Raw genomic sequence first — 70,488 nt, 5'->3', positions numbered from 1 at the left:
TCTTTATCCTCAAGTCTCAAGTCAAGTCTCAAGTAATGTCAGGCAAGTCAGAGTCGAGTCTCAAGTCACTGGTGTAAAAGTCCGAGTCAAGTCACAAGTCTGAAATTTTGAATTTCAAGTCCTTTCGAGTCATTAAAAAAAACGAAAAAAAGCATGTTGCAGTTATGCTAAATGTAAATATTAGACCATGTAATTTTAAAATCTGTGTTTTTCTCAACACATGACAAAATAGTGAACTTAGAAAATATACACAAATTGTGAAATTGCACCTCTTTAGAATGCAGCTCAATTAAACCTAGCTCCAAGAATAATTTTCACCGACAGTTCTGAGATAAGCTGCATGTTATTCTTGGATGCGGTTGTAGGACCGGCTTTAAAATCGCATGACAAAAATATCATACACATTAAAAAAAAACTGCATCACCAACGTAGCCTGGAAAACATTTGCTAGTTAGATGAAGTCAGCTATCTCATCGTAGCATATTTATATGCATATTTATAAGCATACGGTTCTTGGAGTGAGTGCATACACTCATGAAGTTTAGTAACTTCCGGTCACTGCAACAAGCCCAGGTACAGTTTACCGACGGATGGGTACAGGACCTTGAAACGCACCGTGTAGAACGAAAGACCATCGTACGTATCATAAGTTTACCAGTCTCACAAATCGTCTTCATAAATACACATTCCTTAACCGTTTATTAATAGGACCTTTGAGCTCAACGGTAATTAATTAGTAGTGGAAATAATTTCTGGTACGCATCACAGAAATGTAGCAGTGACAATAATACTGTATGCTGTAATCGTACTGGGCAATTAGTGATACAAAAAACCTGTTTTATCCTGTGAATAAAAGTATATGTTTTTGTCAATGTACCATAATAACAGAAGCGAAACGCAATATTGTGTCAGGACAATTCACTATTTATGCACAATAAACAAAGGAGCATAGCACGACAATTTCTGTTCAGCGCCAGACTTGCTTGTAACCTATATCACCAATTATGTTATGAAAATGACGCATTAACTACAACAGCAGACTGACCTTCGTGTAAATGCTTGGAGCAGACTAACCTGTGAGCTGGAGTGTTCTGGGACGTTATATTTGATCTTTGAATGGCTGCAATCCAGGCCATCCGTCGCCTGTTTGTCACTTCGGAAACATGGCTTGAACAATTTCTCTTAAACGTCGTAATCCGATAACAACCGATCTCTTTACCCGTCGGCTTCCCGTGGCTGTCATGCGACCGGCTATTGCAGTTAATAATACAACAGCTTCTTGACATTTTTGTGTTTCTTTTTATCGCTGTATAACTGATTTTAATTGAAAGCCTGCGTGCGCTAGTACTTCTTGCCACGAGTTCCCAGAATCCTTTGCGGTTCTACCCGTGAATGACGTCACATTTTCAATCTCTATATAATATGCGTGTTAAATTTTATATTTGGGGTGAAATATCAAGTCTTTTCAAGTAAACCGGTTCAAGTCCAATTCAAGTCCCAAGTCATTGGTGTAAAAGTCCAAGTCAAGTCACAAGTTTTAGAACATTTTTTCAAGTCAAGTCTAAAGTCATAAAATTAATGACTCGAGTCTGACTCGAGTCCAAGTCATGTGACTCGAGTCCACACCTCTGGTTCAAAGCATACAGCGACGGCTCCTGTAAGGGGGTCACAAGTTTAAATGTGACAGATTAGAAAATGATTAATGGGACAGAGAAGAAGTAGTTCTGTTCTCTTGTAATTTTATAGACTTTTCCCCGAGCCTTGTGTGGTTAATTTAAAATCTTAAATCTTTTTAGCTAAATCCATCCAGCCATCCATTCATCCATTTAGCCGGCCTATGGCAGTGCTTTAAAATAAACAGTCCAATAAAATGCGTGTATACAAATTTACTTAAATACAGCACTTAATGAGTAGGTATAGAGTTAAATGTTTTGGCTTTTTTTGCTGAACACCTTTAGTCTGCTCAACAGGAGCTTTTCTCGGTAGAGGCTTCCCTCTGGTCCAAACACAGGGCACTTTCCTCCCTCTGTGGCATTCTTGGCTGCTGGAGCAGAGAGAGAGGGGGTAACCTCAAATTATTGCTGAAACCCCGTAAAGTGTGAACTAACGGAATCTGTGCAAGCACCAAATCTGGACTCACTCTGAAGACATGGGAGTCACTCATGGGAAGAAGGTAAGTTTGTCGTTATCGTCCTAATTTTCATTTAAAGTACTTTGGGAGCATCAGGAGGTGTGCGCGCGTGCATGTGTGTGTGTGTGTGTGTGTGTTTGTGTGTGTAAGTGGTATTTTCAGAATTCAAATGTTGTAAGTGACACAACCTGTCACTTACAATACTGTAAGTTATTTATATTTACCAAAGTATAACTTTACTGCTATCCTTAAATTGGTTTTCCTTTTGCTTTTAAAATAAAGTTCCGTCTGTAATACTCGATATATACTTTGCTATTACCTGGTTATAACTTTGTTTTGCTTAGTTATTACCTCGTCACTGTACTTTGGTATCATTGTGTTATTACTGAGCTTGACATGAAGTGCTCACAGCTTTTGTCCTACAGTACCATTTTTCCTGTGGCAGATTTTTCTCTTACTGACATCTCTCGTTTTTGTTACCCATTGCTCAAAGGCAGTGAATGCTTAAACAAATATTGGTTTTTATATCCAACTGAAAAAATGCACTCTGAAAAATGCACTCTGAGAAGCTGCCCTTGGAGACTGTTTATCCTGTCATGTCCTATTAATTCTTCTCCCTACAATATCCACTGTGTGAGCTTTACAAAACAAGACCCCCCCCCCCCCCCTGAAAAAAACAGTGGCTAGCAGCAATTTGTCATTAAAATGTATTCATTCCTCATCTAGATTCCCTCTCATTCTGACAATTTACTGTCATCTTGTATTTTTTCCATTTATTTGGATATTGTTGCTGGAATTTGATCACATTGAGCATTCAAATTCTTTTTTTTTTTGCCTGTTTAAATGTAGCTCAAATGTCACTATGGCAAGCTGGAAAGCTCCGAAGTAGCAGACAGTTTTCAAACAAAAAAGGTTTTATGCTACCATGCATGCTTTTCCTGCATATTTATGAAATACTTCAGTAAGCAACAAAAACAGTTCAGAGCTGAAAGAACTGTTTATTCAGCTGTCCAGACTGATTCACAGAGGATAATGATTCTTGTCCCAGCTATTAATTCTGCTTAAATTCCAGCAAGCAAATAACTCAGTGGGAATTAACTGTGTTTTGTTTGATCCTGTCATTAATGAGGTGGCAGCCTTCCACCTCAACAGTAAGGGTTCTCGCTTCACTGGACATGTGTAAGGAGCTGACACTTCATTTGTCTGTCAGCATCATAATGCAGCTTTGTGTTTGTGCTATTTCCAATAAGATGCAGTGTTGACTCGACTTGGAGATTTCTATTTGTTTCCTTTTCTCTGTGCTGCTTTTATTTTTGCATGTACGTATCTATAAAACAGCAATATTTGTCTGGGGGATGTTGGTATCTCTAGGATGTATTATTTCCTTTCCCCCCCACCTTTTTCTGTTGACAGAGAGATCTTCAGCATTTTCCAGGTAGAGATGAGACACAGTTTCATTTGTATGGTGAGGAAATATCAGAGTGATGTTGTATATCCTGTCTAGTTGAAATACTGTTGTAATATATAGATTATAAATTTGTTGTTTTAACAGTAAAACATTTTTACCTCATTAAAGCTTGTTGTAAATGTGTCTGGCAAACCTTAGAGTGAGTTTGGTATGTAAAACTGAATCTTACAAATCTGAGGCAGAATTCCACCCAGAAATCATCTTGATAGGAAAACATATTTATGTAAACTGTTTGTTCCCTTTAGCCTCCATGATGCAGACTCATCAAACCAAACTTGAAGGCCGATTTTCAGAGCTTCAGGCTTTTCCATCCCAAATGCAGAGTGAGGAGGAGAGCAGTAATCTAATCAGACCCCTAAAAGCTACTAGTGCGATAACTGCCCTGGAGAGCCACCGGGAGCTGCATAAGGAACTGCAGATGACCCACAAGAGGTTGGGCAGAGAGATTAAAGGTCAGAAATGCTCATACTCCAGTGTCATTGCGTGCATAAACCATTAAGTGTGTCTGTGTGCCTGAAAGGAAGAGAGTGTCTCAAGAAGGAAAGACTGAACTCCAGCGAGTTCTGGAAAAAAGGAAATGGGAACAAAGATTGAAAGCGAGCAGGGATCAAGAGGAGGCAAAGAAGAAGACATCAGAGCTACACCAAGAGCTGCTGAAAAGACAACAGAGGCTTGAAAATGTGAGCACAGGACACACAGCATTTTTTCTTTTATACATTTACTCATGAATATTCTTGTTACACATACACACACACAAGCATGTCTGCTTTGCTATCCTCGTGGGGACATCCCATTGACATAATGCTCTCCCTAGCTGCCACTTACCCTAACCATCAAAAATGAATGCCTAAACCTAACCCTTAGCCTAAAGCTAAACATAACCTAATTGTAACCCTGACACTAAAACCACATTTTGAGTCTCAAAAATGGCTTCAACCTTGTGAGGACAGCCACTTTTGTCCTCACGTTACTGTTGGTCCCCACAACTATGGCAACACTCCAATTTTTGGTCCTCACAAAGATGTCTAAACAGGTACACATACACAGGTATATCACACTCACCAGCTACTTTGTTAGGTACACCTTCTTATTGCAGCTACTCAGTACATTTAGGCATGTAGATATCAAGACAACCTGATGACGTGCATCAGCACAGGGAAGAAGGCTGATTCAAGTGACGTTGAATGTGGTGTGGTGGGTGGTGCCAGGCAGAGTGGTCTGAGTATTTCAGAAACTGCTAATCTGCTCAGATGTTCTTGCACAACTCTAAGGTTTGCAGAGAATGAAAAAGAGAGGTCAGGGGAGAATGGGTGGACTGCTTCGAGCTTAGAGTGGGCAACAGTTACTCAAACAACCAAGGTATGGAGAAGAGCATAACTGAATGCATCAAACCTTGGAGCAGGTGGGCTTCAGCAGCAGAAGACCATGGTGGGTGCCACTCCTATCAAGCAAAGAACAGGAAACTGAGGCTACAATTTCCATGTACTCAACAGAAAATCTTGGTTTCTGCTACAACATTTTGGTCATAGGGTCAGATTTGGCATAAACAACATGATAGCAGGGATCCATCCTGCCTTGTATCAATGATTCAGCCCGCTGATGGTGGTGTAATGGAGTGCAGATGATTTTCTCGGCACACTTTGAGCATCTTTTTTTTTTTTTTTTTTTTTTTTTTTTTTGAACTTTTAATTGCAGAGCAGGAAAACAGCAGTCACCAGCATATACATACACAGGACAAAGATGCATCTACATGTATAGCAGGACGTGGGAGGCAGAAAGAGAAAGCCAACAGCAATATTAATAAACAATGAAAAAGGTTAACAATCGTCCCTTTGTTGCCAGGCTAAATCCCGTAAGCCCGATTTCAACCTCTGAGCAGAAGGAGTGTTCAGGTGGGCCAAAAAAGGGTCCCATATGCGATAGAAAAGGAAAGGTTTGTCCTTAAGTGCTGTAGAGAAGGCTTCCATTGGCATGATACATATCACAGACTGTAGCCACTGGTTGACAGATGGGGCCTTATCAGAAATCCACAGTACCATAATGCACTTTCGAGCGTAGTGCAGCAGTATGTGAAGGAGATCTTTGCTGCGAAAGCCGGCAGGTAGCTCATCGTTCAGTCCTAACAGGCAAGTCCTTGGACCCAGATGCAGTCGGCAATTAAATATAGTACATAGCTTGTCTATAAGTGATCTCCAAAACTGTAGAATAACAGGGCAGCTCCACAGACAATGAAAAAAGGAACCAACAGCAGACTGACATTTGTTACAGAGATTAGGCAAAGCTGGATACATTATGTGTCTCTTCTCGGGTGTAATATAAAGCCTATTTATAAGTTTAAACTGCCTTTCCCAAATAGAATTAGATGCCAAGGCTTTAAAAGGACGACAACACAACTCATCCCAAGCTTCAGCATCTATAGCGCCTACGTCTGATTCCCATTGGCCCTTGATTTTGTTAGAGTTATCCATTCTAAGATCAGAGAGAATGTTATAAATCTTTTTAGTGATACATTTTAGTTGGGTAGTTTTTACCATGAGTGATTCTATAGGAGAAAGACCAAACCCTCCATTCAAATCCTTCAATTTAGAAGTAATATAGTGCTTTACCTGAAAGTACTTCAAAAAATCCTTATTGGTCAGACCAAACTTGCTTTTCAGTTGATTAAAAGTAAGAAGAGAGTTCTCATGAACAAGATCACCCACTGTATTAATCCCTTTTTGAGACCAGTCCGCAAAACCAGCCTGAAGACCAGGTAAGAAGTCAGGGTTTTCATGAATAGGAGTAAGAAGGGAGAAACAATTATAATATCCTTCCAGGCGCCTGACTTTGCGCCAAATAACGAGCATATTCTTTAGCACCATATTATCTTGTGTTAGAACTGTGGCTTTACCTGAGGAAATATATAGCAGGTTCCGCAACGGAATGCCCTTTAAAGAAGCGGACTCAGCGCTGAGGTAAATGGAATCCGGATCGTCCATAAACCATTCTGTAAGAAATTTAAACTGTGCAGCCAAGAGGTATTGTGGGAAGGAGGGAGCGGCAAGACCGCCTTTCTGAACAGGCAAACACAGAAAACTGTATCTCAGCCTAGGTCTTTTCTTACGCCATATAAAAGAAATAATTGAACCATTTAATTTTGACAAAACCTTTTTGGACAGAGCAAGCGGTAACATCTGGAATAAATACAAGAGGCGAGGGAGGATATTCATCTTGACCAGATGAATACGACCTAAGAGAGACAGAGGGAGGCTGCACCACCTACCCAAATCGCGATTGATGGTCTGAATTAAAGGGGTGTAGTTCAGACTATACATTTCTTTTAGATTCGGTGAAATCTTTACCCCTAAATAAGTGAAACCGGAGGGAGACCAACGAAAAGGCTGAGAAATGTTTGGATCAACCTCATTTAGAACAGAGAGGGGCATAGCCTCACTTTTAGAAAAATTGATCTTGTAGCCTGAGAAGGAGCCGTATTGGGAAATTAACGCAACTAATCTAGGAATTGAGTGAGCAGGAGAATTTAGAAAAATTAAGACGTCATCTGCATAAAGTGAAATCTTATGTTGAGAATTGTTCAAACAGAGTCCTTCAATAGCAGCATCCTTCCTAATGGCTGTGGCAAGGGGTTCCATAGCCAGGGCGAATAACAAAGGGCTCAGCGGACAGCCCTGTCGACTGCCACGTTCAATACTGAAATTGTCTGACCTATAACCATTGGTAATCACTGCCGAAAGAGGGGAAGTATAAAGGATCTGGATCCATTTAACGAAGTTGTCACCTAAACCAAATTCTTGAAGTGTGAAAAGAAGAAACGGCCATTCCAGACGGTCAAAGGCCTTTTCAGCGTCAAGTGAGATGACTAGAGCCTCAGGGTTAAACAAAGATGAGTGCTGAATAATGTTAAGTAGGCGCCTCACGCTATGTGTGGAATACCGCCCTCGTATAAAACCAGTTTGATCATTCTCAACGATCGAAGGTAGTATTGGCTCAAGACGTACAGCCAGGACCTTAGCAAGTATCTTCAAATCAAGATTTAAAACAGATATAGGCCTATAGGAGGCGCATTCTTCTGGAGGTTTCCCCTTCTTCAGAATTAGCGAAATATTAGCCTCCATTAAGGAGGGGGGGAGAGTGCCTGCCTCAAAAGAGGACAGAAGCATCTTATACAGTGGGGAAGTCAGAATCTTACTAAATTTCTTAAAGAATTCCCCCGTGAACCCGTCTGGACCCGGGGCTTTGTTATTTGGAAGCATCTGAATAACTTTCAAAATTTCACTTTGCGTTATAGGTTTACATAAATCATCCCTTTGGATTTCAGTAACTTTAGGTAAATTTAGTCCTGAGAAGAAGTGATGCATACCTTGTTCCAATGTTGGTTTAAACTGGGAGGTATATAACTGCTTATAAAAAGTTTTAAAAGTATCATTAATAATTAAATTGTCATATTTAGGTAAACCAGATGAGTCTCTAACACATGGGATATTACAACCAGCACCCTTATTATGAAGAAGATTGGCCAGATAGCGGTTAGGTTTATTAGCAAACTCATATAACCTCTGCCTCATGAAGAAAAGAGATTTCTCAGCCTTTCTTGTCAATAGTGCCTCCAAAGCTGTTTTAACCACCTGAATTTCATTCCTTAATTGCTCTGAAGGTGATTCATTATGTTTAGCTTGCAGTTCGTGCAATTCCAGTTCCAATTTCCGTTGTTCCATCTGATTTTTCCGCTTCAGGCCTGCTGAATATGATATAATCAGTCCACGGGTGTAAGCCTTCAGGGTGTCCCAAAGCAGGCCTGGAGAAACTTCAGGGGTTGCATTGACCTTTAAAAAATGTTCAAGCTGATCATTTAAAAATATTTCGAATTTTGGGTCGTGAATCAAAAAAATTGTTAAATCTCCAGGTATGAGACCGAGGGACAGGATTTAGATCACTTAGCTGAACAAAAACCGGCGCATGATCTGATATAATAATATCGCCTATTGTACATCTCAAAATGTTTCCCAGTGATCGCTTGGGGGTGAAAACGAGATCGATCCTACTACTTGTTCTATGAACACCGGAAAAAAAAGTAAATTCTTTATCGTTAGGATGAAGAGTCCGCCAGGTATCAACCAGATCAAGTTCGTTACAAGTATCTAAAAGTGCTTTGGCCCTTGTAGACATTTGAATTTGTTTAGGAGGGGATCTGTCCTTAGTTGTAGAAAAATAACAGTTAAAATCACCGGCTATCACAGAATTATCACAAACCCAATCAGAAAAGGAAGAGAAAGTATGAGCAATAAAGTCGTTAGACTGTACTGGCGGAAAGTAAATATTCAGAAATGACACCGCCTGACCACCTAGGGTGCCTTTTAAGGAAACATATCTACCAGACTTATCACAAATTGTTTGGTCAACTGTCAGCGGTAGGTGTTTATGTATTAAAACGGCTACACCGCGGCTCTTACTCGTAAAGGAGGAACTAAAAACTTGACCGACCCAATCACGTTTCAGTTTTAGATGCTCCTGAGGAGACAGGTGAGTTTCTTGCAACAAGGCAACATGTACATTCTCCCTCTTAAGAAAGCTCAATATTTTTTTCCGTTTAACAGGGTTATGTATACCTCCTACATTCCAGGAACAAACATTCAACATTGAATTATCACTTATCATACAACATTTTAAATAAGCATGGAACCACGCTCAGGTGACCAAAGCATAGCTGATATGTAGGGCTCCCAAACACTGCTCTACAACACCAGTGGCAAGTAAAATACACATAGAAAAACAAACGTCCTGCTCTGCTAACAATTAACAGAAAACTATTTATAAGAAACAGAACCGTCAAGAAACCAGTGAGTATGGAGGTCAGACAAAGGTCTTCAACGCCCAGCAGGGGGCGCAAGCAAACTTTCCAACTTGGACATAGAAAGATGCTGGACCAGAGTACGAGTCTTTTCTTAATCAGTAACGTGAAACAGTTGCCCGCCTGCAGCTAAAACAAGAATTCGGATTATAAATGGCTAAATAAAATAGTCTATGTGTATGGGGTTATTATCTCCGCACAGACCCGAAAAGAAAAAAAAAAGGAACCAAACAGAAAAAATAACAATAATAATAAACAGGGAAGGAAAAGAAAAAAAAAAAAAAGGAGGAGGAGGAGGAGGAGACGAGGGATTGGCGAATGCCTCAGGTATGGGACAGGAGCACAGATCAACAGTCCACTGGAGCCACCGAGGATGAGCGCGGCCCCGCCCCTTGAGGTACGTTATCCAGGTAAGCTGAGACTGCTTCTGGAGATCTAAAAGATTTCTCCTGGCCATCGATCTTGATCCTAAGGACAGCCGGGTACATCATAGCGAAGGGGACACCCATCTCCCTAAGGCGTTGTTTGACGTGGTAGAATCCCTGGCGTTTCTTCAGAACAGCGGCGGAGAAGTCCTCGAATATCATAATAGGAATGCCATTATGAAATAAGGACTGCTTCCTCCTAGCCGCTTGCATGATCCGTGCTTTATCCTGGAAGTTGTGGGGCTTTATGATGACCGCGCGGGGCCGCTGGGCACTGGAAGGGAGGCGTGCAAGCACCCGGTGGCAGCGATCGATTTTAACAGCGCCGCCCTTGAAACTCACAGCCACCAACTCCGGTAACCACGTTTTGAAAAAAGACACAGGGTTGGTACCTTCACTGCCTTCGGGTAGCCCAATAACACGTATGTTACACCGTCGGCTCCTGTTCTCCAAGTCATCAATCTTATCCAAAGCGGCCTCCAGCTTAAGCTCCACTTCAGAAATCTTGGCGCCATATCCCGCTGTAACATCTTCCTGCGTTGATATACGTGCCTCTGCCTCCTTCATTTTAACATCCAATGCAGAGATGTTAGCTGCGCATGTTTCCAGTCTTTTCAGAACCGGATCAATCTTCTTCTCAAAGGAGGCCTCCACCGCCCTCAGCACCTCCGCCGATATCCTCTCCACCAATTTGTCGACGTCCATTCGGTCGAGAAGTGGGGGCGACTGGGCCTCCGCCATAACCGCTACAGCATGATCGCTGAGCGGAGGGTGATTTTCTCCGGATTTGCCCGGTTTCGACCCAAGGTTGAGCTTCTTCTGGGTGCTTGGCATCGTACGAAGTTTAAAAGTCGAAATAAACAGAGACTTTAACCAAACAAGACATATAAAGGCCTAAACAAATGCCAAGCTGCGGGAGCGGGCGAGAAACACAGCTACTCCGCCATTGACGTCACGTGACCCCCCTTTGAGCATCATTTAAGCAACACAGACTATCTGAGTGCTGTTACTGACCATAATCATTCTTTTATGACCACAGTGTGCTCATCTTCTGATGCCCTAATTCCAACAGGATAACACACCATGTCATAAAACTCAAATCATCACAAACTGGTTTCTTGAACATTGACATCGACTTCACTGTACTCAAATGACCTCCACAGTCACCATATCTCAGTCCAATATAGCACCTTTGGGATGTGGTGGAATGGAAAAAGTCATATCATGGATGTGACAAATCTGCAGCCACTGTGTGATGCTATCATGTCAATAGGAAGCCAAATCTCTGAGGAATGTTTACAGCACCTTGTTGAGTCTGTGCCATGATGGACTAAGGTAGTTCAGAAGGCAAAAGAGGGTCCAACCCAGTGCTAGCAAGGTGTACCTCATGGAAATATAAAGAAACAGAACATTAAGTTGTTCTGCATACAGCCAGTTGAGGGCAGTCTAGTCCACTCTGGAGTCCAATAGCGCAACAAATCTGTTTCTCTGCTGGACAGTTTACCTTTGTTTAGCATTAGCTTCTAGCTACATGGCCTAACAGTGAATCAGTAATCACTGATGATTTCAAATATGTCATATCTATGCAATGTTATGCAATATAAATATCAATATGACCTTTTTTAAATATTTTGTCACAAATAAAAGATCCTGCAAAAGGTTTAAACAAAGGACTCAGTTGCAAAAGGAAAATAAGAAAAAAGAAATAGACACAGTGGGTGTATTATAGTCTTGGTGTTACAATAACGAGGCACTTTTAAATGTGTAAATGTAATTCTTTCAGCCAGAAGAGATGGAGGTTATTTTTCAGTACAGTTCATGAAATCTGTAAAATATATAGAATCTCTGCCTGTCAAATAAATGTAATTGTGTAAAGTCAACATACTGAGTAAAGGCTTCGCCTCTGAATTCTACTAAATTCATGCATAAGAAGGAAACAATGAGAGCACATACACTGTGTACATTATGTCTGCACTCAGTTAAATGTACTTAAGCTTAATTCCATGAATGTATTTAGGTAATTCACTACAGTTTATATGATTTGTGTCATTTCTAAGTTGTTTTCTCTTTTCTCCACAGCTGGAAAAAGATCAGAAAGTTAAACAAGAAGAACCAGAGTTCATCCAAGTCAAAGAGAGACTGAGGAAGACTGCAGTGCCCTGTACAAGGGCAAAAGAAGTGTGACCGTTTTATAACTACGTGTGTGTTTTGTATTCACAGTCGGTGCAATTGACTGTTGGGAGTAACTGACCTGGTGAAGGATTCTTCTGCTATAAATAGAATAGATAGATAATACAGCTCAATGCTCATGATCGAGGCGACACCTTCTGGTCAAGTGGAGACACGTCATCACTGTGAATAGTGTCTTTTGTGTTTTTGTTTTTCTTCTCAATACTTTGGTTAAATGTGACTTAGAGCAAAACGTTCAGTAAAAAAAGAAAACTATAAAAAATTGTATTGTATACAGACATTGTTGATTCGTTTTTCTCCAGCAGCACAATTTATTAGGTGTTTATTTTGTCCATTTAATCCATAATAAAACATTTTTTACATGCTTTCTATCTACATTCTTACTGTGTGCAGAATTTTTGACATTCATATTATTATCTGAAAGAAGAACCTCATACCATACATACTGTATACTAGACGAGCAAACATGTACATTTGTGATTAATGTTACCACTGACAATTACTCTAGATCTGTAGATATGAAATATACTTTAAATACTTTTTAATCAAACGAATTTGATCGTGGTTATTTTAAAAGTTGTAATTTTGTAGTATTGAGATTGGCGAGTTAAGAAGCACCGCATTTAAAAAAGTGAATGCATTGCCTTTTGCAGACTATTTGGAATCAGCACACTTTACATTTCTACAGTTTCACCTGAAATCTTTCAGAAACCTGGTTATTATATTATGACAGAACACACAATGCATAGACAAGGAAGTTTTATTTCAGTTTCAGCAATCATATCTCTGTGGGTACAAATCTTATTTTCTTACATCTTGTTCAATAACCCATGATGCATTGCATCCATACATTTGTAGCTCAAAACAGCTTTTACAAAAAAGGATATACAATATATACTTATATTTATATTTATATATATAATATACACGTGTTTCTTTATGAATTTAGATGTGTTTGTAATGGGTAATATAAGCTTTAAAAAACACAGCCAAGTGGAAACAAATCCCAGGAAAGGTTGAACAGAAGGTCATTACCAAACATATAATAGCCAGTTTCTCAAAGTCATCAACACTGGCTATCTTACAGTTAACATTAAGCCCTTCAAACACAGTTTGCATATTTTCCACAATTACAGTCATGTAAATCCAGAGTGATAGCCTTCTTTTACTGTACTATATGTATCAATAACAAAATGAGGGGAAATAATAATACGAGTGGGGGAAATAAACAGGTTTAAATTCAACTAAAGTGGACTGCTTGCGTACTAATGTAACACAACACAACAAGTGTCAGGATTTAAGTAATTCTAGCAAGCCGTTGGAGGGAAAATGCTTTGTCACACTCCTTTTCTGTTTTAAATCTCTCGAAGGCCGTCCTTCACCTGAGTCATACATTTAAAAAATGATGACATGCTTGATCTGTATCTTTAGTAAAGCATTCCAATTTCCCTGTATGGCTTTAGTATTTTGGGCCTTTTGCTCTGGAGGAACAAAGCTTGTACACTGGCAGACAGGTGATGCACACAATGGCACTGATGTGTTTTTTCCCCTATCACTGTCTAGATATCAGCTAGTAATGATTTGTTGGAGAGATTCAACATAAGTAATAAAAGCAAAAAAAACCAGAACGATTAAAAGAGAGTCCAGATGGAAATAAACATAGTACAGGAGAATTGTCACTCAGGTAGAGACTTGACCATCACAGTCAATGCAAATGATAAGTCCACTGTGCTGTGTTGTATTCTGTTAACAACATTACTTCTGGTGTTACTCACTTCACATTATATATCTCAAAATTACAGTATTACATCTTTTTTTTTTTCAGTACAACAGAGTAATAATAATCATGTGTGTTTATACTAATTGATCATCATTCATGTAAACATATTGAACCAGGTCATGCAAACAGTAGACCAAAACTTCTTCCACTAGAGGTGCACAGCACAAAGCAGGCGGAGCGCGCAGACTGAGATCCCTCTGGAGCCAGACCTCGAGACTGACAGCCGGCGGACATTTAGACACTTTGTCAGAAACAAAACAGGGAGGATGAACATGATATGGTTATGTTTGTTTTCTTCCCACTTGTTGTGGATTCTCTGTATGCTTTTTCTAACATGACGAATGCCAATGGAGGAAGGTGAGATTACTGTGATTTCCAGACTTTTGGGGATCTCAGTTTGAGCCTCAGATAACAGAACAGCCATAAAACAAACAAACAAACAAAGAAAAAAAAAACAAAGAAGTCTCCTTTTGATATTCGTACATTTCAGTGTTTTCCCTAACAAAAAGCATGCAGACACTTCAGGTCAGAATGACCCTTCACAAACCCAGTCTGAGCCAGAATAGAGTCCATAACCCCAGAATCACCCTTCACTTTCAATTATCTCCTTTGCAAATAGGCTTTAAACAAAAGAAGTGAATACTTATTTTTTTTTAAAGACAGAAACACTAAATAGTGACAATGTGAGGGGGAAAAAGGGGTTAACCAAACAAAAATAGATAGGCAGGTGAAATCAGCAGTGAAGACACAGCTTGAGATTTAACTAAACAGCTACTTGGTCGATGACTAGACTGAGTCATATTGATGGGTGAAGAGTATAAAGACATGCAGAAGGAGCTTTCAGTACTCTTTTCATTAGCTTTTTTCCCCCCTGTCTGGCCAGATTTTTGGAGAAGGCTGCGAGAAATGTCTAGCATGTGGTCCAGATGGACGCCCATTGTAACTGCGATTAGAGGTACTGCAGATGACAGATAATATAAGAGATACGTAATCAAAGAGAATACCTTTATCTCATCACAGATTAAAACTCTAGGCCCTTCCTGAAGCCAACCACTTATAGTACTAGCAAAATGTCAATGGCCACATTCACCTAGATTTTTTCAGCAGCGTGCTTTAATGGTGGTGGTGGAGGAGTATTGGCGGAGGGTTTCTGGACCAACATATTGCAAGATCCTTTAAAAGAGCCATGCCTACTTGAAGCAGCTTTGTTTACCATTAATGCAATGCAGTTAAAACTTGTAAATCTTCACTCATGAAGTTTTTTCTTTTTTAAAAATTATTATTTATCTTTTCTTTTTCTTTTTTTTCCCAGGCAAAGGAAATGTATGTTTTGTCTGCACTGTAACAGTGACCTGCTGGCTGTGGATGTACTCTGGTGGACCGTGCCTGATAGCTGCTCTGCATTCCTGGCCAGACTGGGCGGGTCGGCGGGTCAGCGGGTCGGCGGGCTCTGGGCGCTCCAGGGATTCGATGTGACATGACAACACTATTAGGTTGTGCTCAGATCCGACTAGTTGGCCTGCAGCAGTAGGTGCAGCTTCTCAGGCTGTCCCGATCCGTGCTGCCCTCATTGCTTCCACGACGGCCATCCTCGTAGTTAGACACTGGATGTTAGAGCAGAGCACGGATTATTCTGGGGTCTGAGATTATCCATGGTTGGTGTAAGAGCTTGAGTCTGTCTGTTCAAAGTAAGTGTAAATTGGCCTAATCCAGCTAGCTCCTCTTCCTAATTCTACACCCACATCATATTGGGCTGATGATAGAAATAGGCAAGATTTCCAATTGTACCAGATTCACATCTCATGACAAATCAGTGTGGTTGTATGACTGAAAACCTTACCGCAAACATCATAAATTATTGTGAACTTACATTTTAGGGCTATCCTAAATAAGGAAGAAATTTTGTCTAAAATAAAATAGTTTGTTTTTGGTTTAATTGCAGCTGATAATTACAGTAACTATGATATTATTATATACATGTTAAACTCATCTCCTTTGACATGAAAATTCACACAATTTCTAAAAACATACACCTTGAATCACCTAAATTTTCCTGGGAAAAAATTGAATTTCCATATGTTCATTCACTGTGAACTGCTAACTTACAGCTCTCCTCCTCGCCATTCCCCAAATCGTCATCCTCCTCCTCCTCTTCCTCTGGGAGCAGATGTCCATGGCAGGGGCTGGTGGGAGTAATCTGACTGGGTCCCTCGAGACTAGTGCCCAGCTGCAACTTCCGCATGTGGCGCACCACTGCTGTGGCATTAAATGCTTGCTACATGGAGAGAGGGAAGAGTGGAAGGGGAAAAAAAATAGTAAGAACCTTCTGTGTCTGACAGCTACTGAAGGAGGAAAACAGTTAAGCCGTACAAAATGAAACTCCTGGCAATCTTAATACACCTCTTCCCACAGGGTGCTGCGTGATTCAGCCGAGGAACTGACCTTCCATTTACTTTTGGCAAAGTTCTTCTTGATTTGTGCGCTGACAGATTCGTGGATATTCTTATCCAGAGCTGTGTCACCACATATCCTGAAAGTCACCAAGAATTGGAGAAATTACAGGAATTTTAGGCACATGACTGAGACATCATATTGTAAACAATTAGCATCATTCATGGCTAAGCATTACTTCACTGAAGCATAAGCCAATCTGTAGAACACTGATCTGCTGATCTGCAATGTAGAAATGTTTCTTTGGGCTTTTCCCAAACATCTGACAATGCACAATCAAAGAGATGAGTCAGCTAAAGCAATCAGTTATATGCACACTGACAGTAAGAAAAAACAATAAACAATATTGCAGTCAATAACTGATTGATTGTTGTATCTTGCGATATTAAAGAAGCCGAAATGTCACCCCTGAGAAACCAGAAAAATTTAAAAAATAAAATATAACAAATATATAAATAAAAACTTGAAAACATTTTCAGACTGCTGCTTATGACATTATAGCAGCTACATATAGATCCAGTATTTTAGCTTTCCTACCATGGATGCTGGAGCGCCTGCTCACATGTGTATCTTTTCAAAGGGTCTTTTTCCATCAGGTGACAGATGAAGTCTTTGGCTGCCAACGAAATTTAAGTTCATGTACAAATAATAATCTCATTTGTTGCTATTTATGTATTTTTTTAATCTGTATTTGTAGTAGACATTTCATGGTTACCTGAATCTGAGATGTCATCCCAGTATGGAGAGTCAAATTCATATTCTGCTTTCAGAATCTGCTCAAACAACTTGGCGTCATTCTCATCGTAAAACGGAGGATAGCCACATAAGCTGTAGAAACGACATTGGATTTTATTTAATGCAAGAAACCCCCTCCAAACGCTCTCTATACTTCTCAGGGATAAATAAACTGTGACTTACAGAATATAAGAAATTACTCCTATGGACCAGCAATCCACTGCTTTACTGTATGGCTTCTGAGCGAGCACCTCAGGAGCTGCAGTCAACATTCACAGAGTGAGAAAGTATAGAGACAGAGCAGCGGTGAGGATGAATTCAAGTAATCTTGACCTTTCAGTAATACTATGTGATCTGCCAGGTCATGTTAAACAGGTAGAGAGCACTTCTGAAACACTTGCAGTTGACTCAATAGTGGATGAAAGAGCCTCTCACAATGCAGAGTATAAAGAGGGGATATCAGCTGAAATAGCTAGTGCTAAGCTCACATGAAAGAGAAGGGGGGACGTGAGAAGACCAGAAAATTGAATGCCTCACCCACATATCCAGGAGTACCACAGGCTGTGGACATGACGCTGCCCGCCCCCTCAATTTTTGACAGTCCAAAGTCACTGATCATAATCTTCGAGTCTTCATCCATACTGTAATACAGCAAATTCTCCGGCTGCAGAGACAAGAAGAAAGATCAAAGAGGAAGGTTAGAAAAAAAAGAGAAAAGAAAGAAAAACAAGCCAACTGCAAGACAGGTTGAGCTTTTATATCTCTGTCTTTTGCTGAATTAAGATACCTTCAAGTCTCTGTGGACTATCCCCATATCATGGAGGTATTTGACTGCATCCAAGATTTGATGGATGAGCTGGCTGGCATCTCTCTCCGTGTAGAAACCTTTCTCCACAATTCTGTCAAAAAGCTCACCTCCAGACACCCTGTCAGTAAAACAAAATCAGGGAAAAGAGTCTCTACAGTACTGCAAATATTAGAAGTGATTTTCTCTTCAACATGAGCTTAAATTTGTTTAAATTAAAAAAAATCTATTATCTTATTCTTTTATGATTATTACTGTCGTTTCCAACGGTTTACTGAATTTTAGCAAATTGTCCGAATTACGTAAGACTGCTTCATCCTGCTAGTGATTTCATGAGTTTGAACATTTGAAATGACATATATTAATACGAATATGATACACTGTCAAATTTGAGGTGTTACATAATGCCATATGTAACAGATTTTTTTTAAAAAGAAGCTTTTTCCTGATTTGTTTTCTCTAAATTGACAGAACAAAATCAAATGTTTCCAGGCTATTTTAAAGAAAAATATGAGAGGCATGTGTATCTTGTGTTGTGCAGTTGGCAGTGTGAAAGCAATGAGGAAGGAGAACTCACAGCTGCATGACAAGATAAAGGTGGGATGTACTTTCAAAGATGTCCTCCAGCGAAACAATATTGGGGTGCTTGATTCTGAAAATTCACAAACAGAAATCATCAGAAATCTGTTTTTTTTTTATTCATTCATTTTCTTTTTTAAACAAGTCACATTTCACCAAACACCAAACGTTTATATTTAATTGGTCACCAGATGGCATTCTTGCTGCATAATTCCCATTTTAGTGAGCGCTGCTCTCTCTTTTCCCTGATGTGTACAATGGTGAACTCAGGTTAAAACAAGGTATTTACACTGCTCCCTAAAAATAGAAAATGTGACAGCCTCCCAGAAAAATCACAGCTAAGTTTTAGACAGATTACCTCTTGACTCTTTTCTGCACCTGCAGAAATGAACGAAAAACACTTATAGGGCCTAATAGCATGGTTATAACAAATGTTAGTCTCTTAAAACATTGATTTGGATTGCTTATTGTTATGAACCAGCCAACAGAAGGTTGAGCATCTCTCTCGGCTGCTGAGTCAAGTTGAAAGCATATGAGGCATCACTAACACAACAGCAGCTGAGAAGGGCTAATGTGACTTTTCGTAGGGTGAGAGAATCCCTCTGTCTTTTCTCAGATCATTTTTTTCAAACTTCCCTCATCTCCCTCACTCTCATGTCTCTCTTATTTATTTCATTCTGACTTAAATATTCTGTCCACTCCTCCCATTCTTTCATATCATTCTCCCTCTATAATACTCCCCCCACCCCACCCTCTCCACTTCTCCTCCCTCTATGTCTCTTTCTCTTTCTTCAGTACACTGCTGCGGGGAACTCCACACCATCTCCGCCTCTGTGTGCTGTTGCCCTGGCAACAGGGACACTAAAAATAGGTCTATCTTCTTTACTCCTGACATTTCCGGTGCACAATCCTACTGTTTCAACTGACACCATGCATTTAGTCACCCATTCAATTGACCCCTTGCATATATTTTGGAGTGATGTATATGCACTGTAGTACCAGGCTGCACTGATTGATCCTTCCAGCTGGACACAAAGCAGCAGCCGATGCATCGCGAGCAACTCCAGCGGCCTCACCTGTGTAGTACTGCGATCTCATTTTCGATATTGTTCTCTTTGCCTTCCAACGCTTTCTTGGGAATGCACTTAATGGCCACGAGCCTCTGAGTCCTCTTTTCCTCTGCTAGAACCACCTCGGAGAAAGCACCCCTAAAACACACACAAGCGTACATGCACCAATCAGACAGTAATTGAGAGACGTGTGGACTGAAACGGACAAAATCAGAAAGCTTTGTGCCACGATGCCTAGAGAGTGTGACATGAAAGAATAACACATGAAGAGTTGTTTTTTGTTTTGTTTTTTTAACAAAACATTCATGCTTATAAGCTCTAATAAATAAAAAATAACTATATATGTTTGAATATACAGGTTTTTGGTGCAATCTTCTTATTTCTTCTTATATGTTCTGCTAACTGGAAGGTTGGTGGTTTGAACCCCAGCTCCTCTGGTGTGCATGTTGTTCCGTCCTTGTGCAAAATAATGAAAATGAATTTCCCTCTCTGAGAGTGTCATTGATAAAGGGCTGCACGCACTGAATGAGGCACTGTATTTGTGCATTAATGCATGAGCGGTCAATAGGCCTGGAAAAGTGCTATGAAAACACCAATGTTTAATTTACCACTTAACCACACCAGACCTCATACACTGCATTCAAACCATCAGGGTTTGTGTTTGTGTTGCAAAGGTGTGCGCGTGAGAGAGCGATGTTTAGATGAATAATTCACAACGGTGGCATTACCAAGAGGATTTTGGGGGGCCGAGAAAAGGCTCGGGAGGTGATGCAACAGTCACGTAGAAAGATGGGAAGAGAAGTTGTTTTAAAAAAGGAAACGATGTTCAATAATAGATAGAGTAAATGTAGTGTAGCTGTATCTGAGGGAGACTAGACTGCATTATAGATTACGGTCTGGTGATGATGAGAGGCAGAATAGTTTGTATTTACACAGTCTCCCCACAGGAGCGTGGGAGGGAGCTCAGGAGGAGACCTGAATGCACCAACATTGTTAGCAACCACAGGGATCCTTTCCATGTGTGCGAAGCAACACTGTCACTCAAAACACAAACGGATGTTTGATGTTCAAGTTTTAGAATACGTCATCTTTTGAGCCAAAACTGAAAATGTTTGGATTTTAATAAAAATCTTAAATAATAATTGCTCGCTTTATATTCCTTCTGCTTTTAAAGTTAATTAATATGTAATTACAAAGCTGATGTAATGTTCTTCTTCTTCTATTTTTCTGTCATCTCTCCATAATAAATGCTCTGCCTGAATCCGTGGTAATCCTTGAGATGGCTTTGCACCGTGGCCATCTTGTGCTCAGCGAACCAAAGCACTGGAAACATTTGCATAGTGAAGCTGATGCACAAGAAAGCAACCAATTCTAACACACATCTCTGGTTTCATTTTTAAAACGTCCTTAAAATAGTCTCAGAGCAAAATTGCATAAACGTCCATTTCTCATCGACCCCTGAAAGCATTTTAATATGTTTAAGCCTGCAGCATTTGTAGCTACATAGGCTTTCATCAGAGGGTCAAGAGTGCTAAACTTACACTATCGGTCAGTAAAACTCTGTCTAACTTTATGGGGATTATTGAAAGTAAGGCAATCAACACCTCAGGGGGGAGAGAGACCTATGGAAATCCTAATTTGATCACGTGTCTTTCTCATGGAAATGTAGGCAGTATTATCTCATTTTAACATGTGTCTGAAATGTACTGTTACATTGTATAAGAACTGCCTCATCAACTTTATAAATGGCATTTACACACTTCCTTGCTTTGATACATTTCTCTGAAATTCTTAGAACTACCTGTTCAACTTCCACATTACCGCACACATCATAGGGCTCATTCCTTTTAAAGCTTTGGCACATTTGTGGACATTAATACTAACTGCCCACATTATTAAATGCTTGTGTAATGCAGCTCAAATTGTATAGAACAGCTCCTTCTATACTAACTCTAAAGCACCCAGGTGTCAATCCTTTTGAACAAGTTAAAACATGCCGAAATAACAGAATTTCATTGTGACCGATTCTGATAAAGGGCTGTGAAAGAGTCTTATCTTTTTATTTTCCATATCAAAATAATAGGATCTGTTAGCAAATTGCAGTACAAATTACACAGGTATAAATGTGAATCTTGTCCAGTCACCCATATGCTGCAATGTGTACTGTTGTACTGGAAAAGTGTGACCTTGTGGATTTTCAATCATTGCCTTTAAACCCACAGTGCAGTTTACGTCACAAAACACAGAATTCACTGTTACACTGACAGCTAAAGTCTGTTTACTTTGTACTGATAAAGATTTTGAGTGTGCAGACTACTGTGTGTTTTTGATAAGAAACACCACCAGTAATTGTTCTGCAGTGATTTGAGATATGCACCAAAGTGACTGACAAAACAGTGAAACAACAAGAAAGAAAAATCATCACTTTTTATAGGTGCAGAGTGCAAATCTGTACTGTTCAAAATGCTATAATATCAGACAGCAAAATATCAGCACAATACAATAGCCATAAAAAACAATAAACAACAAATGAAGATTAAAAGACATAAATACATATAGTGCTTAACAAATTATTAGATCCCACCAAAGGTAAGGTTAATGCCACAGCCGCTGTAAATTAAAGTTACTGGTAATTACAAAAATATATTTTTTCACGTTTTTATGTGAAACATTTTAATGGAAAAATGTAATTATTGTTATTATCTATGAATTTTCTCATTTACTGTTTTACAAAAAAGGAAAGGAAAAAACAGTAAAGAAGATCGATATTTTTTATTACTTTGCAAATTAAAATTTTACTTTTTAAGTTTGAAGTTTTACTTTCCTGAACAGAAAAACGTGCCAGCTCAGGTTTGGGTTTAAAATGTTATCAGTTTTTTTTAGCAGTTATAGCTACCATCTGGACCATTAGGGCTGTGCCTTATCATACAATATTACTGGAGTACATTTAAAAACACCCTCTCACAGTAGGGAGCAAACAACAATGGCACTAGCACAGGCATGTCCGAGAGTGAGAGCATGGAGTCAGTCCCCAGTGAAAACTAAGTACATAAAATGCAATGCAATGCAAAAACAAAAACAACTGTTCCCACTAAAAGCGGAAAAAAACTTGTTCCACCATTTGAGGCGGAAAAAAAAAAAAAAACAAGCTTTAAAGATTCATGAGGAGGTGATTCTAGCAGATAGCAACAATGTCAACCTAACTATCATCTCCAGTAGAAAATATTTTTCGATTTCAGCTTTATTATGTAACAATATTTTACTGACTACTAAACAGTTACAATGCTAGGTTGCTAGGTATTCTGTCAAGCAGTTTTTTTTAGTACGTTTACTTTAAAATTTCAGTGAAAAACATGACCTAGGCTACTTTTTGTGCTTACATGGGATTTATGCTGTGTCACTGGAAATAATGCTGTGTCACCACTATTGTACTATAATGGTGCATCTACTGCAAGCACCTTGTGGGAATAGATTCACATTTTGAATTAGGTAGTCTGTCATCAGTGACAGTACCTCATTGGAAAAGAAGGATGGGAAGTGCTCTTCATTGTGTTTGCACTGATAAATACTGCTGCCTGCAAGCTGCAATTACTGATGAAACATTGTTGAGGTTTTTTTCTATATTATCATAGATTTCATAGTCACAGATTTCCTTGATATATAATGATATCATTTTCAAGCTGTATCGCCCACCTCTCATCACTATTGCCTAATTGAGAGTTCAATCCCACAGTTTATTCACTTTGCTCTAAACAATGTCATGTGACTGAAAAAAGTCAGTCTCTTAGTACTACAGTAAAGGCTGAGACAAGAATGGAAAAAGAATATACATAAAAGAATATAAAAATATATTATCCAAAATGTAATTTAACATGTGTAAACATAAAATATCATTAGCTGTAACAGAACTATGAGGCTGTATAATGGTCGAAAGTGTTCTTAAAACAATATGACTGCGTGATTTCAGCACAGATCTGTGAGTGACAGAATGACAGAGCAGACGACAGAGCCAGAAAAGGATCATCATAGATGTACATATAAACACGCACATACACACACATGTACACACTTCCCCACTGTTGCCATGAGACACACTGTAATTAACCATCCAGTTGCTCATTTCTCCTTGGAGACATAGTAGGGGTGGACTCTCAATGGGTTTTGGAGAGGAACACAGAGGAAGCTACTGTAGCTGTTGCTCTAAACTAATGAGAATATGTGGAGTGCTGTGTATTTTAACCCTGGACAGGCGCAAAAATGGGGCTGTATGTTCTCATCCAGCTGTAAGGTTTTCTTTTTTTCAGTCTCTGATTAAAACATTGTTTCTGTATCTAACCAGCAATTGGTAACATACAATGGAAATGTATTTAATGCCAGTAAATAATCCTGGCATGTGCATCAACTCGCTGTTAAGAAACTAAAATAAATACATTTCACATGAGTCACTGGACTCAAGACTCATAACTGATGCATCTGTCATCTTGGCAGTTAGAATAAGACATCTTGTAAAAGAAGATAGATAGATAGATAGATAGATAGATAGATAGATAGATAGATAGATAGATAGATAGATAGATAGATAGATAGATAGATAGATAGATAGATAGATAGATAGATAGATAGATAGATAGATAGATAGATAGATAGATAGATAGATAGACACACACACAAAAAAAAACACAAGTTGGTGATGACACTATCAGCCCAGCTGTCTAAATGGACAAATATTGATTCACACATTCTCATATCAATGTCTCGCATTGCTTTCACTCTAATTAGTGGTATCACTGTACTGTACAACACACACACACACACACGCTTTCATTTTTGTACATATACAGTACTGTGCAAAAGTCTTGAGCCACCCCTCATTTTTTTGTTAATTTTTTAAAGTGGTCGGATCAAAATTTTCCGTTGGTGATTGGTTGCAGATAATAAGAGAGGAAGCACAGTGAATGTCTGTAGCCATCTGTAGAGGCATTAACACGGTACAAACTCTGTCATTGCCTTACATGCTATTTCTATGTATTTTTACACAGGTTTCAAGAGAAGGCTTTTGCACATATATACACCCATTGGCCACTTCATTAGGTACACCTTTTCAATACTTTGTTAACACAAATGTCATAGGCAGCATATAGACCTGCAGGAGTTCAAATCGAGCATCAGAAAGGAGGAGAAAGGTGTCTTTGAACATGGTCTGATTGATGGTGATTGATTGATCTGAATATTTCAAAAACTTCTGATCTAGTTGGATTTTCTCACACAACAATCTGAAAACAGAGTTTCCAGAGACTGGTCAGGAAAAATAAAATATCCAGTGACCCTCAGTTCTCTGTGTGAAAATGCCTTGTTGTTTCCAGAGGTCAGAGGACAATGGGCAGAACTGATATGCAGGTAACTATAACTCAAATAATCCCTTGTTAAAACCAAGGCTTCTAACAAGCTGTATCTAATGAAGTGGCCAGTGAGTGTATTTGCACCGTTTTAGTCTTAAGCCAGTGACTTCATACAGTTGCAACATAAAGTTGCAGCCTTAACCCCCTGGGTTCTAAGTATCATAGATGGTAACCCTAACTGTACACTAACACTATATATTCACTGAACACAGGTTGTCACATACGGGTCTAAGTATTTGCTACTTAAGAATGAATACTTTTTCTAAGTTCTGAGAGTTCCTTAGTTCAAAAATATAATTTTTTGTGGCAATTACTTTTATCAGGTTCTTTTTTTATTTTAGGTGATAGCTTCACAATCAGTAAAAACTGTTGCCCTTTTTGAAAACATCTACAAGGACCCGTAAGCCTATCGATCTCACCTGATACAAAATACTCACTTCAAACCCAACACGCCTCCAAGTCCCAAAAAAACCATTCCCGTTTTAGTCCAATCCATAATGTGTGTGTGTGTGTGTGTGTGTGTGTGTGTGTGTGTGTGTGTGTGTGTGTGTGTGTGTGTGTGTGTGTGTGTGTGTGTGTGTGTGTGTGTGTGTGTGTGTGCTTGAGAGAGTGTAAAAGAAGACTGCATCTCTGTGGATATATAGTACAATCCAATTCAAAATTATCTCTAGATCCATTTTTCGCATTGCAAAAATATCTTTATACATTCACACCACCAAAGCTTGGGAGTGGAGTGGACTATTCACCAACAATTGTACAACTGTACGTTCTCCCTTCACACTGCTAGAGTTATGTGTAAGTCGAACCTCTTCACTCCTCTCCTATTCTCTTCAAACAAACTAACCAGCACAAGTGCTTTCCAGTGATTCTGAGTACTGCACAGTCACAATATTTATACTCATCATCCACCTTTACAGCACAAGTAGTTCTTAAAGCTGACCTGCCTCATCTCTTTGTTTTATTTGAAATTAAGGCTCATTTTATTGTTATCCTGTCTTTATGAGTCATACTTTATGCCAAATAGCTTCCCTTTTAAAATGTCAGTTAGGTCTTGATGTTAAAACTAATTGAAACAAGGGGTATTCCAAAAGTGAGTCAGATACCATCGCTTAGGTGTAAACTATGATTGTGAACTTATTGCATTATTCCTCTAAAACCTGTATCATGTAATTACCTTGTTCCTTAACCGGGGGCTCTAAAAGAAGAATCAGGCATCAGCAGTAAACTTCAGAATCACTCTGCTGTGGAAGCTTAAGACTGATTTTACTACTGTTTTGTGGTTTAAATGATTTGTTAAGTAGCCTCTGTGTAGCTCATTTCTGTTAGACAAGCTACCAGCTCATGGGTATAATCCCTGTCCACAGCACTCATAAACTGAACTTATGTTCCTGCACACTATCACTGTTCATGATTAAAGTCAAGCTGCAGCGTTCTGTTTTGTAAATAAACACAGTAAATTAAGTGATTTCAGAGGACATTTATCCACACTGTAAAACAAAAAGACATCTATTTGGACAACTGAGATACAGAAAAGCGAAGGCTTTCAGTATTAATGGCAGTAATAAACCACAGTAACTACAGCAATGCCTCGGTCCCTGGACTCTCCTTCCATCTTAAAGTCTTAAACAAACACTCTCGGTAAAGAGGGCCAACACAGAAGAAACTTGAGTCAGCTAGACTGTCATCGCATGTTACACCTCCATAACAAGTATCAAAATATAATCTGAACTTTTGTCTACTAGTTATGACTATTAATTCCAGGAACAAACAAACAAACAAAAAGATTCTATCTGTATTTGTTTACTGCATTTTTCATGATGAAAGATTTACCCTTGACCCTTTGAGATTGACCCTTGACCCTTTGGTAACACGTTCTGCATTCATGTAGGCTACTTCCTTTTAACATTAGTAGTTCCACAAAGTAAAGGTTGACTGATATAAGCTCTTTAAGATGGATATCGATACTTCATGACACTTTATGATTTATAAATGTGATACTCTGATATATCTAGAGATGGGAATGAAGAACCAGTTTGAGTAGTTTGATTCCTTGGAATGCATTGTCGGCTTTTCTATCTGTCCTACTAGCAAATACGCTACAATCAGTTGATTTCAGTTTGTGTGCTGGAGGAGGGAAGTTGTTGTGCAGTCTAAAGTGGAGCTATGGACATTTTGTTTTGACTGCACAAAAGGAGAAGAGTGCAATGGTAAAGTATAAATTGCAAACAACTACATTATGCTGCTAACGCACCTTTTGCTCTTAGAAATCACCTGCACAGACAGCATGCTAACGGTAAGCTAGCGAAGACCCCAGAGTGATGTTAAAGCTGAGTGAATGCTGATCCCACCCCAGCAGCCAGACCCTGAACTTCAACAGGAAACAAACTGCTGAGCAGTCAGGCAGCAGGCTTCGTTTTTACCTGTTCATGTTGGAGTAATTAAGTAACATACTGCTTTATTTAAAAATATTCTGTGTGATATGTGTAATACATTACTTTTTTGAGTAATGACCCCAACTCTGGGGGAAAAACATCCAACATGCACAAACATTTGAACACACAGCATGCAATTAATTTGCACAAATGTAGTGTCTTTGTATATGCTGGTGCATATACAAATCATGGTGGTGACTAAAAATGGAGCCAATGAGAACACAACGTCAGCATTCATCACAGGGTTGAAAGTTGTTTCTCATGTCTCTTCTCACTTTTTACATTTTAATTTATCAACTGTTATGAATACACATTCCAATAGATCATCAAATATCTAATAATAGCTGATAATATTGACCCATAAATAAATTAGGCTCACAGTCATACATTAGGAACAGGGAGGGGGCTAGAGCGTGCCACCACATGAGCCCCAACCAGCCCCGATTAGGTAGGTGTTAAAAACTGTATCTTGATGGAGTCTCACTTGGTTGCCTGACACAATTTATCTAATCATCCGATGACACTTGGGTTTTGTCAATAAATGAAAAAAAAAAGTGTGTTGAGGATTAGAGTGAATGTGCTCTGGAGAAACTGGTAGATTGAACGCATTACCTCTGGACAGAAACAAGTTGTCTGTTTTCAGGAGGTGTCCTAAATAAACCGATGAATAGTTTAACACACCAAGAGGCTAAAAAGTGGCAAATTTTTAAGAGCATGACACCCAAATATTCTGTTTTGGGAAAAGTACAATTTTGTGTACAATTTCATTACACTAACAGAATTCCAAGACTCTATAGTGCCCTACAACTCTGTCTCATTCATTTCATTCTTGGTAATTCACAGTGTTGAAGGAGAAAAGCATGACAATAACAAAAGTGAAAAACAGTCTCCAAAGCAAGGCAGGTATATTAATTGTAGAGGGGGGATTTCTTTTCCCCCATCTGCTAACACTACCATGAGGACAATTTGTTCTCCAGTGGACTTCAAACAGAGGTAGAACTGTGAGGATTATTCGGATCTGAATATAATATTTCAACATAAATCAATTAACTTCACACACTGAATTCCTGGATAAAGCTCCCCAGTAATCTTTTCTCTGAGCATAAGGAGCTTTCCGTCAACACATTAATTCTACCCTCTGCTAGGTCCAGCTATAGTGACAGGAGGGAAAGAATATTACTACAGCATTTTCTTTTTCTCGTTTTTTTCTGGAATAAGAGAGCATGGCATCCTGGCATTTTACTCACTTCAATCCAAGTTATATAACCTTTAATATCATACTTTAACAGTCACTGTTTTAAGTTGCTGTGGAGTCCTGGTAGAATCATTTCAGGAGTTATGAGCATTAAGCAGCAGTCATGAAATCTGAAACATACAGTCAAAGTGCATTACAGACAGCATGCACAGCTCTGACAGACAGATTTTCTGTCTCTTACAGTGTTTTAGATAACGAGACAGTGTCATCTACCCACTGCTATCTCACAGTTTTGGATGGGGACCAGAGTTGTGCAGTCATTAATATCTGATTCTGTGTTGCCTCTCTGGGGAAGCAGGTGTGATTCCAAGAGGAGAGAAAACAGCCACACTACATATGGCACACCCGTGTCATCACAGGTGGATGTGTGCTAGGTCACTTGTACGCAGTTTAGGGGTGGAGAGGTGCCCACCTGACCATCTGGGCTCAGTCCTGTCCCCCTGGAGGGTGCAGATGCAGGTCTGCATGAACCCATGCTTCACCATCACAGACTGCAAGGCAACCTGAACCCAGCTGGTTGAAGATTAATTTGGTAGACTTATTAAATCAAGATTTAAAATGTATTTCAAATTCCAGACTATGAGGCAATAACAAAATGTAATCAGGGTCAATATGAGGGCAGCGGGAAATATGATTCACCGCCAGATTTTACATGACTGGTTGGACTCAAGCTTCAACAGATTTTCTGGCAAACTGCAGTCAGCAGTTACAGCCAACTTCTCCTGATTACCCAAGTTTGGAGTTCATACAACAGTCTTATATCCTCCTGTCAGCCATGATGGAGTAGCTCCCACAGACACATATGAAAAGGATAAAGAGCAACAAGTCATACTGAAAATTACAATTTCATAACTGGTTTAAATAAAAGGGATCTATCCAGTTACATTGATTTTATGTTAGTATGAAATGTGTTCTTATTCTTTCTTTTTTTTACTTTAGAGTTTTCATAAAAGGAGAAAATGTATTATGTATACTGTAGGAAAGAGGAAACCCAGAACAAACAGCCTACAAGTATTTCACATCCTCCTCAAGCACTAACCTCTGGAGCCAAAAGTTTTTTTTACGTTTGTGTTGAAAACTGCAGTTCTTCTGCTGACCACTGGAGGCAAGTTCCCAAAACAAATCAGTCCCATTAGACTCCATGTTAAAATGACAAAATTTAAAGCACTAAACAGTCTGTTTTACATTCTGGTACGAAAAGTGTTTTCATCTCTATGGATAGTTTCTCCCTTCATAACAATTCGAGAGAGTACATTTGCTTTTTGCTTTTTTTATTGCATTTAATTGTATTTTTTACACAGGCAGCTGCAGTCGATTGGTATCTGCTGGTCCCTTTCGCCACTAGTTGGAGTCACTGAACTGGACCACTACACTGTGCTTCTGCTTTTGATACCTTTTGAAGCATTTTAATTGAATTATCTGACAACTAACAAATGCACTAACATGGTTTACTTGTTACCATGACAACTCCACCCTCTTGCTGAAATATGGTCATTGCTACCTAAACAAAACAAACAAATAACAACAACAACAACAACAGCAAAAAATGAGGATAGTAAAAACACTGAAGCTTGCAGTTGCAAATCAGTTGGTGATGCCATGGTAGCTGCCTTCCTGAGAGCATGGTTTAGATCAGTGATAGGTGCTACACAGTCGTTAAATGGTGTGGAAATATATGGTAGAATGGCTATGTCAGGCTGTGTTAATCCTCATTATTTTGCTTTCACCACATTAAATCATGCAACATGCGTATGCACTCTGTCACCTGCAAGTACTCATAAGTTACAATGCGCATGGACAACAAATTCCAGCTTCACTATATGATGTCTCAGACTTTACAAACCTACCAGTACTTGTATGGGTTTTTATCTTTGTGATGATAGACTCTCCAATAATGAAGGGAAATTTAATTCAAATTCTAAACATACATGGTTGTTTTTGTATCTAGTTATCCATAGTGTTATAGAGGCATTCCCGTTGCTGAGATTTCAGCAGTATTGGTGTAATGCAGACACAGCAAAAAGGAGCGTGACATCCAAATATTCCCAAAAGGTGTGGAAGTGCCTTTGCAAGTTTCGGCCAGTCAGCCATCGAGTCGAAATCTGTCAACTAAACAGTAAGTACTACTTACGTTCCCAGCACTTCTTTGAAGTCGTAATGTTCTTTGATGTCTGATGTCTTCTTTTTCCATCCATTTCCATCCTCTCCAAGAGGCATCCTACAATGCTGATGGGAAACGCCACACTACAGCTGTGGAAAAAATTAATCAAGGAAAAGACTCAGAGTATACACAATTAAGTTCAGATCAACTGCATTGATTTTCAATAGAGAAACAAATTAAATGATCAATTCGGGGAATTAGTGACTTGGTTACATTCTAAGACTTTTTTTTTTTAATTCTTAAGGAAAAAACATCCACTTTTTCTCTTCTACTTTTATGTTTGCAAAGATTTAAATGCAAAGTGGAGATATACATGTTTAGGAATTTGTATACAATCTGTGCATTCCTACAGTGTTTAATATTGAAAATTAAACAAAAATATTCAGTGTTTTTTAATTGTTTTAGATTAAACTCTGGTTATATGGTGTGCTGCACTGAATGACAAGAAAAAAAGCTGGAAGTAAGCGCATGATGACAAAATACAAAATTACAACAGCTCTTGTGTTTGAATTTATTAAACAGGACAAATTAGATGACCAAGGTATGTCTTATTAAGATGTAGACATTAATGAGATAAGAAATAGAAATAAATCACGACAAAACAAACCTTTAGCAACAAACCTAGGACAAGTTTACAAACAGAAACCACAAACCACTAAAAATGACAGTTCTCCAGTTCTAAAAACCACTAATAAAGTAGGGCAAACAGTGCAGCAGAGGCTGTCACAAGAAAGCGACCATATACCGTGGCAAAAACAAACGCATGGTCAGTAGGTTGTAGGCAGACACTAGCTGGGGGACCTGTGCTATATTTAACACTTCGCTTGAAACAATTGGGTTTCTCTGAAGAATGAGTATCTACAAATATACAAATCCTTGGAGATCTTTGAAGTGGAAAGTGTAGGCTATTCCAGTGATTAGGGTTTGACAATAGAGGCTGCAGGGCTGCAGGGCGTGAATGGCAAGCAAGCAAGGAGTTTGAATGGAAATTAAAAACGATGCGATATGCTTCTAATGCCACAGCGAGCTCGTTTTTCGTGGGTCGTGGTGAACATGCAACTATCATAGACTACAGGAAGAATAGACGATGTGGGTGTGCGAACCATACTGCAGTGCTCAAGGGTACGGCAGTCAAATCAAGACAGCATCTTAAGGTTTAAGCAGGAGGCTGCGGACATGCGACAAGGAAGTGGAGCAAAGGCACTTTGTCTCACAGATAAAAATAACACAACGCAAACAAGCCTGCAATGAATGTTGAACTGAAAAGGGAACGTACCTAAATGGCGATCTGTGGCTGTGATGCGTTCTTCTTCCCTCTGGGAGCGAGTGTGCTTGCTGTGCTTGTGCGCAGCGCTGGGTCCGCTCCGACTTCTCCTGACGTCAAGAAAGCCAGACGTCTATGGACGTAGTGCACCATAAAATCACTATCTGTTCCCTCAACAACGCGATCTGCGATTCACCTTATGACTGTCGAGCGACTGTCTGTTACAGCTGAAGAGTTTTTATTTTTGGCGATACTATAGCGCAGATAATTCTCCTCCTTAAGCACTGTGCGAGTTAGATTCAGGCAAATTTTCAAGAGTTTTTGAAAGTCATAACAACCCAGTTTGAATAAATTATCAATCACAGCCAGAGAAGCCGGTTTAGCTACAGGCAAATTTTCAAGAGTTTTTGAAAGTCATAACAACCCAGTTTGAATAAATTATCAATCACAGCCAGAGAAGCCGGTTTAGCTACAGCAGACTAAACATTTTAAACGCAAAATGGCCCCAGGATGAATTATTATTTTACGCATGAATTATCAGAGGATTAAATCTCCCTTCCGCACCAAGCATCTTTCTTTTGCAGCTCTGTGCACTCTCACACTTAAACCATTTCCTGGCAGCCAAGTGACATGCAAAGGTGTGGACAAACAAAAAGCAGGTGAGAAGATCCGGGAAGAAATAAAATGTCTCACTCACTCATTAAAAGTTTATCGTTCCCCCTTGAATGAAGTTTGATTATTGTTTCTTTTTTAGTTTAATATTTATGTCGTAATTCAGTGCTTGTTATTCCTTTATTTTTATCACCACTTGCAGGATACTGTCCACATACTAAGAAGACAATCACTGAGTATCTAAATGTATATTCTTGGTAAACGTATACGGAGAACTCCACCAACCAGTCTCCATGGAACATCACAGGGAGAAAAAGCTCCACAGGGATGGTAGCACACAGCCCGCCATTTCTGGGAAAAGGCAGGGAGTTGTCCTTCTCAGTGTATCATTGTAAATAAATGTTGGTTGGGCGTACTGCATAGCCAACATTGTAAATCCAAGCACAATACATTATAATACAAATGTCCTTAATAACACAGAAAAGCTAAGTGAAATTCTCTCTCATAAAAAGCTCTAGTGTCTGAACACTTACTCCAATACTATAAAAACCATCACTGAGTGCCGTTCCTTTATGTGTTTTTTATTTCCTTTCTTTTGTCTTAAGCACTTGTTTAAATGTGCTTTTCAAACAAAGTGATGCTGAAGTACAAGTAATATGCCATTACCACAACTTCTTCTAGTAATCATAATTACCATAATGAAAAAAACTCTTCTTTAACTCCCATTTATAATTTTCACAACAAACTACTACATTATACTTTTGTACAGTTTTTTTTTCAGTTTCTTGTGGATACAGTAACCATAGATGTGATTTGTCATATGTTACGCTTCTTCTTTCAGCTCTTCACCACAGCAGATTATCTGACTCCATCTCACTGCATCCCCCGCATCCTCCTCTGTCACACCAGCCCTCTTCATGTCCTCCTTCACTACATCCATGAATCTGGCAGCTCCATCTTCAACATCCTTTACCCCATAAATCCATTCTCCCTTCCCTGCACATGTCCAAACATCTCAGCCTTCCCTCCCTAACTTTGTCTGAACCCGAGCTGTCCCTCTGGTGTTCTCATATTTAAGCTTGTCCACTCTGGTCACTCCTAATGAAAATCTTAGCATCTTTAGCTCTTTCACATCCCACCATCTCCAAACCAAACATCATAGCAGGTTTTGCAATCAAACATATAAACCTTTCTTTTCACTCTTGTTGCTATCCTTCAGTCACAGATCACCCCTGAGACTTGTCTTCACCTACTCCAACCTACTTGCACTCTCTTCTTCACCTCTCTTGTGGACTGCCCTTTGCTTTGGATCATTCTCCCCATGTATTTAAATGATCTACCTTCGCTACATCTGCTTTTTACAGCTTTACTGTTAAGCCTGTCTCCTTCTTATTCACACACATTTTCTGTTTTTCTTCTATGGATTTTCATTCTTCTTCTCACCAGAGGATACCTCCACCTATCAAGACTCTCCTCTGACGTTCTCTATTCTTCTGTATCAACACTCTCAAAGCAAACATTGGATTGCTCTTTCTTAGCATGAAGCATATAAGCAAGCATATATATATATATATATATATATATATATATATATATATATATATATATATATATATATAACCGGCTACGGGATCCCCCGTAGCCGGTTACCAAGATTACGTGAAGTACCCTCAGAAGGTCTGCTAGATGATGTTAATGCAGCACTACGGGCAATACCTACAACCACGATTACCGACACTAACAAGCTGATCTACAATACGGCAGCAGTGATCAGTGAGATGCTTGGCTACAAGTTGAACAGCCACAAGGGGCAGTACCCTCCATGGAGAAGGAGGCTAGAGGGCAAGATCAAAGTAGCACGGAGGGAGGTTAGCCAACTAACGGAGTTGCAGAAAGGTGCGACAAATAAGGTGCCTAAGAAATACAGCAAGCTGTCCATACCTGAGGCCTTGGAAACTGCCAAGCAAAGACTCACAGCCTTGGCCAGCCGCTTGAGGAGGTACACCAGAGAGATAGAAGGCAGGAGAATAAACCAGCTGTTCTCCACAGAACCAGCAAAGGTGTACTCTCAGTGGCAAGGGAACAATAAGAGAACAGCACCACCAAGGCTGGAGACGGAGCAATACTGGAAGAGCATATGGGAGAAGGATGCAACCCATAACGGCAATGCTCAGTGGCTAGAGGATCTGAGGGCAGACCACAGCGACCTCCCTGAACAGGGTCCAGTAACCATCACAGTGGCAGATATCCAAGAAAGGGTCTCCAGTATGAAGAGTTGGACAGCACCAGGGCCTGACATGGTTCACGCCTACTGGCTGAAGAAGCTGACTGCACTCCACGAGCGTCTGGCAGCACAAATGAACCAGCTGCTAGTTAACGAAAGACACCCGGAATGGCTAACTGAAGGTCGGACGGTCCTGATCCCCAAGGACCCCAAGAAGGGACCGGTCCCCTCCAACTACCGACCAATAACCTGCCTCAGTACTACATGGAAGCTCCTGTCAGGCATCATATCGGCTAAGATGAACAGGCACATGGGTCAATACATGAGCGGGACACAGAAAGGAATTGGCAAGAATACCAGAGGTGCAAAACACCAGCTACTGGTAGACAGAACAATCAGCCGAGACTGCAAGACCAGACTGACCAACCTGTGCACTGCCTGGATTGATTACAAGAAGGCCTATGACTCAATGCCCCACAGCTGGATACTGGAATGCCTAGAATTGTACAAGATCAATGGGACCCTAAGAGCCTTCATCAGGAACTCAATGGGGATGTGGCGTACAACACTAGAGGCCAACTCCAAGCCCATAGCACAAGTCACCATCAAGTGCGGGATCTACCAAGGAGATGCTCTGTCCCCACTGCTGTTCTGCATAGGCCTGAACCCCCTCAGTGAGATCATTAACAAGACTGGCTACGGATACCGACTACGGAACGGAGCAGTTGTCAGCCACCTCCTGTACATGGATGACATCAAGCTGTATGCCAAGAGTGAACGAGACATCGATTCACTGATCCACACTACCAGGCTATACAGCAATGACATTGGAATGTCGTTCGGACTGGAGAAGTGTAGTCGGATGGTAACAAAGAGAGGGAAGGTAGTCAGAACTGAGGGGATTGAACTACCAGAAGGCAACATTGCAGACATAGAGGACAGTTACAAGTACCTGGGGATCCCGCAGGCAAATGGGAACCATGAAGAGGCCGCTAGAAAGGCTGCAACCACCAAGTACCTGCAGAGGGTCAGGCAAGTCCTGAGGAGTCAGCTGAATGGTAAGAACAAGATCCGGGCCATCAACACATACGCCCTGCCCGTGATCAGGTACCCTGCTGGGGTAATAAGCTGGCCAAAGGAGGAGATAGAAGCCACTGACATAAAGACAAGAAAGCTCCTGACCATGCATGGAGGGTTTCACCCCAAGTCCAGCACCCTGAGGCTGTACGCTAAGCGGAAGGAAGGGGGCCGGGGACTGGTGAGTGTCAGCACCACAGTCCAGGATGAGACAAGGAACATCCAAGAATACATTGGGAAGATGGCCCCAACTGACCGAGTGCTCAGTGAATACCTCAGGCAGCAGAAACCCAAGAAAGAGGAGGGAGACGAGGAACCATCATGGAAGGACAGGCCCCTGCACGGTATGTACCACCGGCAGATAGAGGAGGTGGCTGATATCCAGAAATCCTACCAGTGGCTGGACAAAGCTGGACTGAAAGACAGCACAGAGGCACTAATCATGGCAGCACAAGAACAAGCTCTGAGTACAAGATCCATAGAGGCTGGGGTCTATCACACCAGGCAAGACCCCAGGTGCAGGCTGTGTAAAGATGCCCCAGAAACAATCCAGCACATAACAGCAGGGTGCAAGATGCTAGCAGGCAAGGCATACATGGAACGCCATAACCAAGTGGCCGGCATAGTGTACAGGAACATCTGTGCCGAGTATAACCTAGAAGTCCCGAGGTCAAAATGGGAGATGCCCCCAAGGGTGGTGGAGAATGACCGAGCTAAGATCCTGTGGGACTTCCAGATACAGACGGACAAAATGGTGGTGGCTAACCAACCGGACATAGTGGTGGTAGACAAACAGAAGAAGACGGCCGTAGTGATCGATGTAGCGGTTCCGAATGACAGCAATATCAGGAAGAAGGAACACGAGAAGCTGGAGAAATACCAAGGGCTCAGAGAAGAGCTCGAGAGGATGTGGAGGGTGAAGGTAACGGTGGTCCCCGTGGTAATCGGAGCACTAGGTGCGGTGACTCCCAAGCTAGGCGAGTGGCTCCAGCAGATCCCGGGAACAACATCGGAGATCTCTGTCCAGAAGAGCGCAGTCCTGGGAACAGCTAAGATACTGCGCAGGACCCTCAAGCTCCCAGGCCTCTGGTAGAGGACCCGAGCTTGAAGGATAAACCGCCCGCAGGGGCGTGCTGGGTGTTTTTATATATATATATGCATGCTGATCATCACCTCTCTTCCTAACCTAGCTTTAACAACTCTTTCCCTTCTGTCTCCACAGTATGGCTCATCAACTTGATCCCTCTGTAGTTGATGTCATATGTTTGTTAAAATACAGGGACAACATACAGGGTGAAGACTCTGCTCAATGGTTCTAGCTCAGAATGCATTGTGTCCACTGGTTCTTGGGCTTGGGACTTCTGAGATATTAGTTCTCATTACCACTCCATGTTATGATGTTTGTACTCTGGTGATTCAGGTGACTTTGATTGGAGTGGAGGTGTCCTCTCCACATAAATCACCACATTGCCTGGTTTTATTTCTGTGCATTTCTTTAATCTTCTTTAATTTTTTTGGTTGCCAAGTTTGTGATGAAACACAACTGGGTGGGTTTGCAGTCTCTGACACCCCCCCCCCCAAAAAAAAAAAGTCATGAAAAAGGTTCAACCTGACCAAATCTTTAGGTCAAAACACAAAGAAGTGGTGTGGATACCATTGTTGCCTGACACCAAGAAAGTACTGAGTTCGAATCCCTAACTGGCTGGGGCCTGTTTGCGTGGGTTGCTTCTGGGTACTCTGGCTTTCTCCCACGGTCCAAAGACATGAGTTAGGTTAATTTATGATTCTAAGTGTAAATGGTTGTCTGTCTCCGTGAAAGACTGGTGACCTGTCCTGGGTGTACCCCCACCTGGGTCAATTGTGATTTCTTATTCAATTTTTTTTAATATAAATTCTGTGATTGTTTTAAATGTTATTTGTTTCCCATGAATGTGCTTCTTGTTATGTAATGCTTCCAGAAGCTCCACTATGAAAAACCACTTGATCCATATGAAATTTCTTTTAGTATTTCAGTGTTGATTCATATAAATGTATGGCTTGTGATTTAAATCGGCGTGAACTAGAAATCAGTCAATCAATGAATCATATTCGTGTAAAAATGTTCGTTGAATATAGTACACGGTGCAGTATTACAGCTGGACTCTAGGGGTCAGCACTGCCTCGGTTGGCACTTTTGCCTCTGCCTTCCAAACACAACCTCAACATCCGGGCAGGAGTTTTCAAACAACACTGGCTAGCCGGTTAGCCGCTAAACATTTTTGCTCAGGGAATTACGGCTAACTTTTCTGAGATTTTGGTAAGACTTGTTTTTGAAATTTAAATTATTTGTTATTTTCCCCCCAGCTTGCGCGTATTTTATTGGGGGAGAACTTTATCGTTTTTAATTTACTCGTGTTGCAGTAGCATGCTAACTGCCGCTCGTTTGTTTGCTTTGTTTCATACATCCAAGCGACGCTAACGTTATCTGATTAAGTACTACTTTCCATTTTAGACTTTATAAATGAATAAAAAACCGACTGTCCTCTTTATACTAAGTTGATTGAAAATAAATTTACAGTGGCGTTATTATTTCTTTCTCTGTTTTTGTAGCCGTGGGCTAGCCTGTTGTTTAACCAGCCAGCGATGTCAGCGAGCTCCAAGCGGAGACGAGCTACTTCTCCCTCCAGCAGTGTGAGCGGAGGGGGAGACCTCGATGATGTCTCTTCCTCTACTCCTGGAAGTGGCAGAAAAAGAAAAAGAGTCTCCAATGTCCCTCCTGTGGATACGGTAAATGCGCCTGTGTGTGTGTGTGTGTGTGTGTGTGTGTGTATATTTTACATGACCTGACTTTAGCAAGGCCGATGTGATCTGTACGTGCCTTTGAAACCATAGTAAAAGTATATTGGAGTTTTAAATGCTTTCCCACCCCCTCTTAGATTGCTGTATGCCATGAATTGTTCAACACTATCAGAGACTACAAGGATGATCAAGGGAGGCAGCTTAGTGAAGTCTTCCAAAGGGTGCCAAAGAGGAGGTACTGTATCTGTTTGATATTACAATACTGAAGAGGAGTTAAGGTAATCTTTGCAGAAAAGCTAAAGCTTCCCTACATAGTAATGTTTAGAAGCTGCAAAAGACAAACACACAAAATGTGTACTGAATATATGGAATAATGGACGTTGCTATGAAAAAAGTATTTACCCCTTTGTTGTTTTATTCTTTTTAAATATCTGTCACAATTACATTGTTTGATATTTAATATTAGGTAAAGAAAGCCTGAGTAAATAAAAAAATGAAGATTTCATTTATTATGGGGAAGAAGGTTAGAAAAAAATAACTGGTCACCCTTTGTTAAAACACGAATTAAACTTTTAATATTGTAAAAAAAAAAAATTAAAACCTGGTTGTGCCACCCTTGGCAGCAACGGTTAGCTGCAAGCTGTGGGAAACGCAATCAAGTGTTCCCAAACGTCTCGGGGATTGTCAAGATGTTTTTTGGTAAATGTGAGCCTTTATGTTCTTTTTATACAGCAATGGTTTCCAGCTTGGAATTCTCCCATTTTTGTAGTCTCTTTTTTATTGTTGAATCATGAAGTCATCATGAACTTGTGACTTCCTGGACGAGTTGTTTCTCTAAGTAATATTGGTAGGCCAGCAACTCCGGGGAAGGTTCAATGCTCTTCCAAGTTTCTGCCATTTGTGGATAATGACTCTCACTGTTGTTTGCTAGATTATCAAAACCTTAGAAATGCTTTTGTAACTCTTTTCAGACTGATAGATGTCAATGACTTTGTTTTTCATCTGTTTGTTTAGTTTGTGGCATGAAATGTTGGTTTTTGACATCTTTTCCTACTCAATTTGGTTCAGTTTGATTGACTACTTATGGAGAGAAATTTACCTCAAAAGTGCCTAAAATATGATCCACAAGCATAAACTAAGATTTACAAATGTGTACAATGATTTGTGTGTAACGTTTGAGGACTCACAAACATGTGTTTTAATCCACACACAAATACAAAGCACTCTGACCACATGTAAAACAATTATACACATTCATACATTCAAACCTGAATAAATACTGATCATTGTACTCGTTGTGCACATTTGCAAGAATTAGTTATGCTTGTGGATTATTTGATTGGCATTTGCAACCCTTTTGAGCCAAATTTCTCCCCATAATTTCTTGATTCACACACAGGGCCAGAGATGGGTTTGGACAGTTTTTTCCCCTAATAAATGACATTTTCATGTAAAAACTGAATTTTGTATTTACTCTGATTATTATATATTTATTTTATGTTATTATGCCTATTTTTAAAATTAAATTGATGTGAAATGTGTTAATGTGACAAATATGCAGGAAAAAAAAGAAATGTTTTCACACTTTTGTAAAATGAATGAATAATGTTTATTGAACATACTCAATAATGTTGGATAATGTGAAAGTGTTTCAATTAGCCTGTTTTTTTTCTTTTTCAGGAATCAGCCTGATTATTATGAAGTGGTGTCCCAGCCAATTGATATGACGAAGATTCAGTATAAACTGAAGTCTGAGGATTATAATGATGTTGAGCAGCTTACTGCAGATTTTCAGCTCCTGTTCAACAATGCCAGATCATTCTACAAGGTAGGTTTTGGAGAACGACAGTGCTTTCTTTTTTCCTACAGGTAGCCTCTAAGGTTATAATAAATACACTATTACTTCAGCTTCATTATATAAGCTTTTACTTAGGTATGCATCTCCTAATGTAAACCTTATGTGATTGTTTATTTTGCCTCATGTTTAATGATTCAGAGGGACAGTGAGGAGTATCAAGCTGCATGCAAGCTTTGGGAAGTGTATTTTCAAACAAGGAATGAGTTTGTGCAACCTGGAGACAGAGATGAGGATGATGAAGATGGTGATGATATGGATAACCCAGGAATGGCAACTGAAGAGGAGGTAAGTCCTCATTACATGTAAGACTGAGTTGCCCTGTGTGTATGATTGCCAGTTATTAAGATAAGATAAGATAAGATAAGATAACCTTTATTAGTCCCACACGTGGGAAATTTGTTTTGTCAATTATTATTAGCTCAATAATAAGAAAGGGTTCATATTTCTTTATTGAATTTAAAAATATTAAAATCTGTTTCAGGATATTGCCTTTGTATTATGAAGAAATAGCACCACTGTGTGGGGTCAGAACTTATTTATACATATTTGTCTTTTAGACTTCAGCTGGAAGTTTGAAGGAAGTGCTGGAGCAACTTTTGGAGGCTATAGTCTCACATGCTGATCCCTCAGGGCGTCTGGTCAGTGAACTGTTCCAGAAATTGCCTTCCAAAGTGGTAAGTTGCACTTGAAATTGATTAACTGTTCTTCACACAAAGCATAATAATATAAGACAGGTTGAACAAAGCTTCACTTTGCGATTTTCTTACATATAGGTTTTTTTTTATTCAAGCCACTTTAGGAGTGTAAAGTCCAGTTGTTTTCCTGTGTTTGTGGTTTTGTGTACCAACTCCAGTCCGTTATAGAATTGTTCTTTCTTTTTTAGCATTACCCAGACTACTATGCCATTATAAAGGAGCCGATAGATCTGAGAACAATCGCTCAAAGAATACAGGTAGTCATTTTGCTTCCTGACCTTTAACCATTTGTTAATTTTACAGCTTCAGTGTGTTGCATTTCTAACCATCAAAATGTAATTTAATTTGCATAGATTGGATACTATAAAAATGTCAATGCTATGGCCAAGGATGTTGAACTGATGACCAAAAATGCTAAAACTTACAATGAGCCAGGATCTCAGGTTTTTAAGGTAAAAGTCCTTTTCTCAGTTTTCTTCTTTATGAGTTTTAATACTCTGAATATTAACAATTGCTCTTTTATTCTATAGGACGCCAACACCATAAAGAAAGTCTTCATCCAACGTAAGACAGAGCTTGAGCACGCAGAACCTACTAAATCTAGTCTTCGTATCAGGTATTAAACAACAGTATAACATTGCTCTTAGCGTTGTCTTTGTGTCAAATTAAATATGCTTGTTATACCAACAGAAAAATCTCATACCTTTAAGATATATATGGTGAATTGTGTGTCTTGTGTTACTATTTAGAAATCGCAGGTCTGGTCAGGGAGATCGAATTTCTGGTGTCAGCGTAGCTCTACAGTATGGCTCTGAGAGTGAGGACGATCCTGTGCTCTCAGGTAATTCTTATCAGTTCATGTAGCAGACAAATTTACTTTGTGGCTGTGCAGAAAAAAGTAACACTTTGTGTTGTCGATGTTTGCAGGTTCTGTATGCTATGATGAGGGAGAGTCAGAAGCTGAGAGTCAGAGTTCAAGTATGGAGATGAGCAACCCAATCTTCCAACTGTACGAAGCTGTGAGGGGTGCCAGAAATAACCAGGGCCAGATGTTCTCTGAACCCTTTCAGCAGCTGCCCTCTCGCAGGGAATACCCTGACTATTATCAGCAGATAAAACAACCCACTTCTCTCCAGCAAATCAGGCAAGAACCAGATATTCATACCATATGGTATTTAAAAATGAACCCTTTTCCCACCAAATTACATTCCTGGGGGGAGTTTAAAAAAAGTTTTTTCTTTCTCCTTCTTAGGGCAAAGATGAAGAATGGCGAGTATGAAAGCGTGGAACAAATTGAGGCTGACCTCAATCTGATGTTTGAGAATGCAAAGCGCTACAACATGCCTAACTCAAGCATCTATAAACGGGCTTTCAGGCTTCAGCAGATCATGCAGGTAGCACCTTGTCAATCATTCTGTCAGGTTGTGCTTAAAACAGTTTTACCTGTACATTTAAAAGTCAAAGAGCACATTATAAAAGCACAATATTTGAAGCAGACTGTAGATAATGGATAATAATAGGCAAGGCAATGTACCCATCTGCCTGTTCTGTGTAGGCAAAAAAGAGGGAACTTCTAAGGAGAGATGACGAAGATGGGGACAGCATTCTGTCTTCTGATGCAGGGAGCGTTAAGAGAAAAAGGTATTATTATTTCTATTGATACTAATGCTTTTGAAATATAAAGTATTAAAATTGCAAACGTTGTTTATAATTTGTTTATGTTTTCTCAATGTCTCAGTGTTGTCATACTTTTATCTATTTTTAATTTTTGTCCAGCCACAAAAAAAATGTGAAAAAGAACCGAATGAAAGCCTTTTATGCTGCCGTGACTGAGGCCAGGGAGGCAGGCACAAATCGACGACTGTGTGATCTCTTTATGGTTAAACCATCCAAGAAGGATTACCCTGACTACTATAACGTCATCCTTGAACCGATGGACCTGAAAACAATTGAACATAACATTCGCAATGAGCGCTATGCCACAGAGGAAGCTCTGATGGAAGACATGAAGCTAATGTTCCGCAATGCCCGGCATTACAACGAAGAGGGATCTCAGGTTGGGACTTTGACTCCTTCTGTGATAAAACTTAAATTTTTCTTATAGTCAAATTTATAACGATTTTAAGTCTTCTGACTCCCCAATTTCTGGTTTATGTAGGTATATAATGATGCTGACATTTTGGAAAAGATACTGAAAGATAAGCGCAAGGAGATGGGTCCTCCACCTGAGGAGGAGGATGTGGGATCTCCCAAACTGAAACTAAGTAAGTGGGAATGCTTGTGCATGTTGGTTGAAAATACTTCTGCACTTGTAAAATATTACCATGTAATAACACTGAGGTCTGTGTGTCCTTGACCCGTTTTTCACTAATTGGTTAGTCTTTAATTTTCAAAAATTAATTAATTTGTTGAACTACTTCTTTGCACTTTTTTGGGGGGGAGGTGTAACCTACTATATAGTTGTTCCTCTTAAATTATTATCAGCCAAAGCGCTGCCTGTCTCGCTTAAAACAGCAGCTGTGGAAATCAGGGCTGGCTGGAAAGTTACATGGCTTAGTGGTTGGACTTGCACAGTATGTGAACAAATGCCATTAGTAACGAGTTGTTTCATTTCCCAGCCAGTCGGACTGTAGCTGCATATTATTCTCCTGCATCTTGTCTGTATCTGCTGTGACTATCTAATAGCGCAAAAATGTTCAAAAATCAACTTAAAAAAAAAGAACAAGAAAGGCATTTTTAAGTATTTCGGACAGTTTGAGCTGTATTGCTCTTTTGTTTTCTGGCTCTTTTTAGCTTCTGTTTCACTTTTTTTTTTCTTCTTTTAAAAGCTTTTTAAAACTAACATACATTTTTTATGATAAGGAAAGAGTGGTGTTTCTCCAAAGAAGTCCAAATACCTCACCCCTCTTCAGCAGAGGTTAAATGAGCTGTATGATGCTGTGCGAAACTTCACTGACCGCCGAGGTCGGCGCCTAAGCACAATCTTCCTCCGTCTACCCTCTCGTGCCGAGTTGCCTGACTACTACGCTACAATCAAGAGACCAATCGACATGGAACGTGTGCGAAGCCACATGGCTGCAGGCCGTTACCAAGATGTCGACGCCCTGGTGGAGGACTTTGCTTTGATGTTCAATAATGCCTGCATATACAACGAGCCTGAGTCTCTGATTTATCGGGATGCTTTAGTGTTGCACCGAGTGTTGTTGGAGACACGGAAACAGCAAGAGGGAGGGGAGGAGTTTGGCCCTCCAGCTGTGGGTCTTCTGGTGCGAGAACTGATCAGGAACCTGTTTGTATCCGTGATGGGTCACCAGGATGAAGAGGGTCGCTGCTATAGTGACTCACTGGCTGAGATTCCTGCTGTTGATCCAGCTGCCCCTGAAAAGCCGCCGCTTAATTTTGATGTCATCAGAATGAATGTGGAGCGCGGTCGCTACAGGAGACTCGATGTCTTCCAGGAACACACGTTTGAAGTGCTAGAGAAGGCAAGAAGGTTACACAGGTATGGGAAATTATTATGAGCTTGGTGTATTATTTTTTTTTCTTTAATTGTTTATCCATTAAAGTAAAGTGCATTTGCTTTGAGCGGTTCACCAAGGCTTCAAAAACCAGAGAAATGGCAAATGAAAATGGGTGTTCACAACATAAATAAATGTCTGACAATGCTAAGTGGTTAGAACATTTTTACCTTGAAACATTGCCTTTGTTATATTTTCCATTTTGTAAAGATCAAACATTTTGTTTGTGTGCTGCTCTTCAGGAGAAATAAAAAAAATGTATATGCATTAAATGTAATCAATTTTATTGTAAGCAAATCAATGTTTATTGTTAAATATGTGGCTCTTCCTAATAAATGAGTCCTGTTTTTACTTGCTTTGCTACACTAGGTGATACAACTCAAATGTGTGCCAGTGTTTTCTTATGATGAATGTTTTTCATGTTGACAGGACTGACTCTGAGATATTTGAGGATGCAGTGGAGCTACAACAGTTTTTCATCAAAATCAGGGATGAGCTGTGCAAGAATGGCGAGATTTTACTGTCCGTTGCACTCAACTACACGTTAAAACACCTCCACAGTGACGTAGACCAGGAAAAGAGGGAGAAAATTCCCAAAGAGATTGAAGAGGACAAACAAAAGAAGGATGAGGATGAAAACCAAGGTGTGTAAACTTATAGAAGACATGCAGGAGGTGTGAAGAATATTAAATGTGGTTGTGGCATTGAATCATGACATGTTTCTCACCTTAAGAAGACGAGAAGCCCGAGGACCTGGCGGGAGAGGCGTGGCAGTCAAAGCCAGAGCATGTGTACAGTCAAGACTGCAGATTTGAAAACAGTACCTACCACGTGGGGGACTTCGTCTATGTGGAGCCGTCAGAACCAAACCTCCAGCCCCACATTGTCTGTATAGAACGTCTTTGGGAGGATGAAGCAGGTAGCCTAACTTGAAAATTATAGGAAGAATTATAGAATTACATCATGATTTTAAATACTTCTGTTTCTGCAAGTTAGCTGATTCAACATCTTGATTTTGTTTCCATTTAGTCAGTATATTTTGCTAAAAATAGATTGTGTTTTATATATGCAGGTGAGAAGTGGCTCTATGGCTGCTGGTTCTACAGACCCAGTGAAACCTTTCACTTGGCCACACGCAAGTTTCTGGAAAAAGAAGTCTTCAAGAGTGACTACTACAACAAAGTGTCCATCAGTAAGGTTTTGGGCAAATGTGTGGTCATTTTTGTGAAGGTGAGAAAGTGAACCACATATTGAAAATGGTTTAATTTAAGCCGCCAAAAGTCCATTGTCTAATTACGAATCTTTCTGTAGGATTATTTCAGAATGCAACCCGAGGGCTTCAGACCTGAGGACGTTTATGTGTGTGAATCCCGCTACACTGCCAGGAACAAGTTTTTCAAAAAGATCAAGATTTGGGCCATGCCGGAGAGTTCCTTTAAATTAGTCCCTCGGGAGGCGCCTCTTCCTGTTGTTCGTGTAGCCTCAATGTTTGTGAAGCCTGACCAGGAAAAACCGGTGGCATATACAGTCAATGGCTTTGTAGAGAAGGTAAGGTGAGATTGTATATTCTAGGCTTTGAACATATATAATGTTGCTTTTAGAAGAATATATATCTATAGAGATATATCTCTATAGATATATCTATATAGATATATTTCAAATATATCTATATAGATATATTTATCAGGGTGACCGTGGTTCAGGGGGTTGGGAAGCTCATCTTGTAACCAGAAGGTTGCCGGTTTGATCCCCAGCTCTGTCTATCTTGGTCGTTGTGTCCTTGGGCAAGACGCCGATGGAGCGATATGGCAGCCTTGCTTCTGTCAGTCTGCTCCAAGGCAGCTGTGGCTACAACTGTAGCTTCCCTCCACCATTGTGTGAATGTGAGAGTGAATGAATAGTGGAATTGTTAAGTGCTTTGAGGGTCTCGAAAGGCACTATATAAATGCAATCCGTTATTATTATATATAATAACGGATAATAGATATAAAAACTTAGTCCTTGGAGGAAGCCAGCCCAGCTTTACCCGCCCCACCCTATGTTCACTACTCCAAAAAAACGAAACAGTTGGCGTTAATTTGAAAGCATGAACTCATAAACTATTAGCACACTGATAAGGAGCCTGTTGATTGTTTTCCATATAATAAACACCTGAATCCTCTGTCTGTGTTTGTTTAGGAGAGAGAGGATGTCCCTACGGAGATGAGTGGAGCTGAGCCCGGCTGCCAGTACTATGAACAGTTATGCTACAAAAACATGTGGTTTAAAGTGGGAGACTGTGTTTACATTCAGTCTCATGGATTATCAAAACCTAGGGTTGCCAGGTTGGTTGACATATATTATGCTACATTGACACCTTTTGAAATAGGGCCTTATGTGTTGATTGGGGGTGTTTAGATAAGATGGAGTTATTAGCTGTTAGTAACATGACTTCCTGTGCTGGGCTATAGGATAGAGAAGCTGTGGCTACAGAATGGAACTACATTCTTCTTTGGACCCATCTTCATTCACCCTGAGGAAACGGAGCACGAGCCCACGAAGATGTTTTACAAGAGGGAGGTGTTTCTGAGTCATTTGGAGGAGACGCTGCCCATGACTTGTGTCATAGGTATGATTTTGAAAACTTACCAAAGATTTCTTGAGTCAGCTCATTTACTCCTCGTGTAATGCATTTAAATGAATTGTGCACTAAAGAAAAAAATAATTTTGTTTTTCTAGCAGAAAACAAATTGGTTAAATGGCAACCTCATAGACTTGAGAAATAGGTTTAGATAAGACAGACAAAAGTGCATTTCCCAGAAGGCCATTTCGTGTATTAATGTTTAAATGAACATTAAAGCTATAATTTTAAACATTTGAGTCACCTCAGAACAAGTTTTTCATCAGCAGTCTTTTCTAATCTTTTATTCTGCCTGTCTGCTCTCCAGGCAAATGTGTAGTGTCTTCCTTTAAGGACTACCTGTCATGCAGACCCACCGAGCTTTCAGAAGACGATGTACTGCTGTGCGAGAGCCGTTACATTGAGAGTGAGAAGATGATGAAAAAGTTCAAGGGTCTGAAACGCTTCTCGTACTCTTCCAAAGTGGTCGAGGATGAGATCTTCTACTTCAGGTCTGTTGGTTAAACAGAGCACTTATTAGGATCATAGATGGTATAAAGGATGGATGTAGCCAACAGGAAGTTGCCAATAAGCTTTTTTTTGTGCTTGATATTGAAATTAACTGACTACACCTATATTTAGAAAACAGTCCAACCTTTTGGATCAACTTTAAAACTAACCAAACCTCTGAGCACTGTGTGGGGATTGAACTTACTCTATTTTGCCCCATTCAGTAAAGCTGTTCTTGTAAAACTGGAGCTGATGAGTGAGGGGCGGTCTGATCTCATTGGCTGATTCTCGTTTCTGACACGAATAACGATCATAATGGACTTTATGTTTTACTCAGGATGACCTGAAACTGCACTGGTGAAGTTGCCCCCTGCTGGGAATTGAGTAGAATGTTAGCTTTGAGGCACATGGGCTTCTCTTTTCAGACCTGAAGCCACAGCCATCTTTTATGCTCTCTATGATTCTGATTTAAATTTAACGATTAGGACTGAGGTGCTATGATGTCTGCTTATTTTATTCCATGTAGAAAATTAATAGTGCCACAGAAGGAAGCATCACCAATTTTGGACAAGAAGATAGATGAGCTTGAGGTTAAACTGGCAGATATGGAGGATGCAGATGATGACATGGAAGACATGGATGAGGATGAGGAAGCTCCAGAGACACCTTCTTTGCCTCAGATGCAAACCCCACTTACAAACGACATGGATGTCATGCCATACACACCCTCGCAGGTCTAATTTTTTTAAACCATCTGTTCCTTGTTTGAAAATGTTGATGTTTTTTTTTATATATATAAACTTGTGTCTTTGCTTTTCCATTTAGACCACTCCTAAGGTTAAAGGCTTGTCAAAGAAGGAAGGGGCCAAGAGAAAGATCAACATGAGTGGTTATATCCTCTTCAGCAGTGAAATGAGAGCAGTGATAAAAGCTCGTCACCCAGACTTTTCCTTCGGGGAGCTGAGTCGACTGGTAGGCACCGAGTGGAGGAACCTCGAAGCTTCCAAGAAGGCAGAGTATGAAGGTCAGATAAAATAATTAAATGAATACAAATATGAATCTATTTGAACTTGTGCTAGCAAAACCAAAAAAAAATAAAATCACATCTTTGGATGTTTCAGAGCGTGCAGCCAAAATAGTGGAACAGCAAGAGCGTGAGAGGCCACCTCAGAAGCAAGCTTCCCCAAGAGCAGGTACCCCTGTAGGGGCACTGATGGGGGTGGTACCTTCGCCTAGCACTATGGGAATGATAAACCAGACCATGACACCTGTGTCAGGTAACCCCTCTCAGAGACAGCACGAGTGTTTGACAGCAGGAAAAATGAGGCTGGACTGAATTAAAGACAGTAATCCTGTAATTTTCTAACACTTGAAAAGAAGTTTATCTCAAAACGATGTTGTTATTGCAGTTTTTCCTCTTTATTTGCTGCTATTTGTTTGTAGTTTTGTCATCAACCTTCATATTTTATATTGCATGACGTGAATTGCATGAATATTATTTTTTTTAACTATGAATGCCTTTTGTTAATATTTCATTTCCCATTCATGCTTGTTTTGCTAACATTCTCAAACCCATATGTATTGTCTGCCCCTTTCACACGAAACCTTCAATATCAACCATCAACTGTGTCTATTTATCTTTGCCGATGACCATGTGTGGCTGGAGGCCAACATTTCTTTTTTTGGAAATGTAATCAGTGCAAGAATGAGCTGACTAGATTTCAGTGGTCTAAGGTCACTGTGATCTTATCTCAGGAATTCCCATGCTAACAACAACATTTCACACAGTGGTGGAATTTTATCTCCCATACGGTCATCTTTGCCGTTCGGAGCTCACAAATGAGGAAAAAAGGTAGTTGCATGAATGGTAGAAAGTCTGCAGACATGCGAAAACTTTTAAATTAACAGCCCTTGTGGTTTAAGGTACTTGTGTGAAAGGGGCCACTGTGTGCAGTAGTAGTGCATGTTATTTTGGTGTCAGCTGCATGTCACTTATGCATGGATATGTTGTCCTCTCCTCACACTTTTCCCAAAGGCATGATGGGAGCTTACGGTCCACCTTACATGCCAATGCAGGGCCCCCATGAGGGTTTGCTGAGTGTGGCCCCAATGCCACCTCACCCTACAGGGGGTCCTCACCTGCCTCCTCACCATCTCCAGCAAGGTATGCCCGGGTACCCTGGCATGCCTCATCAGGGTAAGGGCCACTGTCCTAGCCGCACCTGCTCAGTCACATCCAGTCGTGTCTCTCCTGCTGGAGGGGGTTTACCTGGTCCACAGGCTGCAAAGCCTGATCTACACACTGAGCAGTCAAAGCAGTCTCTTCTAAAGTGCTCTCACATTTCACACTTAAAATATACAAACAAATATATGAAATTCACACATGGAATGCATGCAAAACTGATACCAAACCACTAACGTTCAACTGGTAGTTAAAAAAACTAACATTTCCATGAGTCATTATAAAGCTTAACATAAAATGAACAAAAACAAGAGTTTACCACAGTTACAAAATGCACACAAGCTAAATATTTTCATTTACAACAGGGATGATGGGCACTGGTATGAATGGCATGGCGGGAAGTCCTGCACAAGGAAACTTTATTCAGCAGGTGAGCCTGAGTGCAGAAAAACCCTGGCTGTATAGGTGTTATTTCATATTTCTATATAGTTTATATTGGTGTTTTTAACTGTTCAAGAAAATATGGATTTTGTTTTGTTTCCTGCATAATCAGACATCACCTGCTTCAGTTTTACTAGCAAGTGTATATATAGGCCTATTTTTTTTTTTTTTTTTTTTTTTTTGCAAATAATGATAATCAAAATGATAATTTAAATTATGCATTCTATGTATCATCTACATACTAACAAAATGTTGTCATTGTGTGACCTTAGCCTGGGATGTTTAGCCCAGGACAGCATGCTCCTCCACCCTACCCTGGACAAGGACAGTTAGGCCAACCCTCACATTTGCAGCCCACCACTCCCATGTTTGTGGCTCCACCACCAAAGACTCAGAGAGTGCTTCACTCAGAGGCCTACCTGAAGTACATAGAGGGCTTAAATTCAGACTCCAGCACTGTTAGCAAGTGGGACCAAGCACTCAAAGGTAGGTTCTTTGTTTTTACTTTTATTTCTAGAAAACTCTCCATCACTGCTTTTTTTTTTTTTTTTCAGTTGCTTTGTCTTTTTTTTTTTCTTTTTTTTTTTTTAACATTTTTGTATTTTTAAGCTCTGAAGAGTTATTGCAACAACTGTAAAGACTGCATTTTGCTCTGAAGTTTTTTTTTTTCTTATGTTAAAATTATGTCTAAGTCATTGTCACAAAAATTAAAGCAACATAATAACACCCCTCTGTAAGAGGTTGGAAAACTGAGAGGACCAGATTCCTGTAATACAAAGCAGGATTTCGGCTTGTCTGAGAAACTTGAGGGTTGACACTGGGTTTTCAGTGCAACGAAGGTGGATCACCTCCTACCGGGGTAGAGCGCCATGGTAACTTAGGTTAGGTTCCTGATTAGAGGTCAACATGTATGAAATCAAGAGGGGAGAGAGAGTGGGGAAAGACACGCAGTAAAAACAATATTTAAATTAAAAGTTCAATTATAATTATCAGACTCAGTCATGTCTTAATGAGAAGAGTTGTGATTATAAGTATGGTAACTTCTCTCAGTCCTACATTGCTGCCAGCTTTCCTTCATATGGGTTCAAATGGGCAACATTTAATTAACCGAGCAGTTTTTTTTCCTGTCTTATTGACCAACACACTTAAATGGCACACTTTTAATATGTTAATACTCTCATACAAATGCTTTCATTTTGTATTGTATGTTTAACCTATTCATATTTTTACTATAGTATAACTTTTATAAAGTTCTTTCAACCAAGAAAAAAAAATCAGCTACTCTCCAGTGCTATTTACTGATAAGTGATATTTCTGCTTATCAGTAATTGTAAATGATTACATGCTACCACCCTTTCATGGGTACATTTAGGGGAAATAGCTAAATGATAGCTTCTGATGCACTGTAGATGATGAAATCCACAAATCCTTTTTTTTTTTTTTTTACATTTTACATTGATGATATTATGAATTGTTCCACCTTTCAAAGATTTGACCTCTATGGGGAGCTTATTTTAGAGCCAGTCATGTTGCTGACCTCCTTCCAATCAGCCTAATTAGCTCTGAGGCATTCAAGCAGGAGCTTACACAATACTTTTTTCCCCCCATATGTGATGCTGGCCTTACATGATAGGAATATATTTCTAAAATGTTGACTGTGTTGCCTTAATTTTTGCATTAAGCCCAAATTGTCATTTCCCAGCATGTTTACCAGTTTGAGTGTGTGCATATCTTTGTTTTTGTTTGCTTTCAAAGGCAATAGTGAACATTATTTGCCTTTTGAATAATCACACTTAAGGAGAAATATGCGTTTCCATTAACAGCGCAAAGGCGAGATTCTCACCTGACCAAAGAACAAGAGAGTCGGCTGCCAGCTCACTGGCTGAAGAGCAAAGGAGCCCACACCACCATGGTGGATGCACTGTGGCGTCTGCGTGACCTGATGTTAAGAGACTCTCTGAACATCTGTCAGGCTCACAACCTGTAACCTGTTGAACTTACAGACCGCTCTGCTCAGTCACTGCTCTTATCCTCAAGTCACAGAGTTTAGCTTGTAGACCCTAGAAGTAATATTTTATAGTGAATCATGAGCAATTTTATATTTATTAGCTAACAGTTAATTGTGTGCTGCATTTCATTTTTTTTTATACCATTTGGATGAATAGTTCTGCTAAACCTGTGATTTTTGGCTTATTGGTGCAAATAAATTTGTCAATACCCCAAATAGACTGTGTCCTCTTTTTGTTGATGGTGTTTGTTTTGTTTTTTTTTAAATGTGATTGACCTCAACATGTTTGTTTTACTCCTTTGTGCTTCACAAGCCTCTCGGTCCTGAATGATAATATTTGAGATCGTGGAAGTACTTCCTCCTAGTCGATGTCACTTCCTGCAGAGTGAAGCGAGATAGTGCCATTCTCTTTAGTGTTTGCCCTGTCTTCCCAATGTCCACCTCCTCACCGCTCGCATTTCGATATCAAAATAACGCACTGTGATTCTCCAAACTGGCCATTAACAAAAGCAAACGACCGTAAATCAGCGTGTCATATGGAGTAACTAAAAACCGCACAGAAGGAGCGACGAGGTGAGCTTTACTTTGTGCTCAGACTTTGTCGGCGTTAGCTAGCTAGCGGTGACACCGGGTGCTCCCAGACTCGCTTTGAATTAAACACAAGATGTTTCCTCCCCTTTTTTCTGATGTATTAATTTAATAAACACATGTCAAGTGCTGTTGTCAGTGAGTTGTGGGCGTTGTCTTGCTGTTCTCAGCACCTGTTCAGCAACGAGTCTTGTTTTTTTGCAAAGATTGTCCTATCATGTCCACCCCTGCCTTTCGTAGCGAATATGCTAGTTAGCGAGCATGTTTCCCCTGTAAAGCTTGTACATCCACCCGGCGGCCTGATTTTAATTAGGAATTATCTGCCAGTAGCTTGTGCTGCTCACAGCTAGTCAAATCATTGACGAATATACAGGTCCAGAAAGCCTACCAGTTAGTAATCGTGGTTGTTTGCAAGCGGCTGTATCAGCTAACCACCTAGCCTCAGTTTTTCGTGTTGTAAATCGAGCTAATAGTAAACATTTTTCTTAAACAAATTAGTTATTATTAGTATTATTTTTGTATTTAACCATGCTTAGCATGAGATGCAGGTTACAGTCGTTGCATGTAAATGGTGGTTCTGCTCTATCACAGTTAGTGAAGGCTCCCAGGGCCCCTTTGACAGCACGGACCCTCCCAGCTGTGGTTTGAATGAGAACAAAAAGTGATTTGAGTTTTTATCAGCAGCATCCTTACTGTGAGATCAAGGCAGCGAAAATGCTGTTAATAAACATTACTGTGCTGTATTATTATAGGCACTATATGGCTACGGTGTTCCCTTGGTCACTTGGCAGATTATCACTTTTTGGCACAAAAAGTGATTTCCAGTGATTCCATGCGTTTTTGTTTCCCATGTTTCCAGTCCTTTTTGGCCATTTAAAATACCTTTAAATAACTATTTTTATATTTCTTGAAGTTTCTGGTGTCCTCTTGGCCAGATTACTCTTAAAAAGCCATTTTTGTTTTGTCAATGAAACTTTTTAACTTGTTAAAAATGGATATATAATAGCCATAAACTGATTCTACCATGTGATAGGAATGTTGTTTGTGGCTCAAGATAACTTGATATCATTCATGAGGGATACATTTGACATATGTTTTACACAGTATAGGCCAACAAGTTATTTTTAGCAGTTTAAATACAGCCAATCGCTTTTTGGCAAAGGCTGTTAATCCGTTTTGGGCACAACACTGTTCTTATAGGCTGATTGATAAAGTTATCTCCCCAGTATAGACAAACTGGGTGACCTGTGCTGGGACCAACACATATTACTGTTTCTGTCCTGCTTTTCTTTAAATTGGCAAATTGTCTGTAGTGCTCAAATGAACACAAAATTTGTATTTAACTACCAGAGTGATTTTTTTTTTCATGCTATGCTGTCAAATGTCTGTTACTTACAATGAAATGTATTTATACCCTTAAACCACCTTAAATGGGTTTCATATTGTTATGCAGATGATATCTGATTGTACATTTCTTTTTCTTCACCTCACAATGTTCCAAAAATATCTATCCTTCATGACTTTAATGATGCCACAAAGCACTGCATGGCTGCTGATTACATTTTAGTTATTACTGGAAGTAACCATTGAAGCTCTTCTGAACTGAGCAGTTTGTGTCATATTTCAGGCGTACTTATGGAACAAAATGACTGTGCGTGTTTGGCAGAAGTCGGTGCAGGTGGTCTCTACCTGGGCAGCTACCGAAACTATTCTTAAGGCCCCAAGATCACATCTTTATTGATATATACAGAGATTCAAAACTTGTCATTAATGGTACAGGGAAAGTTTTCAAATGATGTCTTTATGGGGAAAGTATTAATAGTCTTGTGCGATCCTGCTTTTTTAATCTTGGCGATCACTTTCAGAGATGTGCATTATCAAATGCCTGCTTACATTCGTGAACTCTTTCGTCCTTATATAACGTGCAGATAATTCAAGTCTTTCTGCTCGACACCTATTGCCAGACTAAAAAAAAGAGAGACTGTGCTTTCAAAGTTGCAGCTTCAAACTATGGAATGCACTACCATTACATTTGAGATCTGTGGACTGTATTGAAACATTAGTTTGAATCAAAAGAAAACACATTCTTCTACATCTTGAATAAAAAGAAAAATTGTTTTGTAAAAAAGCCAGGCTTTCTTCATTGCATTCCTGACTGATTGAATGTGCTAGAAAGAACATTTTGTTTTTGGCAACTGCAAAATGCAGAAAAATAAATAGTAAATTCACATAGTGCTGTTTACTTTTTTAGTGTAGCTGATAATATTAGGTTGACTTAAGCTTAGTGTACAGCAGTGCTGATTGACTGCTGGACGGTGCTACTCTTGGTTCCCTTATCTGTTTTTGTTTCACTTGTAAGTAAATTGTTCAGGTGTTTAAGTCTTTGTTTAACAGTCCTGCAATTGACACCTTTTATCTTTGACTTCTAGGATTTCTGCTCTTGTGAAGGTTTTGATGCTGCTTTATTTTTTCAAAATGAAGATTTTCTTATATTCTAGTTATTTATTATTTGAAAACTTATGTCCTCTTTTTCCAGGTAGACCCTACATTCAGATCACCTCAATCAGCAGTCCTCCCCCACTGTAAATTTATATTCTTGACCTCATCTTACTGTTAACTTAGCTATAGCAGCGAGGATGTCTCAGCTCCAGTTTCAGTGTCCAGCTAGCCCCATGCCCGCTGCTTCTGCCCCCCTGCAGCCACAGCCTAGCTACAGCATCCCTTGTGCCTCAGGCACCCTACCGTCAGAGAGCGCCAGCCAGCCCATCAGGAGCTCCGCTCTCCCCGCAGGGTCAGCCACTCCCTACAATAGCACCACAGGTAGGTTTTCTGATTTTGTTTGGTCAAAAAGCTTACTTATCGGTGATGGCATTTAAATTAATTAGTTTGGGATTTATTGTTTAGTTTTTATGATCACATTATGCATCTCACACCCCTTTTATTGCAATGTTTTGTTAAAAAATTTGTTAGAACCTGGAATGCTTTTGCCAGATAGTATGTGTATGAGATTGTGAGACTTTATGATGGTTCCTGTAGATAGTTATAAAGAGAATTTTGGATCTTTCTTTTCCATAAACAGTATCTAACATGGCAAACCCTAAAGAGAAGACCCCTATGTGTTTGGTGAATGAGTTAGCCCGTTTTAACAAGATTCAACCTGAATATAAGCTGCTTTGTGAGCAAGGGCCAGCTCACTCAAAGGTACGAGTTGCTCACATCATTTTATTATTACTGTTGTCCTGTTCTGCTGCAACTTTGTGCTAATGATGGAGAATCAATTTTAGATTTTCTCAGTGAGGCTCACGCTGGGAGATCAGCATTGGGAGGCAGAGGGGACCAGTATCAAGAAAGCTCAGCATTCCGCTGCTGCATCAGCCCTCGCTGAGACTACACTCCCTAAACCCACTGTGAGGACACCCCGCAGCACAGGAAAGCACCAAGGTACGCTCTTCCCACTGGTTTTATTGTATTCTCTTTTCTAATTGTTGCTAACACCTTGTAAAATAGAAGCAGTGAATTCATTTTTGGTTTTTTTTGTTTATCTCAAAGCAGATGGCATGACGCATATTACAGAGCTGAGTGCACTATGCATCAAACTTGGTAAAAAGCCTCTCTATAAACCCATCGACGCATATACGGGGATGAGACCACCAAACTTCAACTACAATGTGCGGGCTCCAGGGCCTTACCAGCGCTCTATGCAACAGTGAGTTTGCATCATTTAGAAATCTGAGCAGAAATCTTATTGTCTCTCTCTCTTTTTTTGAGGAAATGGGGGGGAAATGGGTTGTATTTAACTTCAATTGTCATCCAGGTACTACTACCCATTTCCTCCTGTGGGACCAATGTTATATCATGTGGAGCTTTCTATTGGAGGCCAGCAGTTTTTTGGGAAAGGACGAACGCGGCAGTTAGCCAAACACGATGCTGCTGCCAAGGCCTTGAAAGTACTGCAGAAGGAGCCAATACTGCAACAGTTGCCAGTGGTGAGGAAAGAAGCCCACACTCGGCATCTGTGATATTTATTGCTTCTGGGGTTTTTTTGTCGTTGTTGTTTGTTTTGTTTTTTTTAAAACATGTCCTCTTTTTTGACAGGTGAATGGAGAGCCCGAGGAGGAGAACCTGAACAAATCAGAAATCAGTCAAGTCTTTGAAATTGCACTTAAACGCAACTTACCTGTCAGCTTTGAGGTTTAAATGGATTTTATTTATCATTTAGGGGGGGATTTATGTCATTCACCAATTTGTACTCCACTGCATGTTCCTTCTGCCCATAATCTATTGAGTTTAATAGAATAAATGCTCCCCTACATCAGGTGTTTCCACTTTTGCTTTCCAGGTTTTAAAAGAAGAGGGCCCTCCACACATGAAGACTTTTGTAGTGCGTGTTACAGTTGGCGAGTTCACAGGAGAGGGCGAGGGAAAAAGTAAAAAGATTGCAAAGAAGCTAGCAGCAGCAGCTGTGCTGGGAGAGTTGAAGAGACTACCCCATATACCCAGTGTAGAAAAGACGCAGCCCCGCATCAAAAAGAAAACCAAATCTATCATCAAGGTAGTGCAAGTTTTATACTAGAGTTGGGATAGTGATTACACACCTAACGGCTTCCTTAAGCAATCATTAACCTGTCGTGCCAACAGCTGCAGACCAGTCCAGAATATGGACAGGGAATGAATCCCATCAGCCGCTTGGCTCAGATCCAGCAGGCCAAGAAGGAGAAGGAGCCGGAGTATAGCATGGTGACAGAGAGAGGGCTGCCACGGCGCAGGGAGTTTGTCATGCAGGTGAGTCAGCTGCAGCCGAGGCATGCTGGCAGCAGCACTTATGCAACATCTGTCTCTGCTTTCCTCTGTCTCCGCTTGTTAATTTCTCATTTCGTTCATCTTTTCCATCTGTTTATTCTGGTCCAGGTTACTGTGTGTGGGCAGTCTGCAGAGGGAATGGGACCCAGCAAGAAGGTGGCCAAGAGGAACGCAGCAGAGAAAATGCTGGAGCTCTTGGGGTATAAAGTGCCTCAGCCTCAACCCCCAAAACCGGCACTCAAAACTGATGAAAAGGTACTGCTTAGACCTTCTCAGGAAAGTCTCATAAATAAGTTAGGTGGCCAATGTTTATATTATATTTATATAGTAAAATTGTTGTTATATTTAGACCCCAGTGAAAAAGCCAGGTGATGGGCGCAAAGTGACCTTCTACGAACCTGGTTCTGTAGAGGAGGGGACACTGGGTAAGACTTGATGGGAAAATAAAAAACTATTAACAATCATGAAGAAAATCATTAACCTTGGAGCCTTTTGTTCAAAAGGTTCCAAGGAGGAGGACTTCCGCCTGCCTTACCTGAGCCACCAGCAGCTGCCTGCAGGGATCCTGCCCATGATGCCTGAGGTGGCACAAGCAGTTGGGGCCTGCCAAGGATCCCAGGCCAAGGACTACAGTCGAAGTATACCCAACCCAGGCAAGACCACGATCACTGCCATGATTGCCAACGAGCTGCTTTATGCTGGGACATCACTGACTGCAGAGACTATCCTGAAGACTAAAAATAACATGAATCAACTGCCCCACGGCCCCCTAACCAGGCCCTCGGAACAGCTCGGCTATCTGGCATCTGTGCAGGGTCTACAGGTAAACAATGGGTTTGACTTTCATGAGCTTAATTATTCAGTTTGAATTGTATAAATTGTTTTTTATGGTACAAATTAGTATAAATAATTTAAAATGTATCATCTGCTTGCAGGTGGAATACAAGGATTTTCCCAAAAACAATAAGAATGAGTTTGTGTCACTGATTAACTGCTCCTCCCAGCCACCGCTCATCAGTCATGGGATTGGGAAAGATGTAGAATCCTGTCATGATATGGTGAGTATTTATTTCAGAAACTACAGATTTAACACTCATTGACGCCCTTTGTGAGTGAGCCACAATAGTGATCAGGGAAATATATTTTCAGTGATGGGGGGTATAGTCAGCTGTTGATGTATAATAATCATTTGTTAAATATTTATTTCGTGAGTGGAAGAGGGAGCTTTCAAAGGTAATACGGGTTTCTTTCTCAGTGTGCAAGTCCCGAGCCCTTGCTACTAACAGAAAAACACGTTTAATAATTCCTAACTTTATCCCAGCAACTTTCCATGAAGAGGATTTGGAATAAATCTTGTGTGGAGTCGTGCAAGTGTGACCAAAAGGCACACGATTGCTGTTAATGTCATGATGACACATTACAAAGGCTTTAGGCCAGCCGTTTCCAAAATAGGGGCTGTATAAGCCAGCTGCTTCATGCACTCCCATTCCTTTTTGTTGCTTCTTCCAAGACAGTAAGACTTCCAAGACTCATACTTTTCAGGTTACAGCTCAGATAACGCATACTGTTGCTTATTTTTTTAGGCTGCACTGAACATATTGAAGTTGCTCTCAGAGTTGGACCAGCAGTCAAACGAAAGGACAGGAAATGGACCAGTTTCTGGGTAAGCTATGAGAAACACTGCCTTTCAACTTGTAAAACATTTACATTTTCATTGCTGTTACGTCTTTAAAAACCTCATTTTCTCTTGTTCCAGTCAGGAAAGAGTTAAATAAAACCTTCAGACAAATGCAGCTGTCCAAAATCTGATGAATCACATACAGTGATGTCAGTTTGCATAGATGTCTGTTAGATCTGAAAAGTAAAAATGAGAGTGAAAAGAGGTTTTGGTGGTGTAGTGTTATAGAGAAGGGAACTTTACCTATATCTACATATTGGACTAACAATATAACACACCTGATTCTCTGATTAAGTTGAGTTGCATTGTAGATGATGTGAGGTTGAAGTTTGAGATGGCACGAGAATACATCCTTGGGGTTCGTGTATTTAGATTGTTCAAGGAGGAAGAGTGTGTGTGGGATGGTTCAAAAAAAAAGAAGAAGAAAATCTGGACGTCTGATGCTTTTTTTATGCTAATAGTGACACTAAACAGTGGTTGGAGATGCAACCAAAGATTATGTGTGATGAACTTGTGACCTTGTTACCTTGGAAATGATTGGTTTGAAACCCAGGACCAGGTTTGAGCCACTTGTTAGTCAGCTGCGGTCTTCAAAGCAATTTTGGTGTGTGAGTATGGAGTCAGTCTGCGATCAGTTTTCAGTTGAACAGGGTCAAGCTGGCAATTACGTGCAATCTGTCTGTGATAATACAATATTAACTGTGATAAATTGGTGAAAATGGAAAATGTTTGCAACTCTATCCCTTTATACATGCATAGAAATTGACATTAACTGTCTATATTCAGCCCGAACCTTATAAATTTGAAATAGAAATGTAGAAATAACTTGGATGGGGATTTAAATGCAAACTTACATAGACGCTCAGCAGCTTTGCTTTTAGATCAGAGTATAACCAGAATACACCAACTGGCAAGTAGTTAAGTCCAGTCGGTGCAGACTGACTCTGATTGCAACATGTTAGCAATCTTTCTATGTTTTTAAATTAGGCTTTGGTGACAAATAACAAATAATACATCTCTCTGAGAGTGACCACAGTCAAAATCACACCACAAATTTTTGGAGACAGGTTGCCTCTCATCAGGCAACCTGTGCCGATACCCTCTGATCGAAAGTGGTGCCGCAACTGCTAGTTGTGCAGCAAATGCAACTCACAAAGAGGTTTCTGTCTTTTATTGTGTTACTGAGCTTATAAGGGGTGTAGAAAGAAGTAAACGCCACATCTTGTTAGATGTTAAATGATGCGGGGCTCTGTAAACACAACAGAATTGTCACATGTAAATTCTTCCATGTTATTTTTAAAAATGAAGTGAATATATTCCACTTCAATAAACACTTGTGTATGGAGACAAAAAAAAGAGTGTTATGTGAGAGCTCAGCTAAGTTAATAATTTTTTATTTTCCGCAGGTGTGGCAAACAAGAAATTGAAGGGGACTTGCACATCAAACAGGCTAACTCAAGCACATTGGCACAGACCCTGGATGGCACTGTTTAGATTATGAGGTTTGGTTGTAAAAGCACTAGAGAAAACTCAGACACTGTGTTCTTAGTCAGATTTAGAAGGCTACAGGAAACTTTGGACTCTGTAGACTCTAAACCATCACTGTTCATATTCACCGTTACAAAATGTTCACAGTTAAACAAGATTAATAGGAAAAATAGACTATCCTCCTTGATGTTGTTTAATTGTACACATTATTTTTCTGTTGCTTTGTAGGGAAAAAAAAGTAGCTGCATCCTAGCCAATCAATTGGGAGGAGGGGTGCTTGATAAGGGGAGGAGAAAAAGGAAGAAGTGATTTACTGTGAACTCTTTATTTTGCATAGAACTTGTTTACTCTTTGTGAGAACTGCTAACTCTTGTTTTTAAGTGTTTTACGTTTTGTCCCCTGCAGAGGTAGTTCATTAAAGAATATTCTCAATATGGTTTAGATCTTTGTCTAGGGTGCAGCTGGCGAACCTCTGATTTTCCTAGAGTGCTTTATATCAACAACCACAAGTGAAGTGTTATCAACATTACCATGTAGGGCTGGGAAGAATCTGTGACTAAATGTAGCGTGTTGTAATGTGATCTTGTCGAATCTGTGTGTGGCAGGGATGTTTCCCTGTTGCACCAGTTTCCTTGAAAATCCCTTTTCCTCCCTTATGTCAAACTCTCCCTACTCTTTCTGCTCCCCATGGTAATTAAATGTGCTTACATGCACAAAACTAAGATTTGCCATTTTGTCTCTTTCTTTGTAATGTATAGAGGTGTGCTCGATTATGATTTTGCACTGATGTTGGCCAATTTAAGAGTTGTTACAGATATACTAACTCTTTAATATCCTTCACATATGCTAAATCTTGTGAATCTCTGGGCAGATTGCATATTTTGGTGATTCATTTTTTTTGATGTTTAAAAAAATGTAAATAAAGCCCCTGCAGCAAGCACGCACGGAGTGAACATTTCATAAACTGGTATCAAGGGGGTATATATTGTCTAATATGCCCTGATTGGACAGTTTATTTAGGTAGAACATAAAATTGACTCAATATTCAACTGTTTATGATACCGTCAACATCATCTGCAGCAAATAACTATTTCGTAGCAAGTTGTTTACTGAAAAAGAGAAAATATCCAGTAAGGGGCAGTTTTCTGGGTGAAAAAGCCTTTTTGATACCAGAGGTCAGGTGAAAATGGCCAGACTTCTCGGAGCTGATAGGCCAGCGGAAGTAACTCAAATAACCACATGCAGATGATCACGTCTGAACATATTGCCTGAAAGTTGATTCTGTTCATGACAACAGAGCGTTTTCAGTCAGAGGAGCGTTTAATCACTCATCCAAATGACATCTTGAGTCCCAGCTGACTGCAGGTTTCCCAAATCTTATAAACAGTGCATTTGCATAATGACCAAAACTAGCACCATTGCATAACAATGAGCCATGGGCTTAGTTTCATGATTGTTAATATGCAAATCAAGAAACTAAGCTTGTGCAAATAAGTTCTCGGCAACCTGTACGCTGCTGAGACTGAAGAAGTCACTTGGATGACTGATGAAACATTTGCTCCATTGAAAACGCTGGATCGCTCTGCATGCGTCAAAGACACCTCTGAATACACAGCACATGGAGCACTGAAGCAGATGGGCTACGACAACAGAAGACTAAGACACTATGAGCAGGAAACTGAGGTTACAATAAACATGGCTATAGCTTGCTAACATTTTTATAGAAAATACTTTAAATTGCTTTTATTGCACCTTTAATGTCCCATTCAGTGGTTGAAGGTATCATTACAGTAAATCTATATCTGAATAAATATTGATTCTGCTAATTGAATTCAGGGTTAGTTTTACAGTATCGTACGCAATCGTTTGTTGCGTTATAACCAAATATTTGCTTCATAAAAACAAACGTGTATGATCTGAATCTTCTCATCCAAGACTTTTCAGTTGTTCTTCCTTGAGTGCACAAACAAGAGCTCATTCTGGGAATTATGACCAGAGACATTTACAACACCACATTGTGCTGCAGGAAATGTTTCATCGTTAGTCATACTCGTTCACTTGCATAAAATTAGAGAATGTTTGTCCAGTGACTGTGATTAGTATTGCTAATCTCACAAGACAGAAGTGTCACTTCTGTCTTGTGAGATTAGCAATACTTTTTAGCCTTCTTCTGCTACGTAAACTACACGTGCACTCATACATGCATGATCTGCAAGTGCAGTTTGTCCAGAATTTTCCACTCAAAAGTCCATATTAGCATTCAGTCAGTGGAGCTAAGCATCTTTTTTCTAGAAGGGACAGTTCTTATTCTGACAATTCTGATTCTGATTCTGATTACATATTTTTATATGTAAGTCATACGTCATAAATACTAGACACATTATTATTAAAGTTATTATTCTTGGTCTACATAGAGAAAGATTAATAAAATTCCCCTTTTGCAGTGTTACTTACTTTTTCTTGCTTACAGTTTATGATCTTTACAGGAAAACAATGCACCAGACGCGTCGCTTGCTGTGTTCTAACAGCATTTGTAGGTGTTGTTTTAGGTCATTTTATTATATGTGAATATAACAGAGTATAGAGGATTGCATAACAGCTATTAAAGAAGCTTTCCCATTTCGATCAGTGTAGGATTTAATCACTGTTTGGGCATTTCACAGATTTATGGTGAAAACATTTCAAGGGCACATTACATTTCATATGAGCATTATTGAAATCTTCTTGGAGGCTGATGACTACTTGGCTGAGTTGTCATCCAGTACAGACTTCCAAATGATCAGCCTGAAAATGTAAAGTCTGTTTTATTATATCCATTTGACTGACTCATGGCTGCAGATGGACAATTTGGCCTGTTGTTCACAAAACCCACATTTTTTTCTTTCTTTTTTTTTTGTCCTGTCTGATGTATTGTGGACCCTTTGAAATACCTTTGAAGGTATTGTTAACATTTGTACTCCTAAAGTTGTTTCTTTGTGTAAAAATGTATGACTAGGCGACTGCAACAGAGCCATTTGTCACTTGTTTTTTCGTGGTTTCAATAAAGGGGTACATGCACTTGTCAGAACCCATGAAGCGATAAGTGGTCACGTTAGATTCCCATGGCAACAACCTGAAAAAGAACAAAGACAGTAGAAGCTTAAATACCGTAATCAGCTGTTGAAAATGGATAGAAAAGGACATTTTCGAAAAGCATTCATCTTTATTTAGTATCTGGAAAATGTGAAGGTTGTGAGACTCACGCTCTGAAAAGAACAGGCAGGTAGGTGAGGCGAGGGATACACACTAATGGCTGGTTTACCAGGATAGCGTTCATAGCCTGCTCAACACAATACTGGGGCTCCAGAGGGGGCAGGAGCAGTTCCACTTCCTAACATCAAGGAACATTTAAAATATCAAGCAACATGAAACATTAGCAATAGACTCATACATAGGTTGTGTCATTGAGTATTTGAGGACATTTTTTTGTCCGTTTAAGAGCAAAATTGGATTTAGCCTTCTACAGGGAGTGCAGAATTATTAGGCAAGTTGTATTTTTGAGGAATAATTTTATTATTGAACAACAACCATGTTCTCAATGAACCCAAAAAACTCATTAATATCAAAGCTGAATGTTTTTGGAAGTAGTTTTTAGTTTGTTTTTAGTTTTAGCTATTTTAGGGGGATATCTGTGTGTGCAGGTGACTATTACTGTGCATAATTATTAGACAACTTAACAAAAAACAAATATATACCCATTTCAATTATTTATTTTTACCAGTGAAACCAATATAACATCTCCACATTCACAAATATACATTTCTGACATTCAAAAACAAAACAAAAACAAATCAGCGACCAATATAGCCACCTTTCTTTGCAAGGACACTCAAAAGCCTGCCATCCATGGATCCTGTCAGTGTTTTGATCTGTTCACCATCAACATTGCATGCAGCAGCAACCACAGCCTCCCAGACACTGTTCAGAGAGGTGTACTGTTTTCCCTCCTTGTAAATCTCACATTTGATGATGGACCACAGGTTCTCAATGGGGTTCAGATCAGGTGAACAAGGTGGCCATGTCATTAGTTTTTCTTCTTTTATACCCTTTCTTGCCAGCCACGCTGTGGAGTACTTGGACGCGTGTGATGGAGCATTGTCCTGCATGAAAATCATGTTTTTCTTGAAGGATGCAGACTTCTTCCTGTACCACTGCTTGAAGAAGGTGTCTTGGCAGTAGGACTGGGAGTTGAGCTTGACTCCATCCTCGACCCGAAAAGGCCCCACAAGCTCATCTTTGATGATACCAGCCCAAACCAGTACTCCACCTCCACCTTGCTGGCGTCTGAGTTGGACTGGAGCTCTCTGCCCTTTACCAATCCAGCCACGGGTCCATCCATCTGGCCCATCAAGACTCACTCTCATTTCATCAGTCCATAAAACCTTAGAAAAACCAGTCTTGAGATATTTCTTGGCCCAGTCTTGACGTTTCAGCGTGTGTGTCTTGTTCAGTGGTGGTCGTCTTTCAGCCTTTCTTACCTTGGCCATGTCTCTGAGTATTGCACACCTTGTGCTTTTGGGCACTCCAGTGATGTTGCAGCTCTGAAATATGGCCAAACTGGTGGCAAGTGGCATCTTGGCAGCTGCACGCTTGACTTTTCTCAGTTCATGGGCAGTTATTTTGCGCCTTGGTTTTTCCACACGCTTCTTGCGACCCTGTTGACTATTTTGAATGAAACGCTTGATTGTTCGATGATCACGCTTCAGAAGCTTTGCAATTTTGAGACTGCTGCATCCCTCTGCAAGATATCTCACTATTTTTGACTTTTCTGAGCCTGTCAAGTCCTTCTTTTGACCCATTTTGCCAAAGGAAAGGACATTGCCTAATAATTATGCACACCTGATATAGGGTGTTGATGTCATTAGACCACACCCCTTCTCATTACAGAGATGCACATCACCTAATATGCTTAATTGGTAGTAGGCTTTCGAGCCTATACAGCTTGGAGTAAGACAACATGCATGAAGAGGATGATGTGGACAAAATACTCATTTGCCTAATAATTCTGCACTTCCTGTATGATGGACCCTCAAAGAATGATCAGTCTGTATGTGTATGTGAGTGAGGTATATTCAGGTCTACAGACTAAACTCTCCTTGTTTGTGTCTAAACTATGACACTCAAAATAAATTTAGAGTTAGGAGTAAACATGTTAGGATTGTCAGTGACACAGTTTTCATAATTTTTCACATGGCAAGCTACAACTGAAATACAGACCTTTAATTTTTAATAACCAATTAAATTCTCAGTTCAATTCAATTTTCAGTTCAAATGAGTCCCGTTTTATTTATATAGCACCAAATCACAACACCCTTTACTTTTATATTCTAAGGTAAAGACCTTACAGTAATACAAAGAAAACAGGGAAAACCCCAACAATCATATGGTCTCCTATGAGCAAGCGCTTTGGCAACAATGGGAAGTAAAAACTCCCTTTTAACAGGAAGAAACCTCCAGCAGAACCAGGATCAGCGAGTGCCGCGGCCGGTTGGGGGTGAGTGGATGAAGACAGTACACAGACATGCTTTGAGATTAACAGTAACTAATAATTAGATCAAAATTTAGCTCTTGCTGAGGGTGATGAATTGTTCATACTTTCTAGGGAACTCTATATTTTCTCTTTGCTGTAGTCTTCTACATAGATGGATAGAGATAAACCTAAAAAATAAACCTGTGTGTGTTTTATCTTATTTTAATGTTCCTGAGTGTACCAAACTGTTGAGTTGGCCTGTGATGGATTTTTGTTTTGTTTTTAATTTCTCTTTTACTTGTTCACATATATAGCTTCTAGATTCAAAATACTACCTCGAGAGTCAACGCTAGACCTTTTACCATCTAATTAATAGGAAAAAAGGAAAAGAAATAAAGAATTACAGAAAAATAGCCTTGTTGTCTTCAGTGATATTTCCAATTAACAGAAAATAGGGGACTCTGGATAAAAATGGCAGTAATTCCTCAACAGTTAATGCAATGTTTTAGTTAAATGCCTTGATTTAAGGTTGAGTCTGCACTCTTGTCACATCGTCACTGTTTCATGAAAGAGAGCCAAATTTATGAAAATTGTTTCACTCACCATAGTTTTTGGACCTTAACTGTATATGATTATTATGTTGGCATACCTTATCTTGCAGCCTTCAAACATGCCCGTGTCCACGATGTAGGGACACACAAGGGTTGTCTTCACTCCTTCTACCTCCTCAGACAGCAGCTCGTGGGCCAGAGACTCATGGAAGCCCACTGCAGCAAACTTGCTGGCACAGTAATCCTACCACAAAGAAAATCTATCCATCAGAGCTTATTCACGCTGCTTTTAAAGATGCTGAATATTCATTATTTGTGATTTGCCAGCCCTGCTTTGACTGCCAGTGCCGTTATATGCATTTTAATGTGTTACTTGATTTTGGGACTTTGTGAGAGAACAGTGTAAAACACAATAATAAAGCTGCCATATTCTTATTAGTTATATTCTCATATAGACTTATTGTAGCGGTATTTCTCCTGCATTGGCTCATCTCCACACAAGCTGTGCTGAAGAGACAGAGGACGCTGGCAATGGTCACGATGTGTCCGTGATTCAGGGCCTTCATTTGGGGGAGGAAAGCCTTCACTGTCTGAGGCCCACACATAGGAACAACCAGACAAACATGCATTGTCATAGCAGCAAAATGGAATGAGGCAACAAACTGTGCAGTGTTGTTAAATGTGACTTAAATACTGTTCGATGTGTAGGTTATTATGTGTAGCTTACGTTGCACAAGCACCTTGTTAATAAGAGGATTGACGTCAAAGTTGCTAGTCCATAGGGTGAATGGGATAATGCTCTTGACGCAAAGCAATTTTACATTTCAAGTGTCCCTCAATAACATGCTCTGTGTACAGCCGACTGTAAAAAGATTATCCAGTATGAAATCCAAAAGAAAGAATTCCAGCTCTCTGATTCTTAGTCGGTAAAAGTTACTGGCCAAAGATGTGCTATGATTTGATTGTGTAATGCGTATTGTCTGTGATGTGCTGCTAAACCATTCTGCCTTTTGTTCCAGCGTTTGGCATTTTCACAGCTGATTAACTTTCAGCATTTATCTTCTGGATGTGCATGGTTAGTGACCTTGATTGATTTCTGATCAGTAGTTTGCAATGATAGTTGCATATTTAGACAGGAACACATTTTCTTTTGACCATACTCATAAAAAACACAGTATTGCTCTGGATAATCAAGTTAGAAAAAAGAAAAGAAAAGAAGCTATGATAAGCCCCAAAGCTTAGCATCTAAAATTTTGTGATACACTGGCATCTACAAGTATATCCAGCTAACAAGAAAGTTGGAAAGATGAAGTAAATCTGGACTGTTAAACCACTCAAATAAGAAGCTTCATTGCTTCAGATGTGACTGGGGAAATGTCTTCTATACATTTGATTTTAAACATTGAGTTCTCACCTAGAACAGAGCATGACAGTTGACTTTCATAGTCCTCTCAATCAGCTCATCAGGACAGTCTAGGATGCGCTTCCCAGCCACCACTCCAGCATTGTTCACTAGTATTGTAACGTCCCGGCCAAGGTCCTTTCTCATAAGCTCTGCGTTGCGGTACACATCTTCCCGGCTGGTTAAGTCCACTGCGTAGGTGTACGCCTTTCCCCCCATCTCATGCACCAGCTTGGCTGTCTGCTCATTGGAATTGCTATTAATGTCCCACAGCACCACTTCTGCCCCTTGCTTGGTGAATTCCAGAGCAAAGAGACGGCCCAGGCCACTGCCTGATCCGGTTATGAGCACCAGCTCGCCATCAATGGGCTTGGTGCATGGAGGCAAGATAACCCGCAAAGAATTTCTCAGGATGAAGTAAATGACATCCAGCAGCATCATCTGGAGGTCCATTAGAAAGATCATTTTGGTTTGTTTGTTTTTTTGTTGTTTTTTTACCCTACAGAAGCTCAGACTTTACCCCTGTTACCTGAAAAGGTGTATTTTCCTACCTGTCCTACAACCAAGTTGGTGCTTTCCTCCTCCTGTGACCCTCAGTCTTCAACTGTGGCTAAATACTCTCCTCCCAGATTAGAGGAAATAACTTGAGCTCCTAAGCTGTAAATGTATGAATTATTATAGATGAAAAAATGTGGACCAACAGCTTTGCAGCGAGTTCAGGTTTAACCTTTTAAAGTTCACAGCTGACAAATACTAACAAATGCACCTCAGTAAATACTTTGAATACTTTATGTAAAATATCTTTTTTTTTATGTATGCATACAGTAACATTGGCTGAAAGTGAGAGGTGGTGAGGCACTGCTTTAAATGATGGAGACAAATTATTAAATGGATAATAGAGACAGGTGATTTTTCATCATTAGTTCACATTAATACAGAGCTCCATTAATATAGCTTTCAGGCAAAGTGATCAGTAATTAAATTGTATCCTAATAAATATTTGTGATGGGGAAACAAGAAGCTCGGTTAATAAACTTTTCAGTTCCACCTGTACCCGAGTCAAGCAACCCGAAAGATTAGTGCGGCGTAGTTAGCATTTTTGAAATAATACAGATTTAGTCAAACAAGAAAGAAGAGCTTACTGAAAGTCCAGGAACATATTCTAAACCCTCTAAACTCCCACAGATCTTAGACAAAAGGACAGCAGTGGCTCTGAGGGTTAGTTACAGTTACCTCGCAAGATAGATCTTAATTTGGTTCAGTGAAGGGATACGATTCAGTGATAAGATTTGGTCCCAGCTCTACAGCTGCTCAGTAGAGCAGCAAGAATCATATTAAATGAGAACATAAGGAGATAATGTCTATGAACTATAAATCTCTGCACTCTTACTTATATCCCATGAAGCCTGCTTGCTGTGTATCACGTTCTTGTTTTCTAGGTGAGCAGTGCAAGCCTTGTTTACTTTCAGCATTGGCATGTGAGCCACTTTTATCAACCAATAGCCATTTTAACCCATTTCTTGTCATTTTTTTATAGGTAATGTTAATATATGTATTTTTATAGGATTTACAAAGAACATTTACTTACCATGAGGCAATGCATATCCCACAGCAGTGCTTTAGTTGTGATGGATGACCCCAGTTTGAATCTATGCATAATTTGCTCTCATATTGAAATGTGAATTAAAGAGGTGGTGGGGGGTAAATTATGAAACAAAATTAAGGTAAGATAAAATCCATGTGCATGTGTTTCTACATCAAATTCTTTTTTAAACAGCAAATCTGCTTTTTAAGCTGGTACTAGTTTGTGTCTAACAAGCATTTAACATGTTAAATTCTGTCAAGTGTGCTGGTTTAGCAATCCAGTACAGAGCTGTGTATCATTGCTTGCTTCCTCTGGTGGACATGCATGGATAACGATACATTTTCTAACAGTATTCAGCATCCTTACTGTTGTGAGCCATTTAAAACTGGGCT

At 39.8% G+C, this 70,488-nt stretch overlaps 5 protein-coding genes across 11 annotated transcripts; 3 read left to right on the top strand and 2 right to left on the bottom strand.

Moving 5' to 3' along the window:
* The first annotated feature begins 1,769 nt into the window (after positions 1-1,769).
* LOC146670178 (protein FAM107B) lies at positions 1,770-12,426 on the top strand. Its single transcript, XM_085406978.1, has 4 exons — positions 1,770-3,596; positions 3,845-4,031; positions 4,120-4,279; positions 11,952-12,426. The coding sequence occupies exons 2-4, from the start codon at positions 3,850-3,852 to the stop codon at positions 12,054-12,056; spliced, it is 447 nt and encodes a 148-aa protein (XP_085263104.1). The 5' UTR covers positions 1,770-3,596; positions 3,845-3,849; the 3' UTR covers positions 12,057-12,426.
* A 385-nt stretch (positions 12,427-12,811) lies between these two features.
* On the bottom strand, positions 12,812-32,098 carry camk1a (calcium/calmodulin-dependent protein kinase Ia). The gene is made up of 12 exons (XM_085406977.1): positions 32,006-32,098; positions 30,700-30,818; positions 19,489-19,620; positions 18,411-18,485; positions 17,816-17,954; positions 17,566-17,692; positions 17,212-17,287; positions 17,009-17,121; positions 16,831-16,909; positions 16,285-16,372; positions 15,949-16,117; positions 12,812-15,446 (listed from the first exon to the last, which is right to left on the bottom strand). The coding sequence occupies exons 2-12, from the start codon at positions 30,783-30,785 to the stop codon at positions 15,343-15,345; spliced, it is 1,188 nt and encodes a 395-aa protein (XP_085263103.1). The 5' UTR covers positions 30,786-30,818; positions 32,006-32,098; the 3' UTR covers positions 12,812-15,342.
* A 5,967-nt stretch (positions 32,099-38,065) lies between these two features.
* Positions 38,066-52,734, top strand: pbrm1l (polybromo 1, like). 5 transcript variants are annotated; one of them, XM_085406969.1, is made up of 30 exons: positions 38,066-38,202; positions 38,496-38,672; positions 38,822-38,919; positions 40,365-40,512; positions 40,681-40,827; positions 41,100-41,216; positions 41,426-41,494; positions 41,591-41,689; positions 41,768-41,853; positions 41,987-42,078; positions 42,165-42,381; positions 42,490-42,631; positions 42,793-42,878; positions 43,014-43,293; positions 43,396-43,501; positions 44,100-44,739; positions 45,185-45,399; positions 45,492-45,674; positions 45,828-45,985; positions 46,067-46,303; positions 46,934-47,079; positions 47,206-47,363; positions 47,683-47,866; positions 48,391-48,598; positions 48,690-48,888; positions 48,986-49,141; positions 49,900-50,061; positions 50,412-50,476; positions 50,760-50,973; positions 52,311-52,734. In XM_085406969.1, the coding sequence occupies exons 2-30, from the start codon at positions 38,529-38,531 to the stop codon at positions 52,472-52,474; spliced, it is 4,920 nt and encodes a 1,639-aa protein (XP_085263095.1). In that variant the 5' UTR covers positions 38,066-38,202; positions 38,496-38,528; the 3' UTR covers positions 52,475-52,734. The 5 variants fall into 5 exon arrangements, with proteins under 5 accessions (XP_085263095.1, XP_085263094.1, XP_085263097.1 ...); XM_085406968.1 differs by having other exon boundaries at positions 45,489-45,674; XM_085406971.1 differs by lacking the exon at positions 49,900-50,061.
* Positions 52,735-52,880: 146 nt separating this feature from the next.
* stau1 (staufen double-stranded RNA binding protein 1) lies at positions 52,881-61,773 on the top strand. 3 transcript variants are annotated; one of them, XM_085406975.1, is made up of 15 exons: positions 52,881-53,068; positions 55,624-55,903; positions 56,163-56,284; positions 56,368-56,524; positions 56,633-56,789; positions 56,898-57,069; positions 57,179-57,274; positions 57,423-57,635; positions 57,722-57,865; positions 57,992-58,138; positions 58,233-58,308; positions 58,387-58,706; positions 58,819-58,941; positions 59,467-59,546; positions 60,968-61,773. In XM_085406975.1, exons 2-15 carry the CDS (start codon positions 55,720-55,722, stop codon positions 61,053-61,055), a joined length of 2,079 nt encoding a protein of 692 aa, XP_085263101.1. In that variant the 5' UTR covers positions 52,881-53,068; positions 55,624-55,719; the 3' UTR covers positions 61,056-61,773. The 3 variants fall into 3 exon arrangements, with proteins under 3 accessions (XP_085263101.1, XP_085263100.1, XP_085263102.1); XM_085406974.1 differs by having other exon boundaries at positions 55,620-55,903; XM_085406976.1 differs by having other exon boundaries at positions 52,882-53,068; positions 55,620-55,903; positions 56,636-56,789.
* Positions 61,774-64,040: 2,267 nt separating this feature from the next.
* Positions 64,041-69,431, bottom strand: rdh20 (retinol dehydrogenase 20). Its single transcript, XM_085407968.1, is given in 5 exon segments — positions 64,041-64,161; positions 64,292-64,419; positions 67,204-67,355; positions 67,603-67,699; positions 68,524-69,431. Coding segments are annotated over 5 exon segments (951 nt in total). The 5' UTR covers positions 68,977-69,431.
* Between the last annotated feature and the right edge of the window lie 1,057 nt (positions 69,432-70,488).

This window comes from Rhamphochromis longiceps, linkage group LG5, assembly GCF_057381845.1.
Source record: "Rhamphochromis longiceps isolate RC_006_pf linkage group LG5, R_longiceps_female_GT1.1, whole genome shotgun sequence".
NCBI classification, from domain to species: Eukaryota; Metazoa; Chordata; class Actinopteri; order Cichliformes; family Cichlidae; genus Rhamphochromis; species Rhamphochromis longiceps.
Note: the sequence above shows the minus strand (reverse complement) of the source record. Positions and strands in the feature narration are given on the sequence as shown.

Coding starts and splice junctions, on each gene's coding strand:
- LOC146670178 (XM_085406978.1), top strand. CDS start 3,850: ATGATGCAGACTCATCAAACCAAACTTGAAGGCCGATTTTCAGAGCTT. Junction 4,032..4,119: donor CTGCAGATGACCCACAAGAG/GTTGGGCAGAGA, acceptor TGTGCCTGAAAG/GAAGAGAGTGTCTCAAGAAG. Junction 4,280..11,951: donor GACAACAGAGGCTTGAAAAT/GTGAGCACAGGA, acceptor TTTTCTCCACAG/CTGGAAAAAGATCAGAAAGT.
- camk1a (XM_085406977.1), bottom strand. CDS start 30,785: ATGCCTCTTGGAGAGGATGGAAATGGATGGAAAAAGAAGACATCAGAC. Junction 17,955..18,410: donor CTTTATCTTGTCATGCAGCT/GTGAGTTCTCCT, acceptor TTTTACTGACAG/GGTGTCTGGAGGTGAGCTTT. Junction 15,447..15,948: donor GAATGGCGAGGAGGAGAGCT/GTAAGTTAGCAG, acceptor TCTAACATCCAG/TGTCTAACTACGAGGATGGC.
- pbrm1l (XM_085406968.1), top strand. CDS start 38,529: ATGTCAGCGAGCTCCAAGCGGAGACGAGCTACTTCTCCCTCCAGCAGT. Junction 42,632..42,792: donor GGCTTCAGCAGATCATGCAG/GTAGCACCTTGT, acceptor TGTTCTGTGTAG/GCAAAAAAGAGGGAACTTCT. Junction 43,502..44,099: donor ATCTCCCAAACTGAAACTAA/GTAAGTGGGAAT, acceptor TTTTATGATAAG/GAAAGAGTGGTGTTTCTCCA.
- stau1 (XM_085406975.1), top strand. CDS start 55,720: ATGTCTCAGCTCCAGTTTCAGTGTCCAGCTAGCCCCATGCCCGCTGCT. Junction 56,790..56,897: donor TACCAGCGCTCTATGCAACA/GTGAGTTTGCAT, acceptor ATTGTCATCCAG/GTACTACTACCCATTTCCTC. Junction 58,942..59,466: donor TAGAATCCTGTCATGATATG/GTGAGTATTTAT, acceptor TTATTTTTTTAG/GCTGCACTGAACATATTGAA.